Raw genomic sequence first — 64,896 nt, 5'->3', positions numbered from 1 at the left:
CTACAGGGCCTTGCCATCAATTTGTTTTAACTACACCATTAATACATTTTTTTCAGGGCACGAGTAAAAAAAATAAATCTCAGGTGAACCACTCTCAAGAAAATAATGGTGATTGAATGCTCACAATTAAAACCTTTTAAGGGCCACAAAAGGTTTGGATCAAGTTGATATTTGTGTTATACCTTCATCTGTTGGGTCTGTGTGACCTAATCAACAGATTGGATGGCAAATAAACATTACCGTAGGCCTTAAGAAGTTTTCAATGGTAGGCATTCATTCACCACTGTTTCTTATTGTGGGGTTCTCATGAGATTTGGATCTCTCAATTTATTTATTTTTGGGCTCGTGCACTAAAATGAGCTGGCAGAAGTGGTGGAAGGCATGGATTAAACACATACATTTTGGTGGAGCCCACATAACTTTTTTACATCTCTAACTTGGATGGAGGGGTCACCGTCCGGAAATCTTATCACAGTGGACCTATCTAGGCGTGAGAGCCTTCAACAGCCTTTCTTGTAGGTCAAACAGGAGTCCACTAGCCCGGCGGCTAGTGGTGCCTCACCATGATGTATGTATTTTATCCATGCCGTTCATCCATTTTTACAGATAATTTTAGAGCTTGATGCCAAAATGAGAGGGATATAAATCTTATGGGGACCACACCACAGGAAAACAATAGTGATTGGATATCCACCATTAAAATACTCCTAAGGCCCAATGTGCTATTCATTTGACATCCAATCTGTTGATCAGGTCATACAGACCTAGATGAAGGGAAAAAACAAAGATCAGCTTGATCCAAAACTTTTATGGCCCAAAAAAGTTTTTAATGGTCGACGTTCAGTCAAAATTATTTCTTGTAATGTGGTCCACTTAAGATTTGAATATACCTCATTTTTGGGCTCATTGCATAAAATTATCTAAAAAACTAAATGGATGGCATGGATGAAACACATATATCATGCTGGGGCCCAAAGAGCACCGACCACTAGCCATTTGGCTAGTGGCAGGGGAGTAGCTAATCCGTTCCCGGTGCAATCCGGGGGCGCACCTCAGCCAGACAGACTGTACACGCACAGTCGCAAACCGCTCCTAAATAGGCTCGACGAGACTGCATCACCCCTTCTACGCAGCACCCAAGCTCTGTAGGGGGCCACCGTGTTTTTATGTAAATCCACGCCGTACATCAAGTGAGAAATCTTATTTTAAGTAAAAAAAACACAAGATCCTCCTGATAAAAACCTCTGATGGGCCATTTCAATGGGAACAATGTGAAATTGCTCTCAAAAAACATAGGCTTTGATGGTGTGGCCCAGTTGATATTTTTTTATCATGATGTTTCTGTATTTCACTTCATCCGGGTGAATTACACCTTATTAATGGGTTTGATGAAAGATTCACACCAGTGCAGCCCCACAAATAAACTCATACTTGGTTTACCAACCCCAATTGTCTCCTATTGTGAGGCCCATATGAGTCACGTATCCAGATGATATTTTCTCCGACAGCCCAGAATCTATCATAGAACCTGATGGACAGAGTGGATGTGGCATTTATAATACGGTGGCCCCACAGAGCAAGGGAATCTTACACACTTATGTCAAACATGTGCTGCGAACGGGAAGTACATTGGGGTGACCCAACACCATGTGTTCTTGGGTGTTGTGTGGCCCACTGTGATGTATTCGTTTCATCCACAGCCGTCCATCCACTGCCCGATCATTTTAGGTCGTGGCCCAGAGATTAAATAGATCAAAAACTCAAGTAACCCATAGGAAACAATGATGATTGAACGCCGGCATTAAAAACTTCTTAAGGTAATTTTCCCTTCTCCAAGTCAGGTGACCTTATTAAAGGCTGGATGGTAAATAAACAGTAGATGTGGTCCACTCAAGCTTGGACTTATTTATTTATTTTTTGGGCTCATGCCCTATGAAGCTGGCAAAATGAACGGAGGGCTACAATATAAAACACACATATTGGGGTGGGTCCCACATTGCCCAATACACTAGTTGGGTGGTGCTGAAGTCACTATCTAATCCGCTTTATGCAAGGGTTTCCTGTCCACATTCTGGAGGCCACCGAAATGGTATTTTAAATGGTGGGTATACAATCACCATTATTTTTTTTATTGTGTGGTCCACCTGAGATTTACAGATGCTTCATTTATGGAATCATACCTTAAAAGAATATGCAAGACAGATGTAAGGCGCATGCACCGTTGTGCCCTGTATTAAGGGATCCACGCCCCTTGAGGGATCCTGGATCCACATGCATGGTGATAGATTACCTGCCTTTGAAAAACTTGTTGGAGCTGATTGGATTATTTATTTACCATTGAGGTTGTTAATAAGGTAACAGACACTTGGATGAAGGGACCAAACAAATATTAGCTTAATCCAAAGCTTTTGTGACTCAAAACAAGTTTTTAATGGTTAATACTCAATGTTTTTCATCATATCCTAAAATTATCTTTCAAAATGGATGGATGGTGTGGATGTAAGGACTGTATGTTATGGTGGGCCCTACAGTCAGCGATCCACAAGATCCATTGTACATGGGCCACCACGATGTATGGGTCTCATCCATGCATTCGTTTGTTTTTCTAGATTATTTTATGTTATGAGCCTAAAATTGAAGTATATCCAGGGAGCTCAAGTGGGCTAAGTGGATTAATGAGAATTGAACACCCATTGTTAAAAATTTCCCGATATAAGAAGTATAGATCATGATGGGCCCTGTAGTCAGTGTTCCACATGGTCCATTATACATGGGCCCACCATGATGTATGGGGCTCATCCATGCCATTCATCGATTTTCTAGATCATTTTAGATCGTGAGCCCAAATTGAAGTATATCCAAAGCCCGAGTGAGCCAAGTGAATCAACGAGAATTGAACACCCATTGTTAAAAATTTCCTGATGTGATGAGCATACAGCATGGTAGGCCCTACAGTAGTGATCCACAAGATCTATCATACGTGGGCCCACCATGATGTAAAGATCATACATCGTGATGGGCCCTACAGTAAGTGATTGAAACATGTTTCATTATACGTGGGCCCATAATGATGTATGGGTCTCATCTATGCCATTCATTTGTTTTTTTTTAACATCATTTTAATTATGAACTTAAAATTAAAGTATATCCAAAGCTCAGATGAGCCAAGTGAATCAACGAGAATTGAACCCCCATTGTTAGAAATTTCCTGATGTAAGGAGCATACATCAGGGTTTTCGTACAGTATCCATTATATGTGGACCCACTATAATGTATAGGTCTCATCTATGCCCTTCATCTGTTTTTCTAAATCATTTTAAGTCATGAGCCTAAAATTGAAGTATATTCAAATCTCAAATCGGCCAAGTGGATCAATGAGAATTGACGTTGAAAACTTCCCGAGGCCACGTAAGTCAATGTATCAAGTTGACATCGGTGTTTTCCAATCATCCAGTCTGCCTAACCGGTTCATTGTTAGATACTGTCAAGGTCAGCAGCCAAATGGCTACTGAAGTGACGCCACCAAGCTCTGTGGACCCATCATGATGCATGTGTTGTATCCATATCATCCATTAATTTGGAAAGATCATTTTATGGCATGAGAAAAAGAATGAGATAGATCTAAAGTTCAAGTGGACCCCACCATAGAAAATAGTGGGTACAGTGACATCTACCATTCAAAACTTCTTAGGGGCTATAGAAGTTTCCGATTAAGGTGATTTTTTTTTTTTTCACTTCATATATCTCTATGTTAACTTATGAATAGGTCGGGTCTGAAAAATACATCATGGTAGACCCTATAAATGTTTCAATGATGAGTGTGGCTGCTCCCATGGTTTTCTACGGTGGGTCTACTTAAACTTTAGATCTATCTACTTCCTTTTCTTATGCCATAAAACGATCTTTTCGAATTAACGGACGGTATGGATACACCACATGCATCATGGTGGGGTCCACAGAGCTTGGTGACGTCACTTCAGTAGCGATTTGGCTACTGACCTTTTCCGTATCTAATCCGCGTAACGTTTCAACGGTGGACGTCAATATCCTCGCTATTTCCTTTGGTGTGGTCCACTTGGGCATTGGATGTAATTCAAATTTGAAAAAATGAATAGACGGCGAGGATAAGACAAATACATCGCATCCCAGATGACTGATCGGTAGTTCAGAACCGTCGATCAAGGTCCAGTCCGTGGTGGGTCCAGCTGTTGACCAGGCTGTACGGGGAGCCGCAGCGGAATTTGCTCCTTAATAAACGCCCCACAGACAAGAGTCCCAATCTTTTCTTTTCGCAGCCTTCTCTCTCTCAACGAAAAGAAGAACAGCCAAAGAAGAAAAACGAGAGAGAGCTCGTATAGAAAGAGATCTGTTCTTCTTCCTTCCTATTTATATACCAGGTATGCTACTTCAAGCCTTCGTTTTCATCATTTAGAGCTCAAATCAGGATCTCTTCCTTTGATCGGGCATCCACCCAAAACCCCAGATCGCCTTTTTCGTCAACTGGGTTTGGATCGGAATTTCTTTCCGACTCCCAGAAACTGCTATTTCCGCGCAATTCTAACGAATTTATTTCCATTCCTAGCGTAAAAACTTCTAATTTCCTGTCCTGCGGATTCAAAGGGTACATCGGAAATGTGCTTACTCGAATTGGGTTTTGATCAAAAGCGGTAAATGGGAATTTCAGCTTATTTCTGATGGAGAGTCTTTCTCCTAGGTGCATGAATCCGCCGATCTTCTGTTACGCAGGCTTTAAACAGCTGGTTGGAATTTTGCTATTTTGAATTGGGTTTCAATCAAAATCTGTTTTTCTGTTGTGTAAACGCAATCTAGTGTAATTCTATCGAAAAATCCGACAAGCTTCTGCTTTGCATGTTTAAAGTGTTCATGAGAAATCCGCCATCTGGGTTTGGGGTTTGTGAAATCCCTTTCTTACCTGTATGAACTGTAATTTAGCATAGTTGGACTGAAGCCGTATTTCAGTTTATGCAGAAGCCTCTGCTGGTATTCTGTTTTTCAGATTTGAAAGGGGTTCTTGAAAATCCATCAGTTTGAATTGGGTTTAATTGAATTAAACTTTTCATCAAGAAGCCAGTATGGGAAAGTGGTATTTCTACAGATAGTTTGTTCTCGGCATTTCTCTAACACGTGTTTCTTTTTTTCTTTTTTCTTTTTTCTTTTTCTTTTTAAAATAGCATAAATTGATATTTTTGAAGTGGGTTTGAGTTGAGACTTGTTTGGGCTTTATCGAGATAATTTGGGTTTTGGGTTTAGCTTTTAGGGTTTAGGGTTTTTGGTTTCATTTCTTGGAAGTGACATGGTAATTAATGGCTGATTTTCTTTTTCGATTTATTTGCAGATTCAAAGGTTTAGCTTAAATCCTTAGAGCCCTTGTGACGGGAACTTGTTCAGATTTTATAGAGCAGCAATGTACTGTTATAGATACGTAAATTCGTGGGTCTTGGATTATTCAAAGTGTTTAACTTAAATCCGCATCTCTGTATTGGAGTCTGATCAGAAGCAGTTGTATCTTTCATAGAATTATCTAAGATTTGTCTGGTTGATTTCTAAGAATTAATTCCATAATCAATGGCTACTTCAACACCACCTCCTCCTCCTGGTTACACTGTTACTGTATCTTCCCCAAACGTGCCAACGCCTCGTCCCGATAGAAGACCACCTCCTCCTCCCTTTACTCCTGTTGCTGCCGGACTTTCCCCGCAAAGTCCCCAACAAGATCCACTTCTATCGACAGCTAATGGAATCAAAACTGGAAGTCCAGCTCGTCAGTTCAGCACTCCTCCTGCTCCGCCAGTCTTCTCATCACCACTTCGTCCAGCGGCCGTGCCTTTTCGGACATCTCCCGTGTCTCCTCAGCCTGTTGCTTTTTCCTCAGGTTCATCTTTGCCGACATCTTCCCCTCCACTCTATTCGAATGGGTTGGTCGAGTTGCAGTCGCACACTCCCGCAGCTTCAGACGAGTCAACGCTTGATGGGGCATCACCATACGTGCTGTTCTCTGCTCACAAGGTACTTAATCTTCATACTTCTGTGGTTACATTTTCTCTTTTCAGTAAAGGTATTTGGAATCCAAATCTTCATGCTATCTCATGCACTTGGAATTGGGGTGGCAATGTGTTGGCCTCTGTTGTGTCAGGAATCAGGATCAGTCCGAGCGCGGCCTTTTTACTAAGCAGGCCCAGAATCTAGGCCTGAACTTGACCCATGACCTGAGACGAGATGACCATGCCTGACTCCTGAGCCGGTTTTTTAGCCCACACTTCTAAAAAGTACTGGGAGTGCTCGAACCCAAGACATTTTGCCAGGTTCCACACATCTATACTGCTAAAGCAAGCATATGTGTATCAGGACACTGGACACTACTGATTCACATTATCATCATCGAAACCCTATACCAACTAAATAGGACTACTTGTTCGCATATAAATCATATATATGGGTGGATTGGGTTGATACAAGGTCAATCTGAGCTCATCCTGGTTACTTAAATGGACCATGTTATAAGATGGGTGTCCGACCTGTAAGTTGATAAGCTCAACCCAATCCTGGCTTTAAGCGGGTTGGGTTGGTTTGCTTGCGCTGACCCAACCCATTGGCAGCCTTCTCGGAATATGCACTAAACTTCATCTGTTACGAGGAATTTAACCTGCATGCATACGTTTTCCTACCCCACTCTGCCTTATTTGCAGGTATAAACAGTAAAAGCTCTGTACTCACTTATGTGAAATATATGGATTTCAATCCTTTGCAGATCCTAGTTTGGTTATTATGAGTCTTATGGATATGTCTGTGCAAGGGTATTGTTATTGTTGCCTATCATTTTTCTTCCATTTCCATGACTATTCCATTCAACAGGTCTTGAAACAGAAAAAGCTAGCGAATATCTCAAGTTTAGGATTTGGCGCTTTGGTTTCTCCTGGTAGGGAGATAGCTCCAGTTCCTCAAATAGTACAACGTAATCCACATCGCTGCCAAAATTGTGGAGCTTATGCAAATCTATATTGCAACATCATTCTTAGCTCGGGGAAGTGGCATTGTGTGATTTGCAAAAAACTAAATGAAAGTGATGGGGAATACATTGCCGCCAGCAGGGAAGACCTTCAATCCTGGCCAGAACTCTCCTCCCCAATGGTTGATTATGTTCAAACTGGGAACAAACCTCTTGGGTTTATTCCGGTATCTGATTCAAGAATGTCTGCACCCATTTTCCTTGTCATAGATGAGTGCTTAGATGAAGCCCACCTTCAGCATCTACAGAGCTCCTTACATGCTTTCGTTGATTCCCTTCCCCCAACTACAAGAATTGGAATTATATCATATGGTCGAACTGTGTCGGTCTATGATTTCTCGGAGGGATTGATGGCATCAGCAGATGTGCTTCCTGGTAACAAATCACCAACTCAGGACTCACTGAAAGCGTTGATCTACGGGACTGGCATTTATTTGGCACCCATACACGCATCACTTTCCACTGCCCACACCATATTCTCGTCTATGAGAGCCTACGGACTGAATTTGCCTGAAGTGTCAAGGGACCGATGCATCGGTACAGCAGTTGAGGTTGCTCTAGCCATAATTCAAGGGCCCTCGGCGGAAATTTCTCATGGGATGGTTAAAAGGTCAGGTGGTAATTGCAGAATATTGGTATGTGCTGGTGGTCCAAATACATATGGTCCTGGATCAGTCCCCCACTCATTTAGTCATCCGAACTATCCATACATGGAAAAAATCGCAGTGAAGTGGATGGAACATCTAGGCCATGAGGCACATCGACATGACACAGTGGTTGATATTCTATGTGCCGGAACATGTCCTGTAAGGGTTCCAGTGCTGCAGCCGCTTGCAAAAACTTCCGGTGGTGTGATGGTTCTTCATGATGATTTTGGAGAGGCTTTTGGTGTAAACCTGCAAAGAGCGTCTGCAAGGGCAGCGGGTTCTCATGGGCTCTTTGAAATACGTTGTTCTGATGATATTCTTATAACTCATGTAATAGGGCCGGGTGAAGAGTCGCCTTCAGATTCTCATGAAACTTTCAAAAATGACACTTGTACCTCTATTCAGATGCTGAGTGTTGAAGAAACTCAGAGCTTTACACTGTTCATGGAAACCAAGGCTGACATTAAGAATGATCATGTTTTCTTCCAGTTTGCTGTTCGCTATTCAAATGTCTACCAGGCTGACATTTCTAGAGTGATCACTGTCAGGTTGCTGGCAGTGGAAAGTGTATCGTCCTATCTTGAGAGCATTCAAGATGAGGTGGCTGCAGTCCTCATTGCCAAGAGGACTGTCTTGCAAGCCAAAACCTCCTCTGATGCAGTGGATATGCGGCTAACTATAGATGAAAGAGTTAAGGATATAGCTTTAAAATTTGGGTCCCAACTACCGAAGTCAAAGCTTTATCAGTTCCCCAAGGAGCTCCGATCACTGCCAGAAAACTTGTTCCATCTTAGAAGGGGACCGCTTTTGGGAAGTATTGTTGGTCATGAAGATGAAAGATCTGTCTTGAGGAACTTATTCTTAAATGCATCATTTGATCTGTCACTTCGAATGGTGGCACCTCGCTGCCTAATGCATCGTGAGGGGGGCACATTTGAGGAACTGCCAGCATATGACCTTGCCATGCAATCTGATATGGCAGTTGTACTTGACCATGGAACGGATGTCTTCATTTGGTTGGTATGTCAATCTGACTCTTACTTGGACTTAGATTAGATTCAACAAATTTTGCAGAATTCTCTAGATTTCGAACATGTTTCCTGATTTGCTTACTTTCCTGTGGTATTGATCTGTTTAACGTCAAATTGTCATTCTTTCTTGGGCATTTCTGTCATTGGTAATTGCCATCTTTATTGGATATCTATCATGAGGAGCTCTGGCTCCATTTCTTTTTTCATCTTGTCATCATTTGATGCTGTTGATTCATCAATTTGTGCTTCTTCAGCTTTTACTATTTCCTTTTCTTTATGAAATGGACAAACTTTTCACTATCAAATCCCTTCCAAGTTAGGCATTTAGGTACTTCTTTCCACTATGCTAGTTGCAGATTCAAGTTTGAAGTCATGCCTACTGCACTAAGAGTCTGAGACATCTCATCTCACTATAACCTCTTCTTTCTCACATTACACACGTCCTAGAGATGAAATGGTAGACTTTGAGAAGATATGGATAAGCTTCTAATTGCCATGTCTAGGTAGGTTTTGAATGACCTTTTTTCAATTTAGTTAAGAGTTATTAGGGTTGGTGTTTTCAGATTTTGATGATTGTGTGAGATTTTAGACCAATTAGGTTGTTGGCAGTATCCATGAAATCATTGCAATGCTGCTTTCATTGCATGTCTGTTGAATGATGCATCAACTTTCCTTTTAATGTAAGCATCCAAGGGTGAGACAAAGATTCACAATTTTGCTTTCATCATGTGTGGGTGCCTAGACTCTAGACTCTTGAAGGAAGATAACGCATAGCGGGTAAGATTGGCATAGAAATTGCTTAAGACCATGGAGTTGGGGTTTTCTTTGATTATATGGTTCACGTGATGGTTTTGGGATCATGTTTTTTCTCTTCTGTTTCTCTTTTTTGTTTTTAGCTAATGGTTCTTCTAAGGAATTTTTTGGAAGTCCAAGGACATGTTACCTTTTTCTGTAGAAGTTCAAGGGAATTGCCTCAAGTTTACCCTTTCCTTCTTCCTATTGACCATTTTCATCGACCTATTCAATGGACTAACTGGGAGGCTGGTGGAGAGGGATTTGTTTTAGGGCTAGATGGAATTAGGTATGCAAAGAACACTTCCTTAGTTTGCCAAATTTTATTCTTATTCTATGCTTTTCTTTGAAAGACCAAGTAAGATGTATGTCACTGGTCCTTGGATGTTTTGAGGAATCTTTTAGTATAAGATTAACCTGGGTGAAAGCTTAGAGCGGAAATTGGAGCGAAGCATGGATCCGGGTCACTACTTCGATGGGTCCCATTGTGAATGGACCGCAACCCAAATATCTTCACGATGTGATTATCCCAACACTTCATTGATGAACTAATATAGATGGTGAGGAAAAGAATAACAACAAAAGGTTCATGTTCAATTGAAAAAGGCTAAAGATTCATATCTAAGGATCTGCCAATCTCACATATTTCTGGGGCATTGTTTGTTTATAAGGGGGACACATTGCTGAACGATGGGCGATACTTGTACAGACTGATACCCATAGACCATAGCATAAAGCATGAGAAGATAAGTAGTGGAAATGCGCAATTAGTAGTTTAAGTGGAAGAAGAAGAACAAGAAGTAGGAGGAGGGGAATTGAAGTGGAAGAAGAAGTAGAAGCAGTTGGAGAGGAGGAGAATTTAAGTGGAAGAAGTAGAAGGAAGAGACGAAAACATTTACCGTCCCTTGTTTGGCTAGATGATGTTTGCCCTCTAGCATCTGGCGAGATAACATACTAATGATGCAGGCTGAGCCACATCAATTGGGCCCAAGACCCACGGGCCAGGCCCATGTCCGATAGGCCTAAGCCCATGCCCCACAATTGGCCCATCAACAATGAGGGCTAAGTCTCTTAATTAGGCAGCATAGTCTAATTAGCCCGCTCTCAATAAAATCCCAATTTTTATCTATTTAGCATCTTTCTTTGATTAGCCTTCAATTTTTGTAAAATTCTTTTCGTTGTAAATGGAAATAAGAAAGGCAGAAAATCTCATGCCAAAAAAAGGAAAAAAAAACTTTTAAAAGTTTCCATCATTTTGCGCTAGAGAGGTCTATTTAAGGTTCTCACCTGAGTATTCTCAAATTCATGACACTTTTGAATTAATTAAAAAAATCTGGAATTTATTCTTCGCTTTAGTTGTGGTTTTTGTGCTAAACTTAGCCTAGAGGTGCATACATTTGGGCAGATCTTTCCTATCTGCTGGCTGTGCTAGATTGGTATCAGATCGGGTTCCAATGGTTGGATTAAAGATCTGGATCAACAACAATCACAATCTTCTGCTCCCAAATTCTTGAATCATTAAAAATTTGCATATTTTCCTTTATTTTCTTCATTGCATCTATTCCTCCTACCTCCTTCACTTCCTTTTTTTTTTTTTTCCTTTTACAAAGCCCAAACGTGCAATTAATAAGAGGAGATTCTGCAGAAATTTGGTGGACATCCCTCCTATTCCAGCCTAATAAAAGACCAGAAAACCATCCCATTAACTATCCAAATCTAGCTCCTATTCTAGCCTATTAAAAGCCTAACAAACGTCTCATTAATAGTCCAAATCCAACTCTTATTCCAGCTCATTAAAAGCCTAGAGTTCCAGCCCATTAACAATCCAAACCCAGCCCATTAATAGCTTAGAAAACCAACTCATTAACAGTCCAAATCCAGCTGCTTAGAAAACCAACTCATTAACAGTCCAATCCAGCCCCTATTCCAACCCCTTTAAAGCCTAGAGAATCAGTTCATTAACAGTCCAAATTCCAGCCCCTATTCTAGGTTGTTAAAAGCAGGAATCTAACCATTAACATTTCAAATTCTAGTGCTTGTTCCAACCCATTAAAACCCAAAATCTCAGCCCATTAACAATCCTCTATTCTAGCCCAGAAACCACGCTGTATTTCGTCCATTATTTTGCTGACATTGCTTCCTTGATATGGAGAACGGATTGGCTACTCCCCCTGCCAACAGCCCCGTGGCTAGAATCAGTTCATTAACAGTCCAAATTCCAGCCCCTATTCTAGCTTGTTAAAAGCAGGAATCTAGCCATTAACATTTTAAATTCTAGTACTTGTTCCAACCCATTAAAGCCCAAAATCTCAGCCCATTGACAATCCTCTATTCTAGCCCAGTAACTGCGCTGTATTTCATCCATTATTTTGCTGACATTGCTCCCTTGATATGGAGAATAGATTGGCTACTCCCCCTGCCACCAGCCCCGTGGCTGGTGGTCGGTGCTCTATGGGCCCCACCATGATGTACGCGTTTCATCCATTCTGTTCATCCATTTTTAAAGATCATTTTAGGGCTTGATCCCAAAAATGAGTGGAATATAAATCCCAGTTGGACCACACCACAGGAAAACAATAGTGATTGGATATCCACCATTAAAATCCTCCTAAGGCCCACTGTATTGTTTATTTGACATCCAATCTGTTGATTAGGTCATACAGACCCAGATGAAGGGAAAAAACAAAGATTAGCTTGATTCAAAACTATTATGGCCCCCAAAAAGTTTTTATTGGTCGACGTTCATTCAACATTGTTTCCTGTAATGTGGTCATATACCTCATTTTTTGTCTCATACCATAAAATGATCTAGAAAAATAGATGGACGGCATAGATGAAACACGTACATCATGGTGGGGCCCACAGGGCACCGACCACCAGCCATTGGCTGGTGGCAGGGGGAGTATCCAATCCGTTTCCCTTAATATGATGTCCACTCACATCTATTGATGTAGGCTTATTGATCAATAACGAGATAATTATATCATTGCTATTCACAAGGGTAGTAAGCTTGGAAGCCGCTATTGACTAGCAACAAGGAGAACAGTACGGAGTGCAACCTAACTCCACTAGAGATCCTAATAGTAATCCAAATCCACTACCAAGTGTCCGGCTAGAACCTTCGGTGAATTAAAACGACATTGGTCCTCTGGAGTATGTTTATGACTTCATGCAACAACGTTTTGTAGAGAGAGTCCACGGCTTGATAGAAACGCCCAAGAAAGATGATATTACCAAGAAAGTATGAGTTGAAGTTTCGAACTTCAAGGGTCACCTTGATGCAAAAGCTTTTATCGATTGGATTATAACGCTTGAATATTTCGCATGGTATGACATGGATGATTTTCAGCTTTCGTCAAGTTCAAGCTAAAGGGCCCAACAAGAATCTGGTGGCAAAGCAATGACGACATCAATCTCATCATGGGTCGTCCTAGATTACATGGATACTCTTCTCTAAGAGCTCCCCGCATTCAAACAGGAAACTTTATTGGTGAATGACTATACCGAGATGTTCAATAGTTTACTGTTCGTTGTAAGCTTGCAGAGACCGACCGTGTAATGGTTAGCCACCATTAATGAGGGTTACGCTATGAGACTCAGTGCGAGATGGTCATGTATGATTTCGAGTTAGTTGATGATGATCATCGGAAGACTCGATGAATTGAGCAATATTTCTGGCAACAAACTCTTTGACTTTTTGGCTCTTCAGTTGGAGAGCCTTTTGTGAGGAAAAGTCCAGATCCACATCTTAACAGGACTCTACCACAAGGCTACCAACTACTTTCCTACCCTTTTCAGCTGCGATTACGGATGCAAACTCCACCTGTAAGGTAACCACAACTTTTGCAACGTTGTTTGCTGCATAGTTCCTACCAAAGGCACAACTAACTATAGGGGCACGACACCAGAAGGTGAGGTCCTAATCCTAATCCTCCCCCTAGGTGAGATCAGCGAGATGTTGACCGTCATTGTTGTTAAGAGAAATGACATTATTCTAATGAGTGTTCGCAAGCTTATAATCTCCATTACTACGATAATGAGGATCCCTACTACTAGGACAACACTAAGTATTACAACGAGCACATCATGATGGAACACTCCTATTTAGCACCTAGATCACAACTAGAGGATGCCCCTACAAATACGATAGTCACAGTTGAGGTTGATGGTCCCACTCTTATCATATATCGTCTCTTTATCACCATTGAGGAGGATGCCGAAGATTGGTGCCTGACCACTATTTTCCCTACGTGAGTGAAGTGCTAGGTTATGTAACATAATCTTTGATCGCGACAATGTGACGGACATCATCTAACAATAGGTAATTGATAAGGTCAAATTGCCAACTGAAAAACATCCAAAACCATGCAAGGTTGTGTGGGTCGATGACATTGCCATACCTGTGACTTGAAGGTGCTTGATGTCTTTTAAAATTGATGTCTATGAGGATGACTTTTGGTGTGACATAATTCCGATGAATGTCACCACGACATTCTCACTTAACTTTGGATCTTTGATTAAAAGGTGCAAAACGACAATGAGGCTAACATGTATACTTTCCTACGGCGAGGTCATCATATCCACCCTTGCCTGTTATAGCCTACGATTCCATCGACATTGACATCAAACACTTCTTTGAGCTCTCGTGTTCTCGCCGTGTGGAAGTTCGAGGAGGTAGGGAGAAGGGCATTATATTCTCTCTAGTCACAAAATAGGTGCATGAGCTTGTTCCTGATCAGGATGAGTCTATTCCTAGTGAAGTGGAATCCATGCTCCATGACTTCCAAGATTTAGTCCCTAATGATCTACTGGAGTTGCCTCCGTTGTCGGATATTCAACACACCATATAGTCCAGACCAAGTGCAGAGGTTGATGATTTTATCCACCATATGTAGCAGGTGCATGGTTAAGTTCGGCATAATATCGCTGCAAGTAATGAGAGTTATGAGCAACATGCAGATGCAAGATGTTGTTTGTTGAATTTGCAGAAGGCTACATGGTTATGGTCCGTATCCATCCTGAATGGTTGCGCAAGTAATGAGAGTTATAAACAACATACAGATGCAAGATGTTGTTTTGTCGAATTTGCGGAAGGCTGCATGGTTATGGTCCGTATCCATCATGTATGGTTGCCCTTCGGATCCTCGAAGAAGCTCCATCCTCATAGTGCAGGATCATTCAAAATCATAAATAAGATTAGTGCTAATGCTTATGTTTTAGATCTCCCACCAATTTTACCTATCAGTCCTACTTTCAATGTGGAGGATCTTTCCACTTATTGTGGGCACTATCACACTCTCAACCAATATGCCACCTACAGATACGATCATCAATGTTTTTGATGACTAGATCATCTCTATGCACTAAGGTCGCTACCAGTAGTTTCTTGCCCGTTGGTTAAGGATGGTTTTTCTTCAATGCTACATGGATTACATCTACAAACTTTGTGCTTGAATCTTGTCTTTTTTGTATAATATCATGCCATGTACTCATCGGACTCGAGTCCTTATCAAGCCGAGGAGAACCGATGCAGGCCAAGCTACATCAGTTGGGCTGAGATCCATGATCCCAAGTCCACGCCCTAGAATTGGCCAATTAGATTTTTTTTCTTTATTTATCTATTTAGCATCTTTCTTTGATTAGCATTATATTTTTTGTAATAAATCCTTGGTTGCCAATGACAATAAGAAAGGAGGAATATCTCACGCCAAAAAAAGAATTTAAAAAACTTGAAATTTTCCTTCCTTGCGTATCTAAGAGGTCTATTTAAGGGCATCACATGAGTATTCTTAAGGCACCTTTTGAATTCAAAAATAAAATAATAAAATAATCTGGATATTATTTTCTACTTTAGTTGTGGTTCTTGAGTTAGGCATCGGCAAATCTTTCCTATCAGCCGGCTATGCGTTGAGTCAGGCACTTGGTGAGTATAAAATTAGATTATGGATTCATCTTGTTTCTTCAATCAGGGCTAAACTATTGGACCCTAACCCAACCAATAATAATAATAATAAAAATTCTTCAAGTTAAATTATGATCCATGTAAGTTGGGTTGTGTGCTTAGGGTACTCGTGAATTTAGTTTTTATTTATTTATTTATTTATTATTATTATTATTATTTTTAAAGCCTCTTCGGAACCGAAAAATACCATTCCTCCCATCTCCTCATCCCTTCCATTGGGCCAACTCTGTTGGAGTTCGCTGTCAGAAGGAGTCTCTGAATATCGGAGAAAGGATGGAAAGAAACCCAAACATTGGCAGGGGGAAGAGGCCTGAGACTGAAGTCTTTTGAGTGAAGACCACAGTAGTACTCGAATTTAGGGGAGAGAAGGAATTTAGGTATCTGTTAACAGCCCTACATGCAAAAATCAGTTTTGGAGATTTGAATTTGACTTGCTATCGTTGGAGTGACATTGTCTTGCCTATCCATTCACTATATCTCACATCCCTCATATTCTAGGGCGGTTGCAGATGGCTAATGGGGCCTTTTCACATCGGAGGTATTGCTTGGAGGATTATCCCATTCTACCAATATTGAAAATTTAGAAGAAAATATGACAATATCAGAAAATAGGCTTTGCAGTAGATTGGAGCCGTTAATGGGTTACTTGCATTCACAAGTATTATAGGCACCAAACCCATTTAAACAAATCCGGATTCCATTTGTACCCATTTAATAGTTGAGGTATGTTGGATACATAATTGGGTACTAATTAGCTACCTGATTAGCATATTATAATAATAAATATTGTAATGATATGCCACTCATATAAGAAAACTTGGTGGTGGAATGGTGAGGTCTAAAAGGCTATTATTGAGAAATGATCACATTTCAAGGCACGATGGGCAACCAAAAACTGATTTTTTTAAAGAAGAATGTAGTAATGCTAAAAGGAACACTAAGAAAGTAGTGCGGCTAAGGCATACGATAATCTATATAATAGATTAGGGACAAAAATATGAGAAAGATATTATCGAACTTGCAAAAAATGATAGAGCCAAAAGATTATGGATCTAGATTATGTTGGATACATTAAGAGTGTTGACTAGAGGGTACTAGTTAAGGACAATGAGATCAATGAAAGGGGGAGAAGCTAAATGACGATCAATGTGAGAGCATAATGATAGAAGGAATCATAACTTTAAATGACGTTGAGACCATAGATACTTTTGTAAGGTTAGGATATATATATATATATATATATATATATATATATATATATATATATATATATATATATATATATAAGTGGAGGAAGCTTTGAGAATGTGAGGATAGGTTAGGGCTTTTAGGACTAGATGGCACACAAGTAGAGGTTGCACGGAGATACTGATTTATTTTGGTTGACAAAGTTGTTCAACAAGATTGTAGGATCAAAGAAATTGCCAGATGAACGGAGGAAAAGTGCTGAGGTACTTATTTACAAGAATAAAGGAGACATATAGAGCTGCACTAACTATTGTGGGATTAAACTTAGGGAGTGAGTGATTAAGGCACGACACGGCATGAATTTATCACAAAATTAGTTTAGATTATGCCATAAAGGTCAACAATTGAGGCTATTTCCTAGTTAGATGGCTGGCGAGAGGAGGAAGGATCTTCACATGGTCTTTATTGACTTGGAGAAGTCATATGATAGGGTCCTTAAGAGTTAATCTAGTGAGTGTTTGGAAAGAAAGGAATCTAAGGAGAATATATTGGCATGGTTGAGGATGTGAATGAGACAGTGGTAACAAATGCGAGGGCAATTAGTGGAAAGCGACTTTCCAATTACTATAGGCTTACACTAGAGTTCAAACTTTCTGCATTGCTTATGTAGGAATTAATGAGGCATTTACAATAAGAGGTCCCTTGTGTATGTTGTTTGAAGGTGACATGGTTTTGATAACATTTCTTTTTGCATTGATTATGGATGAGTTAATGAGTCGTTTACAAGGAGAGTTCTCTTGGTGTATGTTATTTGCAGATGGCATACTTTTGATTGATGAGACGAGGGACAGGGCAAACACAAAGCTAGAACTGTAAAGAGATGCTTTAAAAACTAAAGGTTTTAAATTAGTCGGAATAAAACAGAGCATATGTGATGCAATTTTAGCAACAATAGGAGTGGAAAAGAGGAATTACTTAAGATTGCTGCCCCTGTACCCCTAAAATGACTATTTTCAATATCTTAATTTCATAATTCATGAGAATGGAGAGGTTGAGAAGGAAATTGCTCATAGAATTCATGTTGGGTGGAAGAAGTGGAGATGTGCCTCTACAGTTTTATGTTATGGGCGTTTATCAGTGAAACTGAATGGGAAATTTTATAAGGTGGCTATAAGTCTAGCCATGTTTAATGTTGGGCAATGAAGGAACAACGTGATGGTAGTTAGAGGTGTAAACGAGTAGAGCTTGGCACAGCTCAATTCGGCTCGGCCACTTGCCAACCCCAGCTCGAACTCGGCTTGGCTCAGTCCTCGAGCCTGACTGGCCAGCTCGGCTCGGTTTGGTCACGGGCCAGTTCGAGCCGAGTTCGAGCCAAGTTCACCTCTGCGACATGTTCACAAACACATGGACTGCATCTCAAATTCTCATTGTTTGTAAAACAACGAAAGCGATTGTTACAGGTATTTCATCAAACACCTTGTAGGTAACATGAAAATCAAGAAAAAGGGGTATTTGTTTGACATACATACCTTCCTTGCCACTAGCTGACACTTCGTTGGGTCATTTCATCAAACAGTTGGTTTGGATTTGGGCGAACGGATGACTGAGAGGATTTGGGCACCGGCCGCTGGGGTTAGGGTTGGGCGAACGGGTTAAGGGTTTTTTTTTTTTTTTTTTTAAATTATTTAAAATTTAAAATAAAAAACAAAAAAAAAAAAACCTATATATACTCGACTCAAAAGCCGATCCGAGTCGAATCGAGCTAGGTCCAACCCGGACTCGACTCGAAATGTTTCGAGCTCATTAAAATTGGCTTGACTCGGCTCGAACATAGTTTCGATCCGAGTCGAGTCAAGCTCTTCCGAGTCGATCTAAGCGAGCTAATGAGCTAACTCGACTCGTGTACACCTCTATTGGTAGTATGAACATAGCTGAAATGAGGATGACGAGTGATGAGATAAGGACAGAAAGTTTTAGAAACGAATGCATTCGAGGGAACTTATGAGTAGCACCAATAGGTAATAAGATGTGGGAAAATAGACTTCAATGGTTTGGCCATGTGCAACGAAGGCCGGTAACTACGCTAGGGATCTGACCTATAGCTCAGTGGTAGACAGAGTGCGTTTTAACACTAAGGTCATGGGTTCAAGCGCCTTGCAGGCTTAGTGGTAGACAAAATGTGCGTGTGAAAAAATATGCTAGTTAGAAGGAATGACTTGGTTCAAGTTGAAGGCTCTAAAAGGGCAAGGAGAAGGCCCAAAATGTACATGGTTGAGATTGAGTGGAATGGCCAAACAAGATTTGTGTAGCCAACTTCAATTAGTTGGGAATTGGGATAAGGCTTAGATGATGACGATTAACACACACACACACACACACACACACACAGATACACATTAATCTTAATTATTAAATATTGAAGTCTTGAGCCATTCGTTCCTTCTCATTTCCATCTCCTCTTGCTACCTGTTTAAATCCATGGCATAAGAGAAGAAAACAAATTGAAGAAAGAAGAAATGGAAGGAAAAGAGAGCTTAACTTCTCTCTCTCAATGTCTTATTATGAGTTAATGACATAACCCCAAAGAAACTATGACAAAAAGATACAGTACAACATGGGAGTATTGAAGTCCATGCACAATATGTAATACTTTTAGTACCCTCCCTTAAGCTGGAGAAAAGATATCACAGTCGCCCAACTTTCCTAAAATATCTTTAATTCAATGTCAAATGGAAGCTTTCATGAAGATGTTGGTCAATCAATTACTAATGGAACAGTCAACAAATTTGCTATAACTTTCTCTTGGACAAAATAACTATTTACTCGAATATGCTTGGTCTTCTCACGAAAGACTGTATTATGAACAATGTGAATGGTTGATTGACCATCATGGTGAAGGGCAATAGAATTACCAACATCAAAACCCATTTCAAGGAGAAGAGACTTAGCCCTATTAGCTCACAGGCAGCATTTGCCACCAGTTCGTACCTAGCTTCTCTGGATGATTGAGTAATAATACTTTGTTTCTTGCCATCTCTCTCAAAAAAAGTGGGAATAAGGGGGATGGGGTGTTACTAGGTAGCTTTGGTACTAAAAGTAAAACAGGGACACGTGACATTTTCCTACAATGGGGACACCTGGCAAAAAGACAGAAGGAAGACATGTGACACTTCCCTTCAGGAGACTCATGGCACTTTGCCAAGGGGGACTCATGGCAAAGGACAAAAGGAAGACTCATGGCCCTTTCCTGAGGGAGAGATGGGGACGCATGGCAAAGAGGCAAAAGGAAGACTCATGGAACTTCCCTAAGGGGGAAATGGAAGGGATCGGGTCTGGTTTAATCCTATGGTCATGATCCCTTGTGAAGTAGGAATTGAGGAGCGGACCCTTCTAATCTGGTGATTGAATGGTTTTTAGGAACTGTTAATGCTAGGTGGGTCTGTCTGCAGGCTACAAGGAAGCAGAACCAAGAGCTTTCCTTCGAGAGCTTGAGGATATTTTTTCCATCCTTGCCTGGTCCTGATATTGGGTAGGTTGAAGAGGGGGGTTTCAATATGATTGGATGGGCATCATACAAGGGCCTTTTCTATGATATTTTTGTTTATCGTGGATGAATTTGTTGATTTAACGGAACCTTGACATATTTTGAGAGAGGCAGTGAGGTTGTTGATTCTCTTCCTAGGGGAAGGTTTCTCAAGGATGCTTGGATGTGTTGGCCAATCATTCTTTCCCATGATTTCATATTTTCTAAATGCTTTCAGTTGCATTTAGTAAAACTAGTTAATTATATTAAAAAAGGTTTACTTATATTGCCTCTTGTGTCCCTTGGGAGTTGCATAGTACCAGTTGAAATAAATGTACCAAGTAATTTCGATGCTATGCATGCTGGGGAATTATATATTGGGACATTGCCCAATGACTTCGCTTACAGTGAGCATATGTGCAGGCCTTCAATCATGTGCACGTGTTGTGCAAGTCGAATTTGCTATTTATTTCCTCATACATTTGCCTCTATAATTGTAGAACTTTCTGCCTGACATTTGTGTTCATCCACGTTATTTGACATACTAATTTCTTTGGATATAATTTTTAGGGTGCTGAACTAGCTGCTCAGGAAGGAAGAAGTGCAGCCACTTTAGCTGCTTGCAGAACATTGGCAGAGGAGCTCACTGAACAGCGGTTTCCTGCTCCCCGTATCCTGGCGTTCAAAGTTTGTTTTCCTCCAATTATCCTTATGTTTCCTTTTAAAAACTGCCATGTTACTTATTTCCAGTCACTGGTCATGCTTTTAGTTCCAATCAAGATCTTGAACTTGAGCTTAATGTTTCAGCACTGACTGGCATTTACTTTGCGACTTGGCCTGAGGATCAACCACCATTGGTTTTTGTCAAGTGTTTCTAGCCTCGTATACAGATTCTATTCTCAACCACACTGTTTTGCAGACGATTTACCTGACAGATTTATGCAATGCTCAAAAACCTTTGAGTTTATTCCAAAATTAGATTTCTGGTTTCTGAGCTTTAATTAGTCCATGTTGTTTGAGAACTTTCAAGGTTTTTTTTTTTTTTGGTCAACAAGTTTTGAAATCAATTCCAAGTTCCAAAGTTGTACACATACCATTCCATCCCCAGTATGGAAACTGTAGGTTTTCATGCAATTGTTTCTCTTCTTTCTTCATAAGCGCCTGATATTAAGCTTATCATCCAGCTTTTATATCATTGGCCCCATGACCTCTATATTGATCTTGGAAGGTTTTTGCCCCAATCCAGCAGTCCTGGATGTTCCTGTCTGGTTAAGGGATAAATCGGGTGGCTCTATGGTGTCTTTCCTCAATGTTATCAGGGAGTTAGGCCCTGTCATCAGATGCTCACATACAGGGTTTTTTTGGCGGTATCAAGCCCTTCTGAAGGTAGCAGCCTTCGCTTGGGTCATGGGAAGAAATGGGATATTGATAGCGGATAACCTCTGGAAGAGAGGGATGGTCCTGCCTAATGTCTGCCTTTTGTGCGTGAAGGAAGAGGAGTCACTGGTGCACATTTTCATAAATCGCCCTTATGCTAAAGGGGTGTGGGATAGTATTCTTTCCACTTTCAAGGTGCCTTGGGTTATGCCAAATTCCATAGATGAGCTCTTTCTGTCTCACTTTGTTGGTGGTGTTGTGGTGTATGGGGAGGAATGGAAGATGTTTCAGGGACAAAAGTATCCCCTGGGGTCCACAATCAGAAAGGTGTTTTTGTTTATCAGGGAGTGGGGTTTGTAACCCTTGGGGTTGCTTGTATAAGTATTTCTTTGTTCCTTTTTTATGTTTTCTTTTGAGTCCTTGGCTCTCTCAATAATATTATCAATTATCAAGAAAAGAATAAAAAAAATCTTCCCCTGATGATTTTGGATATTTCTTCTGCAGGAGGGAAGCTCTCAAGCTCGATACTTTGTTTCTCGGCTCATACCTGCACACAAAGACCCCCCTTATGAGCAGGTATGGAAAAGACCATCTTCACATTCCTCTTGGTTTGTTCTTGTTGTGGTTGATAAGATCCCTGCGTTAAACAGGAGCAAAGGCCACTATGGTGTGTTTGGTTGCAGTATCGAATCAAATTGCAGATATCAGTCTAACAATGTGAAAATAACCAACTTGTAATTTTCCTAGCCCTCCTGCCAAGGGTGTAGGCTCCAGATTGTAGTCTGTGTTGAACAACCGAAATTTGAGGAAAATATCATCAATGTTCATCACTTCCTCTCGATTAAACTGAACACTTGCAATTCAATTCACTTGTGCATCCAAACACAGCCTTAAGAACATGGTTGAACCCAACCAAACAATTTAAATCAGCTCAAAATAAAATCAAAGGAAAATGGAAGTAAATGCAAATTTGTGGTGCAGGAAGCAAGATTCCCTCAGCTGCGGTCATTGACGACAGAACAGAGGGCCCGGCTAAAGAGCAGTTTCCTCTTCTTCGATGACTTTAGCTTCTGTGAATGGATGCGTAGCTTAAAACTTGTGCCTCCCCAACCAGCTTAAGGAATGCTGGACGAGACGAGCAGATGACAGGATGTAGACCTTTTTCTTTCTTCTTTTATTTATTTTATTTTCTTCTTCTTTTGAGTTTCTAGAATGCAATTTTAATATTTACAAATCCTATATATACATTCAATAGATTGTGTTTCTTGATTTTGAAGCTCTGAATAAATCAAATGAGAAAATCTTTGTTCCAGTTCATATTGTCATGAAAACAGAATTGCTCTATTTTAGACAATGGATTGGACCGTCCAAGCATCTAAAAGCAACTAGCAGCACTGTAACTCATAATGCTCTGAGACTCAAAAATATAAGTAAAGAAGATATTGTTTTAACTTCCTCTCGTTTATTGAGCATAATCCGACGTGGGGAATTTTATATCCACCTTGATGGAGTGGAGGTGGATCTTCTACTGTCTATAGAAAAACGAGTTTAACCCTGTTTGGTAGACGCTGAAAAATGAGTTCAACCCTGTTTGGTAGATGCCGGAAAATGAGTTCATCTGTTTAATAGTAAAGAGATCTTGATTCCTGATACATAATGAGTTCTTATCATTTTTAGTATGGAAAGTCATCTGTGGGGTCCACTGAGTTTTTTTTTTTTTTTGTGGGTCTTGTCATCCATGCTGTCCATCCATTTTACCAGCCCATTTTGGTCATGAGGTCAAAATTGAAGCATGTCCAAAGCTCGAGTGGACCACAGTACAGGAAACAGTGGGGGTAATGATGTCCACCATTGAAAACTTCCCAGGGTCACAGTGATGTTTATTTTGTCATCCAACCTATTCATAAGGTCACAAAAGGCCTGAATGAAAGGAAAACCAATTTTGATCCAAAATTCGTGGCCCTCAAAAAGTTTTCAATTGTAGGCGTTCAATCCCATTGTTTCCTCCAATGTGGTCCACTTGAGCTTCGGGGATTGTGTGGGAACGCAAGTGGGACAATAAGCCTTCTAGCTAGAGCTCCTGTGGGGCCCATTGTGATGTATGTATCTGTTTATCCAGGCTGTCCATCCATTTTCTCAAATCATTTCAAGGTATGACCCCAAAAATGAAGGAGATCCAACGCTTAAGTGAACCACACCAAATAGTGAGCTTGGGTTGCATTAAATGCACCAGACATTAAATGCAAGAGTTGCCACAGAGAGAGAGAGAGAGAGAGAGAGAGAGAGAGAGGCTGATTGGGTACTACCCCGTGTGTCAGAGCTCCGAACAAGCAAGGCTACGTTAAAGGTGATATTTGTATTTTAGGTTGGATGGCAAATAAACATCACAATAAATTTTAAGAAGATTTCAATTCTAGGTGTCCTTATTATCACTGTTCCTTTGGTGTAGTCCCCTTGAGCCTTAGATCTGCCTCATTTTTATGCTTATAACCTAAAATGATATAGGTGGATAAAATCTATACATCATGGTCGCCCCTTGGAGCCCTGCCTGTTCCGAGATCGGGATGGACTGGGTTCACCACGCAATTGCCGTGTGATGATCCAGTGCAGTGGGGCCCACCATGATGTATTTGTCTTATATTTGCCGGTTTATTTTGAAGTATGAGCCCAAAATTGAAGCAGATACAAAGCTCAAATGAACCATAACAGGAAATAGTATGGATAATGACACCCAAACATTGAAATCTTCTTAGGGCCACTGTAATGTCTATTTGGCTTGTTGGAAAAACACATATATCAGCTTCATTCAAAACATTTGTAGCCCCAAGAAGCTTTTAATGGTGAGTGTTCAATCACTACTGTTTCTTATGGCGTGGTCGACTTCATCTTTTGATTTGCTTTTTTTTTTTTTCTTCTTTTGGGTTAGCATGTTGGTACGCACGCATGTCTGTTAGCCACCCCCGCTAGGGATCGATACCAAGACCTAAGTGTTGAAACGAGGTATCTCCACTCAGTCTGCCAGATGAGCTATGGATCTGGGTGTATCTTTTGATCTGCTTCATGTGTCGACGCAGGCAAAACAGATGAACGATCATGGTGGGCTCCGCAACGAGTCACCAACCAATCTAGTTCCAACACGACTTTCACGCTTCTCTGGTCGAGCATCTCGGACGGTCATCAAATCACGTCTAGTTGTTTAATCAAAATAAAGGGAGTGCGCATTGCGCATCTCGCATATTTTATTAAAGCGGTTTTGAAAGATATCTCATCTCCAAGAATATTTAAAGAGATGGTTCAGTGCTTTGTGAAAGTATAACACCGTTCTGACAAATATGAACCCTACGAGCAGTATTGTTTAGCATGGACAGTCAAGATCATTTACAAAAAAAAAAGGGTCCAGTCAAAAAATTGCCCATCTACTTGTTAGGGCCCATCATAGATTGCTCATGATTCTATAGAATTGCTTTTGTAAGGTAACTGTGACAATCCATGATTGATTCAAAACCGGATGGCTTTAAAAAATAAGACCAGATCACCGGATCAGTATAATTTTTTGTATGATAGCCTTTGAAATGTGATCTGAAGTTAATAGACGGTTCAGATCGGTTGATTGGACTGTCCAACTGATGTCATAAAACTATGACTATAGTTTTTAAGAATAATGTGGCATTTCTCATGTTAAAAAGTCAAGTCATTTGATACTTTGCTGACTATGACACTTTTCTTTTTTTTTTTCACACGCACACACACCCCCACACACTCATGCTAGTGGAATTTCACCACCTATGGGTACTCGAACACTTGACCGGGTGTTGAAACTCCTGCGAGTTTACCACCCGAGCAAGAGTAAGGACCCTGCTGACTATGACACTTCATATGCAGGCACCTATAAGCATTATCTCAAACCAAACGGGCTAATTTGTGGAATATGCAGTCTTTTAGTCACATCTTCAAAAACATATTTCTTGCACAATCCTAACATCTGATTTATGACAAATTTTTTTTTTTTCTTTTTGTAATTAAGATAGAGCTGGAGTTGTTAACGCCCCCAAGTTCTTTGGACCCATCATGATTTATGTGTTATATCCTTGCTGTTCATTCATTTTTTGAGATCAGTCTATGCGATGGGTAAACAAATGGAGAGATCCAAAGCTCAAATAGACCACACTGTAGAAAGAAATAGGGATTGAACGTCTCCCATTGAAAACTTCTCAGGGCCAGAAAAGTTTTGGATCAAGCTCATCCATGTATGTGTGACCTTATCAATGGTTTAGATGGAAAATAAAAATCATGGTGAGCCTTTGGAAGGTTTGAACAGTGGGTGTCTTGTCCCCACTGCTTTCTAAGGTGTGGTCCACTTGAGATTTTTACTTGCCTAATTTTTTAGATCATGTCCTAGAATAATCTTAAAAAAGTGATAAACGGTAAATATATAACACATGCACCATGGTTGGGCCTACATTAACACACGACCGAAGTCAGTGGTCTATGGTACACGCAATCTTGCCTACCGACGGTGACAGTCCTCTGTTGCCTCACCATCATGTATACGTTTTATCCTTGCCTTCCATCCATTTTAGATAATTATTTTAGAACACGAGCCCAAAAATGAGACAGATCCAACCCTTGTGACAACCAACCCTTGTGACAACCACACAACATGGAAACAGTGGTGATTGAAACCCACGTTTAAAGACTTCCCAGGGCCAACTGTAATGTTTATTTCTAGTCAACCTTTTGATTAGGTCACACAAATTTATATGAAGGGAAAGCACAAATGTCAGCTTCATCCATAACTTTTGTGACCCCAATAAGTTTTTAAGGGTGTGTTCACTCACCACATGGACCCCGTTAAAAACTTTAATGATACTTCACTCACCACTATTTCCATGTTGTGTGATCCTCTTGAGACTTTGATCTGCCTCAATTTTGGGATCATGCCTGAGATGATCTGAAAAAAAAACAGATGAACGGATTGGATAAAACACATAGGCTACAGAGTACCTTCTAATTGCTACCAGCAGCCTGGTTGGAATCCGCGTTGGGTGCGGACTGGATACTACCCACCAATACCCAGCCAGGGATGTTTGGTACCAACCGTGATGTATATTTGTTATCCAAGCCGTTCATCCATTTTAAAAAATCAGTTTATATTAAAAATCAAAAAAGGAGGCAGATCTAAGGCTTAGTTGGGCCACACCACTGAAAATAGTGGGGATTGAATTCCTACGGTTGAAAAATTCCTATGATCTATTGTAATGTTTATTTTTTGACTTCATGGTCGAAATGAAAACCTTTTTCTAAAACTTTTGTGGCCCTAAAGAAGTTTTTAATGGTGAGCGTTCAATTACCACTATTTGTACAGGTGTGGTTGACATGAAATTTGGATTTGTCACACTCTTTTTTATATCATGTATTAAAGTGATCTGAAAAAGTGGATGAACGGCTTGGATGGCATATAAGCTTTTACGGTGGGCCCGCCATTCCATCACCAGGATGCGGATTGCGTCCTACTCCGCTTGTCTCCGGCTGGGAACGGGCATGAGCTTTGGGTGGCCACGGTGATGTATATGTCTTATCCACACCGTCCATCCATTTTTTCGTATTATTTTAGTGCATTTAGTCCAAAACTGAGGCAGATCAAAGACAGATTTGGACTACACAGTGGGGATTAAACTCTTACCGTTGAAAATATCTTGGGACCACGGAAGTTTTGGATGGAGCTGATATTTTTGTTTTCTCTTCATCCAGGTCTAATGTAACTTTATGAACAGGTTGGATGGAAAATAAACATCATGGTGGGCCCGAGAAAAGTTTCAACGGTGAGAATCATTACCACTGCTGCTTCCTGTGGTGTGGTCCATTTGAATCTTGGATCTGTCTAGATTTTGGTATCATATCATAAAATGATACGAAAAAATGGTTGGACGGTGTGGATAAAACCTATACATCACAGTGGCTACTCAAAGATCCTGCCTGTTCCCAGTTGGAGACGGGCGGGCGCAGGACGCAATCCACGTTCCCATCCCCAATGTTTCGTGTAGTGTGGTCCACTTGAATTTTGGATCAGCGTCCTTTTTGGGCTGGCGAAACTGATAGACGGAGTGGATTTCAGACAGGCATCGCGGTGAGACCCACAGTGCATCTGCCCACAGAGACTGTATAAGCAGTGAAAACCCTACATATCAGCGATCTACTCAGTCTCCTTCTCCCATCCACCCTCCCTTCTTCTGCGGCAAGGTCAGCTCTCTCTCTCTCTCTCTCTCTCTCTCTCTCTCTCTGTCTCTCTCTCCACCAGCCATGGCCGGCTCCCCCACTCTTTTCTCCTTCTTGATTTCTTGTACACGAGTTTCCAGTTCGTGAATCAAGGGCTGGAAATTCTATCAATCTTTGGGTTTTTTTTTTTTTTTTTTTGACAAAGTTGGAAATACGGGAATCGATTGCCATTATTTCATGTCCCTATCGCAGTATGAGAATTCATCAGAACAGAAGTACCGAATTGTTTGTGTCAGTTTGCACTGTCGATGCATCCCTCTCCATATATTTCCTAGAAATTCAAAATAATGTTCGAAGGTGCAACATCGTATCATGAATTTATCCCGATAAATTCGATACTATGTGTGCAACAGTCTCAGTTCTACGCAAAGAGTTTTTTTTTTTTGGAAATATTAGTCATAATTCTCTTTCTCTGTTGGGAAATTGACAGAAAGTAACTCATTTGAAGCTCCATCTTAATATAATGTACTGTTTTTTATTTTCTTGCTTCGAACAACTCAAAGACCATTTCTCCGTTGCCATTAGTTTGGACTAGGTTTAAGTGAAGAGGTTTGATTCAATATGTCCCAATGTACTGCAAAGTGATATGTTGGGATTTTGGCCAGTGGATTTGGGCTTTCTTTCTGTGCCCAAAACGGATAGGGAATGCCCGGAAATTTATCGGATTGAATGTTTCTACCCTTTGATTGCACAAAGGTTATGGTAGCCGTCCATTTTCAAAGCAAAAGACCCAAATTTCGATTGGTTGAAATAATCGAATTTAAAGATTTTATTTGTTGTCTATCCACCATATAAGTTGAGGCCCATTGTATAAATGGATTGGATCATTGGACGACAATCCTATTCAAAGGATGAAGTCCTGATGTATCACATTATAATATGTTAGGATGTAGTTTAGCGATCCTCTTAGGTGAAATCTGTCTGGATGTATCTTTCCAAAAAAAAAAAAGTGATATGTCTGGATGCAGTAATAAATTGAATTGCAAACATTCAGCTTAATCAAGAAGAAATACTAAATGGGTTTTCTGCTTTATTGTACTAATAACTGTAATTCAATTTGATAGTGCATCCAAACGTGCTCTAAACAAATTTTGTCGATTCAGCTCGTGGGTGTGTTCAGTGCAGGTACATTAAACATGAATTTGTGGTTGTGATTTTTTTATCTTTTGCTTAATTATTCAAATTTCTGTTGATTCTTATTTTAGGGAGACTTAGATACTTCAAAGGCATGGAAAAAGGTGTGGCTGAATCTGCACCATCCTCGAAGAAATCTAATGCCAACTCCAAAAATGGTGATTGTTGTCCCTGCAAAATCCCAATTAGATAGTATGCATTGCCTTCATTTAGTTGTTTCAGAGCTGAAATCCCAATTTTTTCATCAGCTAAGAAGAAGGAAGTGAAGAAAGAGACAGGTTTAGGTCTTTCTAATAAGAAAGATGAGAATTTCGGGGAGTGGTATTCCGAGGTATCTATTACATTTTCAAGCATAACTAATGTATAACTTTTGGTTGGACGGGTAAAAAGAAATGTCTTATATGCGGGACATTTCACTATGATTTAGTGCTTTTTGTTTGATAAGTTCTTATAGAGGTGCATGTGCGGTGGATCTTTTTGCCAAATTTGCAGGTGGTTGTCAGCGGTGAAATGATTGAATACTATGATATCTCTGGTTGTTACATCTTAAGGCCATGGACAATGTCAATCTGGGAAACAATGCAAGTAAGTAATTGATTTGTTTTGATTCATAAACACCCGTTATATATTCAAATATCTTTCACCTTACATATTGTTGTGGCCGTGTTCCTGTATCGTATGAAAATTTTGGCCAAAATGGAATGGAATCGACAAATGCCATTCTAGAGGAAGGTTCATGCCTAGAAAATGGTGCAGTGATGAAAAATTTCTTTCTAGAGAAAGTTGAATGATTGATTTCAGATCACTAGAGTAAAGATTCTCCTTTATTGATGTCGTGATCTTGTCAATATGCAGGCCTTCTTTGATGCAGAGATAAAGAAGATGAAAATCAAGAATTGTTATTTTCCTCTATTTGTGTCTCCTGGTGTTCTACAACGAGAGAAGGATCACATAGAGGGTTTTGCTCCAGAGGTGGGATTTTGAATACTTTTGGCATGATCTTGGTATCCTGAAAATATATTTTGCTCTTGGAAGGAGGTTGTGTGCGTGCGCATGGGCACGTCCTAAAGGGTGTAAACTAAACATCTTTGGACAACCCTAGCATTCGTGGAATCAATTTTTATTTTTATTTTTTTTCCTTTTTTGCACTGATATTTGAAACCTTGTTCTCATATCTGAACCCTGATTTCCTAAAAACACTATGACCTTCTCATCTTGATCCAGCCAAACCTTATATATATATATTTTTTTCCATATTGGGGCTTAGGTTTTTGCTTTGGGAAAGTGCTCATTTTGTCATATTTATCCCCTTTGATATCTGTCCTCGTATTGTGGATATAATTTGATTCAATCATGTACAGTTGCCATGGCCAACAAATTCTCATTTCCACATTTGTTTTCTTTAGGTTGCTTGGGTTACGAAATCTGGAGATACTGATTTGGATGTCCATATCGCCATCCGTCCCACAAGTGAAACGGTGATGTATCCCTATTATTCCAAGTGGATAAGGGGGCACCGTGACTTGCCTTTGAAACTTAACCAGTGGTGCAATGTTGTTCGGTGGGAATTCAGCCATCCTACTCCTTTTATACGGTATCATCTTCTGCATATTTGAACTTTACCATTTCTTTTCCATGCCCATCTCTGTAGATTTTTTTTCCCCAAACAATCATTACACCACCCCTAAATAACTGGTGCAAGGTGATGATGATGATGCCATTGGCTTACAGCCTATATCGTATCAGCCAGCAAGCTGGCTGATATGCTGACTGGTGCCATTTTACATAATACCTTGTAGGGGAAGGGGTCCATTTAAGGAAAAAAGGGAGGGTGCTGTGAGGCATTCTTCTGCGTACCATCTGTTGGGAGATCTGGAAGGAGAAGAACAACCTTCTGAGTCTCCAATTGCACTCAGGTGATGCTGCAGGCAATGCCAGAGTTTCTGATCAACAAGGTTAAAACGCTCTGTGCTCGATTGAGCAGCTACTCCTAAGGTCTTCTAGGACCAAAAGCTGGAGGAAAATCCATGAAGAGTGGATAGCAATAATGGATGAAGCTCTTGATCGTAGGCCTTCCGCAGGCTAGATTGCCCCTCCTGCTGCTGGTTTGTAGAAATTCAGTGTTTGCGGTGGGTCCTATTGATCTCAAGCGGTGGCAGGCATTGGGTGGATTATGAGGAATTCAAATGGTCAGATTCTGATGTCCTTTTTGGGCTTGATCTCCCCCATGCCCTCAAGCTGAAGCCAAAGCATCAAGAGAAGCCCTCTGTGTAATCAGCTTCTATCAAGCTGCCCCAATAATTGTTGAAGGGGAATCAGCATTAAACCATCAGTGGGCCACGTCGGGGGCTGAGCCTTGGGGCTGTGTTTCATCTTCAACGATGTTAGGCACTTGTTTCTAGATTAAATATTTTGTTGACTCTTGTAAAGAAAGAGCAAATGTTGATGGTTTGAGGGCACACCCTGTTCGTCCTTTTGTATTGGGAATTTCTTCCCCATAATTAACATATTATTTGGTTACTTGCTCAAAAAAATAAAACTAAAAAATAAAAATCATGCTAGGTTGCAGTTGGGATATCATACGAGTTTGTTCAACATCAATGATGAAATAACATGTCCTCGTATTGTGGATCAAAATTCCCCACAGGATTTGGTTTTAACCATGTAAAATATTATTCTCTGAGCATATTATTTAATTGCAGGAGTCGTGAGTTCCTTTGGCAAGAAGGGCACACAGCTTTTGCGACAAAGGAGGAAGCAGATGAGGAGGTATGGATTTATTGAAAACTATGCCCTACCTTCCTCTGTTGCTAGTGCTTGGCATTCTTTGGTCCAGGTTAAATGCTTGTAAATTTCAATTCATTGTTTCATTTGAGCCTAAAGACGTAAGTTCGGTGAGTCAAAGCAATGAATGATCCCTTATGTTTTTTATTTAGTGAAGTCAACCTAAAAGAAAGGAAAAAAAAAAAGAAAAGTAAAGAAAAGAAACAAGAAAGTAACTTAGATCAATAATAATAATAATTAAAAAAATGAAGTAAATAAGGTTTTATGTTTCTTTCAGCAGTTGCCACCATAGTTTCTAAAAAAATCCATTTACATAATGATACAAGATTTTTTTTTTTTAATAATTATTATTTTTTTTATCGCCTAAAAAAATGATACAAAATTTACCCACTTTCTTTTCATTATTCTAGTTAACTAAAAAACGTAGAACTATTGTTTAAAAAAATAGTTGTTCCACAAATCCATTTTCTTACATCATTTTCATGTCCGTTTCTTGGTCTGGTGACTGTGGCTACTCTATGATTCTTAATTTGCATGTTTGATGGGTCAAACCATCTTGGTCATAATCATGTGTGGCTAGATTTTGAGGTTTAGTTTGGTGTGCTTTATCTTTTGATATGCATGTTCTGGTGGATGAACTGTATGGATCTACCATTATTTGAGGGATATCAAGCTAGCTTCATACTTTATTAGTTAGACACTTAAACTGGGAATATTGGAATGATGCTTCTATGATCTCCATGTTTGATGTTAGTGTTGAGCCCACGGGGACTCGGGCAAGGTGATCCTCTCTTCCCATCTCATTTCGTCGTGGTGATTGAGGCTCTTAGGAAAATGCTAGAAAAAGCCAAGGAGGGTGGGCTCGTTTAAGGTTTTTGGGTGGAAAATGCAGATTTCCAAATTGTGCATCTACAATATGTGGATGACACCTTTTTTTCTGGGTAGATTGGAGGCAAGTCGACAATCTCCACAAGATTTTATGTTGTTTTGAGGCAGTATCAGGTCAGAAAATAAACATCCAAAAAAGCTAGCTTCTAGGTGTGGCTTTGGGAAAATGAAACAAGATACCATGCACAGCTTTGTGGATGCAAGAGAGGGAGGCTTCTATCGTCATACCTGAGCTTACTGTCCATGTATTAGGAAAGTGACAAAGCATTGTAGGATGCTGTCCATGTATTAGGAAAGCAACAAAGCATTTAAGGATGCTGTACTGGACAGAATACAATGAAAATTATTGGGGTGGAAAAGCAAGCAACTCTCGTTTGGGGTCTGCGACACGTTAATCAAAGTGCTTCTATGTAGTATGCTGTTATGCTTCATGTCGCTATTGTGCTACCCGGCTAACATTGTCAAGAGTTTGGAGGTTTGAGGAGGAAAAGGATAGTTCATGGAACATGGTGCGTGCTTGCAGGGATGACGAGGAAAATGGGCAATGGTATACGACTTCAACCTCCTCCTATAGAGCTTTAGGTATTTGGATGGTTGTCATCCTCCTGTAGCAAAACAAGGATCCCATCCGACAGATATGGAGGTATCGAGGACCTTCCAGGTGGAAATTTGTCCCCCAATAGGGACAAATGGGTTTGGAACTCTAGCAGGTCTGGGGATTTCACAGTGACATGATTTTACTCAGTGCTTCTTGACCCGCATTTGCAGCAGAACAAGGACCAAGGTAAGGAGGAAGCCCCTATGTGGGGGCTTTTGGTTGGCTGGTATGGAAAATCACGATCCTAACTTTAGATAATTGAAGGAAAAGGCATTTGGTACTTTCTAATGATGCATCTTATGCTTATGTGACGGGGAAAATGTGATTCATATCTTTTTGCATTGCACTTTCTCTATGTAAGTGTGGGAAAGTTTCTTCATGCTGTTGGAAGTTGATTGGGTCATACCTTGTAAGCTTGGGGATTTGTTTTCCATGTGGCACTTTGCTAGGAAAGTGGGAAGAAAACGAAAATAGGCGTATGATTCCTCAGTATCCTTTTTTGTATCCCTGTTTTGCTTTTTCTCCAAGGGCCTATTTGGATTCATGGAAAGGAAAGGAAACATTGTTCCCTAGGAAACTCACTTTCAATGTTTGTCAAGCCTTTCTTTGTGGGAATTTGTGGGTAACACCATTTACCGCTTCCTGTTTTTGTTGGAAAATAAATTTTATTTTCCTACCTCCACCCCTACGAAATTTTCCCCATGATGCAAAGAAAATGGGTTTCTTAAGGGTTAAGCCTTAATGTTTCACCATCCATCTTCAATTGCCTTACATGTGCCACATATGCCAAATGAGCCTGTTTATCTTTTGTTGTTGCCCCAGACGTGCCACTATGCCACATGTGTCACCATCCATCTTCTCTTGCACCCAACATCTGTAAAGTTTCCCACATGTGCTAATGTGCCACATGTGACACCATCCATCTTCTCTTGCTCCCTACGTGCTAATGTGCCACATGTATTTTCATTCATATTCTCTCGTGCCCCACATGTGCTACATGCATGACCATCATTGTTGTCAAATGGCATAAGCGGTTACATGCAACCCAAGGTGCCTGTGCACACGTGCCATCGCACAACCCTTAAAAAATTGACATTTTTTCATTGCATAAGTGATGGCATAATCACATATTCAATTGCATGATCACATGAACGCATATGCCATATTGCCATCACATAATGCCTAATGGTCATAAAACCACATATGCCACTATGGCATATGTGATCTATGCTCCCAAAATGGCATATGCGATGACATAAGCGATTATGCGATCGCATATGACAACACTTACGACCATTCATCTTCTCTTGTGCCCCACATGTGCAAGGCATTCCATATACGCAAATTTGCCACATCTGCCATCTTCCATCTTCAATCTCTCCAAATATGCCATGTGCCGATGGTGCAATTGTGCGCAAGTGCTGCCATTTAGCTTCAAGTGCCCACGTGTTAAATGTGCTAATGTGTCTTGTGCCACAATTCAACTTCTAGTGCCTAGATATGCTGCATGTGCCACTATCCATATTTAAGCATCCCACATGTGCTAATTTGGCATGTGCTAGCGACTACGTAGAATTTTTTTTCTCCCAAGAATTCTTTTGTTTTGCTAAGCAACAAATTTGAAAATAGATCCTAAAGGAAATCTTGTTTAAAGCAAATAAGGAAAACAATGTTTTCTTTCTAGTAGTTTCCTAGAAATAAGGTGTCCCAAGATAAGATATACTATTTCCTTTCTTATGCTTTCCATAAATCCAAACAGGCCCTAATAGAATTATTGCAAGGGCATTTTCACACTGGGCTCAAGTGGGGTCGCCTGTTGGATGTAGGGGCATACTCGGGGTGGATGACCTATGCGATTTGGGGCCCATGGGGGAGGTCTTGTATTCAAGACTCCTTACCAGGGATGATTAATGAGCATTTTACACCAGGCTCGCGTGGGGTAGCCCATGGGATGTGGGGACACACTTGGGTGGGCGGCCCATGTGATTTGGGGCCTATGAAGGGGGTTCGGTTGAGGTCCTAACTCATGAGATGTGAGGCTTGGTCTATGAGATAAAGGGATTAATTTGCCATACTCTAACAGTTCGAGCTTTTAGAGTAAGTGGTTAATTGTCCTGCATCAAATTGGTATCAGAGCATGAGGTCTTGTGTTCGAGACTCCTCACCGGGGGTGATTAATGCATGAGCATTTTCACACTGGGCTCGAGTGGGGTCGCCTGTTGGATGCAGGGGTACACTCGGGGTGGGTGGCTCATACAATTTGGGGCTCACGGGGGAGGTCTTGTGTTTGAGACTCCTTACCAGGGGTGATTAATACGCATTTCACACTGGGCTCACGTCGGGTAGCCCGTGGGATGTGGGGACACACTCGAGGTGGGCAGCCCATGTGATTTGGGGCTCACGAAGGGGGTTCGGCCAAGGTCTTAACCCATGAGATGTGCGGCCTGAGCTATGAGATAAAGGGATTAATTTGCCATACTCTAACAGTTCGAGCTTTTAGAGCAAGTGGTTAATTGTCCTACATCAAGAATTTCCAATTACCCTTCCGAAAAAAAAGGAAAAAAAGAAAAAAAAAGATGGTCATGTTGAGCCCATTTTTCTCCCCTGGGGATACAACTCGTGGAGTTACATCAACTGATAGTTTATATAACTGTGCCATGCAAAGTTCTTATCTGCCTAGTATGTCAGTGGATCCATTTTGTGATGTTAACCACTCTGTAATTATTTTTGCTGTCTTATCGAAGTCAACCTCGATTAGTTGTTGGGATAAAGGCTTAGATGATGATGATGATGATTGTTGTTTTATTGACCATACAGATACATTGTTTGAACATTTGTATCCATTGATCAGAGTGCTTATTTTTAGGCACAGCCAGCGGCTTTAATGCAATTTTCTGATGTTCCAAGTTACAATATCTAAATTTTGTAGTTTTCTTTCTTTCTATATTCCTGTTATAAAGACTAATGGACTTCATTTGGAAGTCAGCTAATATGGTCTTCCTTTTTCTTTTTTTTTTGGTTCTTTATTGCATTGATGCCACCAGGTTCTTCAAATATTGGAACTGTATCGAAGGATATATGAAGAATTTCTTGCAATTCCAGTTGTAAAGGGGAAGAAAAGCGAACTAGAGAAGTTTGCTGGTGGGCTTTACACGACAAGTGTTGAGGTATTAAATATGTTCAGAGTAATTACTGTCATGTCTATATATATATCATTTGGAAGAATTTGCTTCCATCTTTTCGTTCTTCAAATTTTTATTTGTTACTTCTTGTTTCCAGGCTTTTATTCCAAATACCGGTCGTGGGATACAAGGTGCTACCTCACATTGTCTCGGTCAAAATTTTGCAAAGATGTTTGAGATAAACTTTGAGAATGAGAAGGGAGAAAAGGGTATGGTTTGGCAGAATTCTTGGGCATACAGTACTCGCACGGTAATTCTTTTCTGTGCTTAGTTGATGTTTATTGGTAAACCAAATATCTTCAGTCTCATAGATGTACAATGTGTTTCTGATTTTGTTGGTTTGTTGTGGCTGCATTTATGCTTCCAAAACTTTGTTTCACTTTCATATGAGGGTTGTTTGTGGAAACTTATAAAGTGTGAGATGTCCTCTGGATACTGCACTGGGGCTTGCTTTTTTTTTTTTTTTGTTTTATTATTATTATTATTATTCTTTTTGAGAAGCTTGTTTTAGCTGCTTAATCTGTGATTTCAACAAATTATCTTGATATGGGGTGGGTCAATTTCCTTATTTGAAAACAAAACATGGATAAACTTGTCGATATCTCGAATCTTGGATGTTTGTTGACTCCTCCAATAGCCCATTGGCTGTATATCAGGAAATGTTTTCAAACCTGGACTGGACCCTTACTGTTTCTGTTAGAGATTGGGTCCAATACTCAGTCTGACCATGGTGTCTAGTTAAAGTAAATATATAGAATGGTTAGTATTGTGCGACAAAAGCACCCTCAGCAGAGTGGTTAGGATGTTTTTTTTGTAATCAGATCATGCTTTCAACTTCTAATCAAGCTCATCTTTTGTTTTATCTATTTAAATTTAATAAAAAGTTGACTACTTGACCTGCCCGTCCAACTTTGCCAAAATTTCTGACATGGACAGTTGGACCCATTGATTCAGGTGGCTTGAGTGGTTTCTTGCCCTAAACAGGTCTGCAAGTGAACTGACCCATTATTCTGTCCTGTTCTGATTGAAACTGGTCCAAGTTCCATGTTTCAAAGCACTGATTTTAGACTCCCATGCCTGCCCTCTCTTCTTGAATCTTAGGGTTTTAAATCTTCCATCTCCTGTCAAATTTGCAGGCTATTTTACCGGTCTATTTTTTGTTTTACTATATCCTGCTTTGGGATGAGGTTGACTTAATGCATATGAGGATAGATCTTCAAGGATGTAGTGTTCTATTAGTCTGTAATAATATTTTTACTCTTCTATAGATTGGGGTGATGGTGATGGTTCATGGAGATGACAAAGGCTTGGTGATGCCACCAAAAGTATCATCCATCCAGGTGATTGTGATTCCTGTGCCTTTCAAGGATGCTGACACGAAGGGCATCTTTGATGCATGTTCTGAAACCGTGAAGACATTGAGCGAAGCTGGTTTCCGAGTTGAGGACGACTTAAGAGAAAACTATTCACCCGGTTGGAAGTATTCGCATTGGGAAATGAAAGGTGTTCCTCTGAGGATTGAAATCGGACCAAAAGACTTAGCTAATAAGCAGGTATGCAACAAGTTAAACTTTTAATGGCCTGCTTGTCTTTTACGAAATTCTTTTCCTTTTTGATGAATGCATGCATCATTGGAGATAGCATGCAGTGGTTTATAGTTTCTTCTTACAAAGTTATTTAGGTTTCTTCATATGATATCACACTGCACTTATGAATAACACAATGATACTGCATGGTAGCAGTTAATCTTCTAGTCAGTTAACTTGTGCTTACTTTTAGCAAACACTAATAATCTTATTTATATGATAATATACTATGAACTATGCAGTTCTAGGATATCCACTATTTTTTCAGAGTTTTTTTTTTTTTTTCTCTCTCTTCTTCTTCAGTATATTGCAGAATGCAGTTTGATCATGATTATCATTCTTTCAAATATCCCCCACGATTAATGTTTTCAGCCCTTTTAACAGAGAGGCTTGGATACCTGGATTGTTTTATCTTTATGAATCTTCTAGTTTCCAAATGAAATATTTCCCTTCACGGGAAAAAGAAAATTTTAATTTGTGATATAGCACTCTGTCATGTTTCCATCTATATTTTCTCTCGGATCTGCTTTTAGTGGAACCTTAAGTGGTCTGTGCGTTTCTTCACACGTCTCATATTAGTTTCCTCTGGTTATCGGAGTTTCTGATGAGATTATCATGGCCAGGAAGTTCCAAATTATAATTTATAACATTGAGTACGTGCATGATGATATTCGATAATCGGTTCCAGAAAGAGTCCTTAAATGCACGAATATTAGGTCCACAGAGCTCATACTCTAATTACACAGTTTCATGCTTTGATATCATTATGGATTTTATGATTTTTTTATTTTTTTATTTTATTTTTTTAAAAAGACAACATGAAGACATAAATCAAATAGTGCTGTGATTTTCTTGTATTTATGTCATCTTAATTCACTGCTACTCTGCTCTCCACTTATATTTCCTAATCAATGCAAAAGAGGAATGAGAAAAATTAATAACATTTCCAGGTACGTGTTGTTCGACGTGACAATTCCGCTAAAGTGGATATACCTGTGAGCAATTTGGTCGAGCAGGTAAAAGAAATATTGTCCAAAATCCAAGATAGCTTGTTTGAAGCAGCGAAGGAGAAAAGAGATAAATGCATTGAGAAAGTAAAGACATGGGATGAATTTATGACAGCTCTCAGTGATAAAAAGATGATCCTGGCTCCTTGGTGTGATGAGGAGGTATTGTTTTCATTCTTATCATTTGTATGTTTTAGTGTTCGACTTTTATATTGTTGTAGACAATTATGCTGGGGTATGAGGCTTTTCATCATTTAAATTGGCATGGATATTTATTGATCCACCTGCCACAATTTAATATAATAGTTTTACCTCCCCTAGTTTGTTAAGAATGTAGACCACTATCTGTGAATTGTGATCAATAATCTAATTTGTTGAAGGAAATTGTACTTCAGTGGCTCTATTACTAATGTCATCTCAGTTAGATTCACATGCATTGGAAGTGGAGGGGTGAAGCTTTTCGGGTGGGATTTTTTTTATTTTTATTTTTCAGAGAGCATATGTACTCTACGGGTCATGAACTTCTGCTTGTACAGTAACCTTTTGATGTTAAAAAAAGAAAAGGAAGAAAAGACTTGGCAAAGCCTCAAAATGAGACTCTTTTGAAAGCGAAAAAAGTTAATCCCTTGCAATAATGCGCCCCAAATCCATGGATTTGTAGTTCGATTCCCAAACAGTAGATCCAATGCAAATCCATGAACTTGACAAGTTCATGATTTACCAAATTCACATTCTCAAATCCTCGATTCCGAACAGAGCCTGAATATGTAAGTTCCTAATAGATAGCCTAGGGTCATGTTGGGTACAACCTTGACCATTTCAAGTTTCAAGGTTTAATCCAGGCTGTTAAGGTCTGGGGGCCTTGTTAGGGACAACCTTGACCGTTTCTAGTTTCTCTCCTTACATCCTTCTAGGGTGGGTACCTCTAATCAGCCTGAGTTGGAAGTGATCAAAATTGACTTGCAGTTTTCTCTGGAAGCACTTGGATCCTTAGATACAATCATTGTTGAAGGAGACTGTAAAAGTTCTCTCCAAGGTTAATGAGATTAAAAGGTTGCCATTGTGGTCTAAATTTAGTCTAAGTCTCTTAAGAGGCTTAGTTCTGTAGACAATTTTCTTGCCAAAACCCAAATTTGTATTTACATTATCATTGTATGTGGGCAATTCGTATAGGGCTCCTTGCGTTTCCCTTTTCACTAAATCTTGTTGCTTAAGGAAAAAAAAAAAAAACCTGGGATCGTGTCTAGCTGTGTCAACATGCCCATCAGTGTCAATATGTATTGGCATGGATACATAACCTAAAATTGGCGATTCTTTGATATTATCTTGAATTATGTAACTTGGAGTCTTGCTTAGATGGATATGGAGTGTCAAACGTGGATACATCAAGATGCCTAATATTCTGAATTATTCGTATAAGCACATAAAAATATCAATAGTATATAATCTACTAATATCCATTAAAATATATATGTACCATTATGTGAAACCTAGAGGCATTCCATTCTCCCATCAGATGTTTGTGGGAAAATATTCTGAAATATTTGTACAAGTACATAAATATCAACAACACAAAGACACACACACACACACACACACACACACACACACACACACATGTATAAAATCTAGTAGTATCCATAAAAATATATAATATACTAATACAAGAAACCTAGAGGCATTCCATTCTCCCATCAGACATTTGTGGGAAAAATCCATGCATATTTGGGCAAGTCCCTCTACTGCAGTTGGAAAGCATAACTGTCAAAGAATGCACCAAACCACATGCTTGTTCTGAAATGGCTCATTAATATCGTTGCTCCTTGTGATGCCGTGGAACCTAGAGCCATTTTAATCGTGTGAATATGTGTGTTGATATCAGTTTGTATTGGCATGGCTAGAAACATGAAATTGTCGTTCATTTGCGAAAGTCTATAGATAATCTTCATCATGGTTAACTAGTTCTTTTGTCCCAAGTCCCAACTACTTTGATATGGAAATAGTGAGTTCACAAGTTTATTTTCCACCTCGGACCACTCATAACTTTTTGTTTTCTTCATTGTGGTTGAGAAACAAAAATACAAGTCAGGAAAATAATATTAAAAAGATGCAGTAAATATGGGAAATTCATTATAGTTAACTTTATCACGTAAAAAGGTTGCTTCTTTGCCAATCATTATGGACCCTAACATGAGCATGATTCACTGGTCTTATGTTCTGGTGATTTCTTTTCTTCTGTCTTACACAGTTGAAGTTTTTCTCTTCTTTTACATGTGAAGGCCATTATAAAAATCAGCATTTCAAAGTCATTGTTGTGTTTGAGTAACTATTCTGGACATTCTTTGCACATTTGTATATAATGCTTAATTGAATATGATAGTAATGTAGGGGCATTTTCATACCGGGCTTGAGTGGGGTTGCCTGTGGGATGCAGGGGCACACTCGGGGTGGGCGGCCCATGTGAAGGGGGCTGTGGGCCCCACCCGTGTGAGGTGGTACCCATGTGATTTGGGGCCCACGAGGGGGGTTTGGCCAAGGTCCCTAACTCATGAGATGTGGGACTTGGGCTCTAAGATAAAATGATTAATTGGCCATGCTCTATTAGTTCAAGCTTTCAGAGCAAGTGGTTAATTGTCCTGTGTCGAAGCAGTATCAGAGTGGGAGGTCTTGTGTTCGAGACTCTTCAATGGGGGTGATTAATGCAGGGACATTTTCACACTGGGCTTGAGTGGGGTTGCCTGTGGGATGTAGGGGCATACTCAGGGTGGGCGCCCGTGTGAGGCGGGTGGCTCGTATGAGGTAGTACCCATGTGATTTAGGGCCCATGAGGGGGTTTCGGTCGAGGTCCTAACCCATGAGATGTGGGGCCTGAGCTATGAGATAAAGGAATTAATTCGCCATGCTCTATTAGTTCGAGCTTTTAGAGTAAGTGGTTAATTATCCTGCATCAGATAGTATATGGTTTAGTTGTATACGAGTGTTTAACTGGTTTGAGATCTTTGGTCATGAATAGCAAAAGTTGTCACTCATTTCATATCTGTATCTCCATTTTTAGGAAGTTGAAAAAGATGTAAAAGCACGGACCAAGGGTGAAGCTGGAGCAGCAAAGACACTCTGTACTCCGTTTGATCAGCCAGAACTCCCAGAAGGTATCATTTACCATCTTTATGCAATAAAGTGAATAGATATCAGTTGGCAATTGGTATATATTTTCGGTCATGTTATATACTCTGTTTGGACGGCATTTCTTTTTTAAGTTTTCAATCATGTATTTGACTTTCTAGTTGGACACCACTCCTTGAAAAAAAAAAAATTAGCCTCTGTGAATTTTGTTGTTCGGATTATTGTTAGAACATCTGCAATATTAATTCCGCTGGAAAAGAAGAAGAAAACATTCTTTCTTCTATTCTGTTGTTCACACAAGGAAAGTGACTACACAGAATGGGTGAACGAAATTTGATTTAGTGTGCTTGCATGAATAGGCCCATCCATCATATGACTGATGGTCCTGATGAGTGTGGTGGTGCCCAAAATTTAACACTTGTGACAGATGCATGACAAATGGAGTAATGGAATCAGTTTAAATAACGTAACTCATAAAAATTAACCTGATGCTCAAGGTGGCCCTTTCAGTCCACAGTCACATTTCTTACAAAATGTATTACCACTAACATTAGCTGGCCCAAAAATCAAGCAAGCCCTGCTCATTAGGTGGGTGCAGATTTTACAAGTGTTGTGCTGGCATGTGTGCTGCTAACAACACTGAAGAAATAAATAAATACAAACTCAGAACCTTAATCGGTGTTCTTTATCAGTTGCTGTTGATTCTTGCCAGTTACAAGTCCATGCACATAGGTTAAACATGGAGGAAGGTGGCTGTTGAACTTGCACTTTCCTTGTGCATGCTAGCTTGACTCTGTGTGCAAAATGATTGGTGCAGCTGTTTATGAATCATTTTTAGTTTTCCAGCTTTGGCATTCTTAGCTTAAAACAGAATCCATTCCGAAATTGTCATTTATTGTTTGATCTTGCAATTCATATTGCACCCATTCCTTTCACGTTCCCTTCAAATCTCAACTCATGTGATTAATGTGTATGGCAGGAACTCTGTGCTTTGCCTCCGGAAAGCCTGCAAAGAAATGGACGTATTGGGGTCGAAGCTACTGACCTCCTTTTTGTTGTAGGTTTATTTGATGTTGAGGTATTTATACGGGCACATGGGCCCCTTTTATTTGTTTGGAGTAGCCTATTTAGGGAAGGGAAGGGTTTTAATTGTGACATTGGATTATTAGAAACGCCAAACACTTTTTTAAGTTATCATGTTCGGTTTTGAAGAAGGTGACGCCATTGATGTTTAAGGCCACGTTTGGTTGCAACAAATATCATGAATTGTTGCAACCAAACGCAGCCTAATATATAGATATTATACTATTCATGAATCTGAGTGAAATAATTTTGATTTTGTTGGCTTGAATTTGATGCTATTTCCTGATTGACGTTTGTACAAGTGATACCTTCTAGAAGCCACCATGTGCCAGCGTGGCAGATTGGTTGCAATGTCCAAAAATTCCGCCTGGTGGGTCCATTGAATCGGGTTCGCAGACTCATCAGGTGGGCCATGATGTTGGAAACAGGTGGACTGCAGCTTAGAAAACTTGAGCCAGGTTTCCTACCATTTGTTTCTTGGACTATGGCCCACCTGATGAGTGTCATCCTGATTCTCGGGGGAAGGACATCGACAATAGGACCACTGATGGATGGATTTGATCTCTTAGCCAACAGGATTTTGGTGACCGTTCACTAAATGGATTAGCTATAAATGGGCCACTTAAATAGACGGTTGGAAAGAATGATTGAAGGCCCAAACTCAATGGTCCATGTCTGATGGGCAAGATGGCTAAATCAGTGTGATTTCTGGCTATGATCATCCACGATGTGGCTCCTGAGTTGGCAGGATTTGGATTAATGTGACAGGAGTTAGTTAATTATTATTATTATTATTATTATTTTTTTTGTGGCCCCATAAACATGTGGGCCATCCAGATTTCTTATCTTACTGTTCACTCTGTTTGGGCGATTTTGATAAACTTTCTCAGATTAAGGGCCTTTGATCATTAGCCCACAAGCAGGCCGTTGAGGAAGTAATACATCCAATGCCTGTGAAAAAGGTCAGACATTTGATGGCTAGAATGAAAAGGCCAAACATTTGATGCAACCTGTTGGTATTTTTCTGAGGCAGTAGTTTACTGAGTTAACTGTGGGGCCCACTATGATGTATGTGTCTTATCCAAACCGTTCATCCATTTTACCAGCTCATTTTAGGGTATGACCTAAAAATTGAAGCATATAAAAAGCTCAATGGACCACACAAGAAACAGGGGAATGATGATGTCTACCGTTGAAACCTTCCTAGGGCCCACAGTGATGTCGATTTGTAATTCAACGTGTTCATAAGGTCACACAGACATAGATGAATGAAAAACATACGTATCAGCTTGATGCAAAACATGTGGCCCCTGAGATCTCAACGGTAGGTGTTCAATTCCCACTGTTTCCGATGGTGTGGTCCACTTGAGCTTTGGATATTCTTCAATTCAGGGCTCACGCCCTAAAATGAGCTGGAAAAACAGATGGACGGCGTGGATAAGACACACACTCACAGTGGTCATCCCGGTGGGCCCAGTTCCTTCCTAAAATTCCTTGGCCCTGTTTGGTTTTCTAATCTTACAAGAAATGCAAAGTAAACGAGTCATCTTTAACATTTCCAATCTCCTATGAAATGCAGTATGGGTCCTCGGTGGTTTCGTGTAACTCGATCATGACCGTTATCCATGTGACACGTGCAGGCCCAACCGTACATCCAAACTTTGGGGCCCACTGGAGTAGCCCGACCGTATGGAGACAAACTGTGCCAAAAGTAGGCATCTCTCCGGCTATGTGTTTCGTCCGGTTTTTTTTTTTTTGGTGAAATGATAATGTGATCCCCCACCTTGCCCTACGCGTAGTTGAATTCGGACTTATTTTTATCCAAATCATCTATCTGGACCGTTGATTAGGACAAGTCCACTCTTAGAAGGCTTCATCCAAAAATCATACTGAATGAGTGATCCGAACAGTCTATTCAGTGGCAATAAAAAATGGGTGGATATCATTGTTCTTAGAAGAATTTAGTGGCTGTAATTTTTGTATGGAAGCAGCAGGAGAGTAGATTGGACCTAATGGAAGGTCCAGATTGGTGATTTGAATGCTAAAAAGTCCAAATACAACTATGTGTATGGGAATGTTTCCATGCACTGGATCTCCGGTCAAAAGAAACGCTGAATTGAAGGAAAAGAAAGAGAAAATGACCACTGTAGACAAAACCTTTTACCCAGCGGTTTTTATGAAGGGATACAAACATAAGTTACCAACTTAGACTAGCACGTGCGGACAGCGACTTTGAGGACGAAACTGCCCCTCCGTTTCACTGCGAAGACGAGCGCTGACGCTCCTCCAACTGAGAGTTGTACGAACGGCTTAAAAGAGATCAAAGTTACATGGCCCCACAGCTATGTATTTGTTATATCCACAACGTTCATCCATATTTCGAGATCATTTCGGAGCATTATCAAAGAAAAGAAAATCATATCCAAAGATCAACTGGGCCACACCACACAGAGCAGCGGAAAATTGATTTTCATCGTTGAAACTTTTGTAGGGCCCACCATAACATTTATTTTCCATCCAATCTATTCATAAGGTCACAAAGACCTGGATGAAGAGGAAAAACAAATTTCATAATGATCCAAAACTTGTGTGGCCCTTAAAAGGGTTTCAACGGTAGTGGTTCAAGCAGAATGGTAATGGCGTATGCATGGGTATATGGATATAGCTACGGATATAATCCATAGCCATAACAGAAACTCGGAGTTCAATTGCGGATCCCACGATTCCACTAAAAGTCACTGTCCCTATTGGCGATTAATCGTGGATTCCGCGATTCAAGCCCCAATCTATGGCTACGGACTATAACCATATCCCTATGAACTTTTTTTTTTTTACATAGAGAATTTTATTCTACCAACATTTTTTTCTAACACATTTATATAAATATGTAAATATAAGCATATAAAATTTTTTTTCTCTCTTTTTAATTTCTTTCTTTATTCATGTAACAAGAATATTTTCTAAACCAAAATTAGTTACCTGACGTACCATATATAATTTTAGGGCTGAAAGTTGGGCGAGCTCAACCTGACTAACCTATGACCGACCCGACATTGGGTTGGGCTTGGTCAAAATGTATCGGGTTTGGTCTTGGGGTTAGGGCATACAAACAACAACTCGATAAAACTTAGGTTGAGGTCTCGGGAATTGCCAGGAAATGCATGGAAATGACCGTGAAATGAAGGGAAATGACTATGAAATGCATGGAAATGACCATGAAATGTATGAAAATGACTGTGAAATGAAGGGAAATAACCGTGAAATGCATGGAAATGACGGTGAAATGAAATGGAATCGCCGGGATTGACCATGAAATGCATGAAAATGACCGTGAAGTGAAGGGAAATGACCATGAAATGCATGGAAATGACCGTGAAATGAAACGGAATCGCCGGGATTGAACGTGAAATGCATGGAAATGACCGTGAAATGAAATGGAATCGCGGGGATTGAACGTGAAATGCATGGAAATGACCATGAAGTGAAGCGAATTGACCGTGAAATGCATGGAAATGACCATGAAGTGAAGCGAATTGACCGTGAAATGCATGGAAATGACCGTGAAGTGAAAGGAATTGACCGTGAAATGCATGGAAATGACCATGAAGTGAAGCGAATTGACCGTGAGCGAGGGACGCTAGAAATTCAGTGAGGCAACCTAAAAATTGAGCAAGGCAACCTATGAATTGAGTAAGGAATGCTAGAAATTGAGTGAGGCAACCTACGAATTGAGCGAGAGAACATAGGATTTGAGCGAGGGAAGCTAGAAATTCAGCGAGGCAACCTAAAACTTGAGTGAGGCAACCTAGGAAATGAGCGAGGGAACATAAGATTTGAGCGAGGGAAGCTAGAAATTCAGCGAGGCAACCTAAAAATTGAGCGAGGCAACCTACGAATTAAAGCTGAGAATTGAGTGAGGGAACATAGGATTTAAGCGAGGGAAGCTAGAAATTCAGCACGACAACCTAAAAATTAAGCGAGGCAACCTAGGAATTGAGCGAGGGAAGCTAGAAATTGAGTGAGGCAACCTACGAATTGAGCGAGGGAAGCTAGAAATTCAGCGAGGGAACCTAGGAAATGAGCGAGGGAACATAGAATTTGAGCGAGGGAAGCTAGAAATTCAGCGAGGGAACCTACGGATTGAGCGAGGCAACCTACGAATTGAGCGAGGGAGGTTAGGAATTGAGCGAGGGATGCTAGAAATTGAGCGAGGGAAGCCCTGTTATGAGGGCAAAGTCCATCTCCGTGAATTGCAACCGTGTCCCCCGTATCTCAAATATAAGATCACATTTATATCTTACAAGAAGAATGTGAAATAGAGCCCCTATAAATCGAAAGGATGAGAGGTGCAACAAGAAGGAAAATGGGGATTGCTTGAATAGACGTAGCCGAGTATCATGCTTCTCTAATCCACACACATAAGTAGAGAAACCTTCACTACTTCAAGAATCATATCGAAAAAAAATTAAACATAGTTGAAATTAAGCGAAGCAGACTAAAAATTAAGCGAGACAAATTAGAAAATGAGTGAGGGAAACATGAAATTCAGCAAGGCAAACATTAAATTCAACGAGGCAAGATGAAACTGAGCGAGACATCCTAAAAAAATTGAGTGAGGTAAGGTGAAATTGAGCGGAAAACCTATAAATTAAGCGAGGCAACCAAGAAATTTAGTGAGGGAACCGAGACAATGTGCAAGGGAACCAAAAAATTCAGCGAGGCAACCTAAGAATTAAGCAAGGAAAGCTAGAAATTGAGCAAGGCAACGTAGGAATTCAGCGAGGTAACCTAGGAATTGAGCGAGGGAAGGTAGAAATTGAGCAAGGCAACCTAGGAATTGAGCGAGGAAAGCTAGAAATTAAGCGAGGGAAGCTAGGAATTAATCGAGGCAACCTAGGATTTGAGCGAGGAAGCTAGAAATTGAGCGAGGGAACCTAGAAATTGAGCGAGGGAACCCAGGATTTGAGCAAGGCGACATAGAAATTGAGTGAGCTAATGTAGAAATTGAGCAAGGGAGGCTAGGAATTGAGTGAGACAGCCTACGAATTGAGCGAGGGAAGCTAGAAATTCAGCTAGGGAACCTATAAATTGAGCAACGGAAGGTAAAAATTGAGCTCGCTTAATTTTCAGTTTGGCCCGCTCAATTTCCAGTTTGGCCCGCTTAATTTCATGTTTGCCCCGCTCAAATGGATTTTCCACCATCGACCCGATGGAATCTTGAAAAATAACTAGGTTGGTTGGTCTAATGTCGATAGTTCCAATCGACCAAATAATTCAGGATACTTTATAGGATCCATTAAAATATCTAGTAGAATCTCAATCATTAATGAATTACCATATAATACATTGTATATTGAAGAATATCATGATTATCCCAAGTTAGAGAATGTTGGAATCATTGGCCATTTACAAAATGATAATCTAATTGTATCCGGATGTGGCATGCCAAATTTATGCCTATGTAGTGTTCGTGTCCAAATTAAATACATTCCAACCCATCGCGTTCTCTAGTGTTCAAATATTATTTTTTTAATAATATTTATTGCATGAGAAATATCATCATTGCTAACTCAGTATTTCAATTCCCTCCAAGAGGAACTACAAACAAAAACAAGAAGGACAAGCCCAAAAGTAATGGCTGGTCAAAGTAAAACTATAAGAAGAAAAAAATAAGTTTGCAGAGTCTAACAATGTAAAACCTTACTTCTATTCTAAGGATTTTGTTGACTTTGTACGTGTGGTGCAAACCACATACTATTTCCCTAATCACTGTATTAAGCCCGGGGCACAGGCCCCCACATATTACAATGCATGCAGGCCTCCCTGGAAATTTCCAGTTTGGCCCGCTCAAATATCAGTTTGTCCCGCTCAATTTCCAGTTTGGCCCGCTCAATTTCCAATTTGTCCCGCTCAATTTTCAGTTTGGCTCGCTCATTTTTCAGTTTGGCCCGCTCAAATTTCAGTTTGGCCCACTCAATTCCCAGTTTAGCCTGCTCAATTTTCAAATTGTCCTGCTCAATTTCCGGTTTGGCCCGCTCAATTTCCAGTTTGTCCTGCTCAATTTCCGGTTTGGCCCGCTTAATTTCCGGTTTGTCCCGCTCAATTTCCAGTTTGGCCTGCTCAATTTCATGTTTGCCCCGCTGAAATTCATATTTGCCTTGCTCAAATGGATTTTCCACCATCGACTCGATGGAATCTTAGAAAATAACTAGGTTGGTTGGTCTAGTGTCGATAGTTCCAATCGACCAAATAATTTATGATACTTTATAAGATCCATTAAAATATCTAGCAGAATCTCGATCATTAATGAATTACCATATAATACATTGCATATTGAAGAATATCATGATTATCCCAAGTTAGAGAATATTGGAATCATTGGCTATTTTCAAGCATTTCACGGTCAATTCCCTTCACTTCATGGTCATTTTCACGCATTTTATGGTCAATTCGCTTCACTTCACGGTCATTCCCAACTATTCGGTGTTGATTCACGGTCATTTCCAAGCATTTCACGGTCAATTCGCTTCACTTCACGGTCATTTCCATATATTTCACGGTCAATTCGCTTTACTTCACGGTTATTACCATGCATTTCATGGTCAATTCCGGCGATTCCGTTTCATTTCACGATCATTTTCCTTCACTTCACGGTCATTTCCATGCATTTCATGGTCAATTCCGGCTATTCTGTTTTCATTTCACGGTCAATTCCCTTCACTTCACGATCATTTCCATGCATTTTTTTCTAAACAAACAAGCTAAAATATAGGACAACTACTCCATTACAAGTCGTATTTTGTATTAAGCAATTTATTTAGGAGAGGAAAATCCGACATATCTTGTGTAACGCCCTGGAAATTGGGGGTCGTGCATACGCTTGACTCCCGAGTTCTCGGGGTCACTTATAACTGATTTTCATTAATATGCATTTAATCCGTTTTAATTGCGCAGCTTGAAATTTCCTGGAACATGAAACATAATCACACAAGTCTACTGAAATGAAAGAGATTTATGATATATACAGGTCTAAAAATATAAATGGGTTACACAGGGCGTTGCCCAACAGAAACAACAAAAGAATACTATATCCCAAAAATGATAAGGCTGAGCCCACTACTCAGCAATCCCGATCCTGCCCATCAAGCCGATGGAGAGTCGTCCATCAACTGGAAATAAGATGACTCATCCTTCTTGTCAAAGCTCGCCTCGCCAGGCTCCTCCAATCCTGAGTCACCTGCATCTATAAATGGGTCTGGTTGGTGTTTTAAAACACCGTCCCAGAGTGGGAGTGAGTGATCAACTCAGTGGGTGCTATAAGCCATGAGTTGTAATAAGCATCAATTATAATAAGAATTTAATGAAAAGTAATCAATCATAAACATCTATCTAGTCTTGTTAATGCGCATGCATGCAGGATGATATGATGTATGCCCTCGCCACAACACTCCCTCGAGCGACTCCATCTAACGATCGCGTATGACAACACTCCTTCTGCGACCTCGACTGCCGAGTCACCAACCTAGCTAATGTCATGCAATGATGATGTTAACCAGGTTCTTAGTTAAGTCCATTCATCCAGCAGATTTGAGAATCTGATACACTCCATGTATCAAATGCCCTGAACTAGTTGCGAGGCCAAGACCCCTCAATGTGTGAGGCCGAGACCCCACGATCCTTAACCCCGTCAGGTTTTCCCCATCCCCGACTTCAAGCACATGGGGGGTGCTGAATGTGGGGTCGCTCGAGGTCACTACGGGGAGGCGCGACACCATAGCGTAGGCCGACAGCTCGGACATAGTGTCCCATTCCACCATGCCCGGCTCACGAGACTGTGGATCAATATTTCATCCGGTATCGATGGGCTACAACGGTGGTGGGGTGTTCCAGTTTCCATACATATGTGAGCAAACAAGGTTAACAAACTAGGTGGGTCAGCCAGTGGACTAAACCGCACGAGCCTAGACAAGTATGTGGCGGAACGACATTGGGTACAAGCGACCCATGTAGCCTAGCTACTGCCGCCCACATGTACTCGTCCAAACCCATGGGTTTAGCCTCAAGGTGGTCCTACCAACGGAACCACCTTCGCTCTCCTCATGTTCCTCACCAACCCAAGGGTAGGAATAATGACTCATAACATGCCAACTACCAATGTAACATTAAACATATTCAACACCATGTTCTTATGTTGCTCAACATATAATTTAAATTTCTCTAGTAAGCAAACTATTAATATCATGAATAAGGTGTATGTGTGTGGTGTGGGTTGGTGGGGAAGTTAAGCACTTCCTACACCTCAAGGGATCAAATACATAAAAGCAAATGAATCATACACAATATGAGGCAACACATATGAGAAAAAAATTAACCAAATATGAGCATGTGATCGTCCATACACTAGATCATGAGAGATGCAAGATTAACATCAAGGAGAAATAAACATATGATTCATACAATTCCAACAACATGTCATCTCTAGGTTTTCTCTAGATTTTTCAATACATCATACCTAACAAATAAAATCATTAAACTCCTATTATAATCGGTGCTAGGCCATCTAAGGATAATAGTCCGCACCTATGGATCGTTGGGATCTTGAAAAACGACCTAGAAACGTCAAACTCGATGTTGATCGGCCGGAATCCTAAGGCAATGCACTTGCATGTTAGGATTTTATACAAATCCTAGCTCAACACAAAAGATTACAAAAAGGATGGGTGCTTACCTCCCCAATCGGATGAAAATCACTTGTATTTGTGGATGTAGGATTTCTTGAGCAAAGGGAAGAGGGGTTTCTAGATCTCACCTCCCTTGAGCCCACCTTTCTCTCCCTTCTTCCTTCTCTCCTTCTCTCTTTCTCCTCTTTCTCTCTTTCTTTTCTCTAGGGCAAATTCGTATGAGGAGAGGGGTGCCCCAAATGAGGCCCTTTTATAATGCCAGATTTGGTGACAATGGCCCCAAGTGTTGGGTTTTTACTATTCTAGACCTATGAGAGGGTCTTTCTAGCCTCTAGGGCCCACTATGGGGTGTACAAGTCAATATACACCGTAAGATAGTTAGCCCTAATGATGATCTACGTATGGATATGATCAACCAGCCATTTGGATGCGCCGATCGACAGATATGATAAGAAGTCTGTTCAACGGTCACCGATAGTCAATCAGGGCCGCGGCTATACTGATATGAGCAGGAAAATATCCTTACTCCATGGGTAAAGTTTGGTCGCAAACCGACGGTCCGAAATCCTCAACTTTGATAAGAGTGGACGACTCAATTCACTTAAGTTCCAACTCCTTCCTTTAGGGTATTTGCACTTCTCATGCACTCGTTCTTCAGCTCAAGTTGACCGGTTCTGGATCATACCCAGGTCCGATTCTCGCGATGGACGTCAAGCCCAATCAGACGGACATTATTCTATAGTTTTGGAACTAGTGGCCCGCCAACGAGCGGCCTAGAGCTTGTTCAGAAAATCAAGGCATTTCTGGAATGAATTGGGTATTGAGATTTCTCGAGGGCAATGATTAGGGTTTGGATTAACTATGTTCATAGTGTGGTCTATTTATAATTAGTGAAAGTGAAGATTTGGTCATGATTACTCTAAGCCGTTGGTTTTAAGCTAAAAGAGTAACGGGGTTGCTCTGATGGGTCCCTGGTCACGAAATTTATAGAATAGGTGCTTCATGGCCTGATGAAAGGCAATGCAAAATTTGAAGGCAAACGGATCCGGGGTTTTACCGCAACGGTCCGATTTACGATCAATGGTCACCGTTTCACGATCGGGTCCCAGATTTTTGTGGGCGGGTGTAGAAAAATACATTAGACCCTCATCGTAAATTATGAAGAAATCTGACGGCTGAAATGTCTTACATTTCAGTTTTATTTACACATGCCAGATTCTAATTTTGGCATTGGTGGGGCGCATCTGACAAGTGCCAGATTCCACTTCTGGGTATCCATTGGGTCCGTGGTCCGCGATGGTCCCCAAGCCCAGTGATATCTATGCTCCCTTGAATTTTTTATAATTTTCTGACCTTCCCGTGTCGCTGTATAGCCCGTACGGGCTGTCGCCAGGTGTAAATGGCCATTTGGCTTGACGGTTTGCACTTGGCCCAATCATAACCCGACCGGTCTACTCTAATGGGCCAATCCTAACTTAATTTAGTTGTGGCACTAAATCATGAGTAGTTTAAACGAACAATCCAGCGGCAAATCCTACGTGGACGCCCCAGGACACTGTTCTGGTTGGGCGGGACGTTACACTACACCTGATGTTCAAGTGATCGGGCGGATTCATTGGCTTCCTACGGTTGATTAATTGGACTGGTGCGACTCTTTACTGGTACCACCCCTATATACACTGACATTGAGTGCTAATGGTTATTAAGTAATATTTAGGTTAATTAAATAAAATTAAAAAATAAAAATAAAAATTGATGGATTTTTGGAAATCCAAAACAGTGAAAATCCAGGATGTTACATCTTGTTAGCTTGAGGGGAGGCATTGGAATTTCCTTTGCCTTCAATACAAATGATCTGCACTCAATTATAATTATTTTATAAGAAACTTATATCTTAATCGGGTTTGTGTTGGGTCAGGCAACTCGAGACCTCAACCCGAGCCCAACTCAAGTTTTATCGGGTTTGTGTTTGTATGGCCCAACCCCAAGACCAAACTCGATACATCCTTCCCAAGCCCAACCCAAAGTCAGGTCGGTCACAGGTTGGTCGGGTTGAGCCCGCCTAACTTTCAGCCGTAAAATCATATATGGTACGTCAAGTAACTAATTTTGGTTTAGAAGATATTCTTGTTATATGAATAAAGAAATAAATGAAAAAAAGAGATGAATTTTTTTTATATGCTTATATATACATATTTATATAAATATGTGTTAGAGAAAAATATAGGTAAAATAAAATTCTTCATGCAAAAAAAAAATAAAAAATAAAAAAATAAAAACTAAAAAAGGAAAAGGATATGGTTATAGCTACGGTTATAATTCGTAGTCATAGATCGGAGGGTGGAATCGTGAAATTCGTGATTGATCGCCGACCAGGATAGCGACTTGCGGTGGAATCGCGGGAGCCGCCATTGATCGCAGAGATACAATTATTAAAAAAGCAGGGCTACGAATATAGCTACGGTTATAATCGGTAGCTATAGAAAACCGTAGCCACAGGTTCTGGTTTTTTTATTTTTTTTTGCTATTGTAATCCCCACCACCTTTTGTGGGTCCCATCATGAGGTCTGTGTTATATCCAAACCGTCCATCTATTTGGCAAGCTCATATTAAGCTTGAGACATAAAATAAGACGGATATAATTGTCAAGTGGACCACACTGTGAAAGGCAGTGAGGAATTGAACGTCTACCATTGAAACCCTTTTAGGGGTTACAGAAGTTTTGGATCATTATGATTTTTTTTTTTATTTCCTCTTCATCCAGGCCTTTGTGACCTTATGAATAGATTGGATGGAAAATAAATGTTATGGTGGGCCCTACAAAATTTTTAACGGTGAAAATCAGTTTTCCCGCTGCTCTTTGTGGTGTGGTCCAGTTGATCTTAGGATATGATTCTTTTTTTTGGATAATGCTTCGAAATGATCTCGAAATATGGATGAACGCTGGGGATATAATAAATACATAGCTATCGGGCCATGTAACTTTGATCTCTTTTGAGCCGTCCGTACAACTCTCGGTTGGAGCAGCGTCAGCGCTCGTCTTCGAAAGGAAGGGAGCGGTAATTGCGTCCTCAAAGTCGCTGTCCGCACGTGCTAGTCTAAGTTGGTAACTTAAGTTTGTATTCCTTCATAAAAACCGCTGGATAAAAGGTATCGTCTACAGTGGTCATTTTCTCGAAAAGAAATGATAAGATACAGCGGCTGTATCATAAGTTGTGATACAGCCATTTTTTTTCCACCAGCGTATAACATATGTACAATATCCGGTCCATGATAAATGTGGGCCACACCATAAGTAACAGTTGGAACAAAAATGAGGTTGATCTACTTATTGGGTGGGCCTCACCAGTCACTAGGTCAAACCACACTACGTCCATTGATATTGCCATGATGTCGCCTCTGCATCTGTTGCTTAGCTTCATCATCATCGGATGGACAGGATAGATTTCACTTGTGACGCGTTTGTGGGAAAAGGTGGCTGTATCTGATCAGTTCTCACGCGGAAATACTGTTGAAGCCTCGAAAAATATCAATGGTCATATTTCAACGAATAAGTATCTACGAATCAAAGGTTGGTATTTCTTAAAAAGTCCAAATTTAAGATTATGATTTGGCGACAATGGTTTACACAATATAGTCGATTTAATTTTCGAGTTCATATTTGTCAATTTTACTTAATGAGTGCCTGTGTATTAAGCTCGATACTCTTCCAGAGTAACAAAAAACTATCCTAGCATTTAGGCCCGAAAATATTGTAAGGGAAGAGCTGTCATGTGTACGATGTGCATGGTGGACTGTAAACGTGGCACATGTGTACGATGATCTGAACCATGCATCCCAGAGGCTCTGCCATTGATTAGCTACTGAGTAAAGACTGCCTCGATCAGACCATCCTAACCATTTAACAGATGAACATTTTCGTCACTTGAATGTGGTGGGCCTCTTTCGATATCTTCTAGCGTCGATTTTTATGCCATTGATTTAAGTGTTAGGATAATCCAAACAAATTAATATTTTTTACAATAGTTATGCAATACTAGACCTAACAGATGGATGGTTCGGATCTCATTCAAGTATGCCACGTGTAAGGCAATGAATTGAAGGCCCAGTACCTCCCATACTCCAAACGCACTAAATAGTTTTCGGGCAGCCCATGTGCCATTGTGCCTCTATGGTGAGAGTACTTTGGCAGGATGAATATCCGTACCGTTGGGCCCACCCATTGTCCACACAGCATATATGTACCTCAAGAACCGTTCAAATAGTGGGCCCCAACTAGATGGATTGTGACCCAAAATACGCTTTAAAAAGATGATCTTAAATAGCCAACTGATGGACAATTTCTGGAGGACTCAAACTAATGTCGGATACGTCTGTCCAATCAATCTGGTTTGTGAATGTGGCCCATCGATAGTGAAATCAACGGTTTGGATGATTGGATTGAGTTGCATATGTGCCACATATACAAATGAACTTAGTGCATGAGTATGACTAACACGCTCTGCCAGTGTATAAATAAATAACTACTCAGTCATTCAAGCATCTTTGGATGGACCATTGAAGAGGTCAGCTCCTGGAAATCAAATCTCGTGGAAGTGGGTTTCAGTAATGCAAGGTTGAATCCTTATTTGAATACTAGGAAAAGGTGGAAATGAATTAAGGAATCCAATTTTCTAAATTTAAATTTTTTATTACTTAAAAAAAATAAAATGGGTTGTAAAATTTCAATCATGTTTTGAAAGCGACTGAATTTTTAATAATTATTTTTCAATATTTAAATCATGATTTGACATATCTTACAAAATAAGTATATATTGCCCAACTCATACTAGTGTTGGCCATGAGCGATAGTGTTTTAATGGCTCAAAGCAGCTTGATACACATGTGATGTGAGTGGAAGACCTTTATTAGGTGGGCCTTACATGATCATCGGTGTAGATTATGTTATTGGATTAATGCGGTGAGTATATTGGTGGGCTCCATTATGTTTGTGATTTCTACACTTAAGTCTGAATAGTTACATATTCACCATTCACAACACTTGAATAGACATAAAACTCATAACTATGTGAGACTAGCATTTAGATAAACTATTGAGAGAAGACATTGTGATAGGTGTATGTTTGGATTAGCGATTTTTACAGTAATACAATATATTAATGGCAAATAAATAATAATTATCATTACTATTATAGTTCAAAGAAAAATAAAAAGTGTTGGTATATAATATCAGTCTCACGCATCTATTTTATACATGTGTTATATCCATGCCGTCAATCCATTTTGTAAAATCATTTTAGGATGTGTCTCAAAAAATAAACTTGATCTAACACCTTTATGGCCTTGAAAAGTTTTCAATGATAAGCGTTCAATACCCATGTACCTATGGTGTGTTCCATTCCTTCTCCTAAAAATCGTTGGTTAGTCACTTGAACATGATCTTATGCATGTGGCTCATCTGAGACTTGGAATTTCATCATGTTTCATTGGTTAGTCACTCGGACATGATCTTATGCTTGTGGCTCATCCGAGACTTGGAATTTCATCATTTTTAGGCAAAGCATATGTTTTAGCAGGCTTATTATAATTATTGTATTAAACATTACATAAGCCACTAATTAGATATATTAAAGTTGATTTAATAATTAAATTCAAACTCCCAAAAATATACTATACATGCACAACTACTTTTGGATTAAAGTGAAAGAACTCTGTTTAGTGAGCCTTATTGATCAACGATCTGGATTGTCATTCAGTTGGACTGGATGATTGAGTAGAACAGTGGGCCCCACTTCAGGTGATGCGTTGCGCAGTCTATCTGCGCAGCTTTGCGTAGTAGGGCTGGAATGTTATAACTGTCTTACGCAGACAGTAATTTGAGTTGTACTAGGATGCTACAATGTGGAGCATGGGAGAGAGAGTTGTGATGGGTTTCAAACTCCCTCTCCACAGACTCTATAAAAGAGAGCTGGGTCCCCGATCCTACACCACGGCAGAAATTCGAGTCCCATCTTATGAATTCCAGAAAGGGTGTGAAGGAGAGGGAGATCCTAAGCTCTATAGGAATTCTGGTATTCTGGTATTTTTATCCGGCTTCCACGGTGGCGTCCCATCTAGGTAAGCCATCTGAACCCCTGATTGCCATGTCCCTTGCACAGACAGATCCGTGGGCCTATTCCGCATATAGATTAATTCCCACAGTTAGTATCAGAGCCACTATGCAAAGGCATGGATGATCAGATTATCTATTTCACAATCAGATTCATCCTCTAGGGATTCTAATTCCAGATCAGATTTCAAATTCCCAAATCAGCTAAATTGGGATATGGATTTTCAAATCCGATTAGGGATTTTCATCCTCAATACCATAATTAGGGGCTTCGAATTCAAATCCCAAATCTAGATATTAATTAGGGATTATTCGAAACCCAAATCTAGTTAATTTGGGGATTTCAGTCCTAAACCCCAAATCCAGCCATCCATATTATGGATTTCAAATTCGAATCTCAAATCCAAATCAGGGATTTCAATTCCCAAAATAGCTACGGGGAATTTCAGATCCCCAACCCATATTCCAGATTCTAATTAGGGATTTTCTGAACCCAGATCCCTAAATCCACTCGATTAGGGATTTCAGATTCTAATCCCCAAAATCCAGGTGGTGATTAGGGATTTTGAAATCCCTGAATCAAGTAATCTGATTACGGATTCAGCATCCAGAACCAACAATTAAAAATTCTAAAATCCCTGAGTTGAGGTCGTTCGATACCCTTACCAGCGGTTTGTGGAAGACAGCCATGGATACTTGGATTATCTCACGGATGCTGTCTATAACCCTCGATTCAACTGGATCCAAACCCACCACCTCCATTCATGGCCGATGAATCCTGATGATTGCCACATCGTCTGACCGTGACCATCATCATCGTGTTGACGAACTCCTCATACGGATTCGAAGAAGATTTCATGATCGTCGGCGTCGAGGATGATAGAGGCGTAGAGATTTTTATCTGGCTGGAGATTCATCTCAGGAAGGGGAGATTTTTCACTCGCACTCTCCTTCGCTGCTGCCCTCAGTCGGTCGAAGACGACTGCTGCTCGGTGGTATACAGCGGCTATTAGGTCGAAATCGACCTTAATAAGTTTCGAGTCTTTGGACCCGACTACATGTACTCGGGTCCGACCTCAGTAACCGCGAACGGGACGTATTCCTACTCTCTTGTGGGCTTGTCGCTGGTAGTGGGCCCGGTATGTTGTTTTGATGGTGGGCCATGATTTCGATCTAGTACATTTAATGCCAAGTTTTGGACCGTTCAAATTACGTTCCATGCTTATTAGATCTGAACTGTCTCATGAGCATATTAACTAACTCATGCACTGGGCATTTGTGAAAACTTTATATGCTAAGTATTAAGCATTAAGACTAATCTGTTCGTATTATGAACACTTGTGCAAGTACCTACGCATCTAATTATATAACTCCATTCTATTCAGGGACTGATTCCGTCATGCTCATTAGACACGTTCTGATCATACAGAATTCAGATTCAGCCCTATCGTTGGCTCATCACCCATCCTTAGGAGTTGATATGGACCATTGGAATATATGGTGTGAAACCTTTCAGTTTGTTTCACATTAAGGTTACTATTTTTCCAATGATCAATACCAACCGTCTTGTGGGCCGTATCAGATTGATTAAGATATAATCCATTGAAAGGCAAGATTATAATTGTTATCCTAAGTCTGTATTAGTAATATTGGATTCGATTGTTTTAGCCACCATAGTGACCTCAATCAATGAAAATTCTACAAGTACAGACTTGTAACATTGGGATAAGGAGGATAACATACAATTGCGTTCACATTTTCATGCTTACGGTAACGAAAACGTAGACGATTATCGTTTGCAAACACGTGAACGGGTGAAGTAAATGGTGCTAGTGATGTAAAACTGAAAGACTCATCTCACCCACAGGTATTCAGTGTCTCAGATTTACATGACTCATATCACTTAGCTTCATGTTCAGGAGAATCACTAGCACATTATTATTACCACCCACAGGAGGAATGATGATGATGTAACAGATTCTCACCAGGATGAGATGGTTGGGCCCATCGTCATCCTGGATGATTCAGTTGATGCCTCCCTTAGCAACTGAATTGATTAACTTTGCCTGATATTTGTTTACATTCACTAAATTGCTTTGTGAAATTATGAACTAATATGAGTATAAATGCATCTCTTTTATTTCAGTCTCAATTCTAACTAACCAGAATCAAGTCCCTGCCCTTAATGGATCTAATTACGCTCAATGGAAGAACGCCATTGAAGTTGTACTGGGCTGTCTTCAATTAGATCTTGCCCTGATAACACCAGAACCGCCAAAGCCATCTAATAATGCCACTGAAGCTGAATATAATCGATGGATTGCATGGTTTAGATCAAATGATACATGCCTGAAAGTCATTAAGTATTCAATTTCTGAATCGATGAAGGGTGTTATGCCTGAAACAGATAAGGCCAAAGTTTTCCTAACTGAAATGGGAAAACGATTCAAGAAATCTGATAAATCTGAAGTGGGCATTCTTTTGAATAAATTGACTCGCTCGTCCTACGATGGAAAAGGCAACATCCGTGAATACATTGTAAAGTAGATCGAAGTTGTTTCTAAGATTCGTGCTCTAGGGCTTGTACTCACTAATGATCAACTGGTTCATTTGATCATGAACAACCTACCTCCCTAATTTGGCACGTTCCTGGTAAACTATAACACTCTGAAGGACATGTGGACATTGGATGAACTCATCACTCAGTGCGTCCAAGAAGAAGACAGGATCAGACAGATGATAAAAGTTCAAAATGTTAATATGGTGACCTCAGGACAAGGGCATGGGCAAGGGAATAAAAGTAGAAGGAAGAGGAAACAAGGTTCTAATAATGGATTCTCTGGTCCTCCATCTGGAAACCATGAGAATCAATCTGGAAATGGATCTAAACGCAAACGAGTTAAATGCAAACCATGCTTCTTTTATAAAAAGACAGGTCATCTAAAGAAAGACTGCGAAAGTTTTAAGGATTGACTCATAAAGAAAGGTAATCATTTTGTTCTTGTCTGTTTTGAATCTAATCTGACCGATGTGTCAGTGGATTCCTGGTGGATAGATTCAGGAACTACTATTCACATATGCACTTCTATATAGGAATTACTACAGGCCAGGCCACCAACTGATGCGGAGCGCTCAGTATACGTAGGCAATGATGTCAAAGTTGACGTGGAGGCAATAGGAGTCTATATGCTTAAGTTGAAGACTGGTCATTTTTTGAATTTAGTAAATACATTTTGTGTGCCGTCTATAAGGCGCAATTTGGTTTCAATTTCCTGTTTGGATAAGTTGGGATATTCGTTCCACTTTGGAGATAAAAGTTTTAGTATTTACTTTAATTCGATTAAAGTTGGAACCGGCTCTTTAGTAAACAACTTATACCAGTTGGACTTGATTGCCTCTCACGTCTATAATATTAATACCTTGCATGGAAATGTAGTGGGATCCAAGCGAAGACTAGACTATGAGAATTCCTCCATGTTGTGGCACAGACGGCTATGCCATATATCTCGTGAGAGATTAGACAGGCTTGTGCGAGAAGGAATTTTGCATTCTCTAGACTTCTCTGACTATAAAGTATGCATTGATTGCATAAAAGGGAAACAGACTAGAACGAGAAAGAAAGGTGCAACCAGGAGTGTAGATCTATTAGAGGTTATACATACAGATATCTGTGGACCATTCCCTACAGCCTCATGGAGTGGCCACAAATATTTCATTACCTTTACAAATGACTACTCTCACTTTGAGTACCTATACCTTATCAGTGAGAAATCAGATGCCCTGTATGCTTTTAAAATCTATAAGGCCGAGGTTGAAAATCAACTCGATAAGAGAATTAAAGTTGTCAGATCTGACCGTGGTGGTGAATACTATGATAGATATGACGAATCAGGACGCAATCCAGGGCCATTCGCTAAATACCTGCAGGATTGTGGTATTGTTGCTCAGTATACTATGCCTAGTACTCCAGAGTAGAATGGAGTTGCTGAGAGACGTAATCTCACCCTTATGGATATGGTGCGAAGTATAGTCAGCAATTCAACATTACCAGAATCTCTGTGGGGTGATGCAATCAAAATCGCAGTTCATATATTAAACAGGGTTCCCAGCAAAGCAGTAAGCAAAACTCCTTTTGAGTTGTGGAATGAGAGAAAACCAAGTCTCTGATATCTACATGTTTGGAGTTGTTCTGCTGAGGCCAAAATTTATAACCTGTATGAAAAGAAGCTTCATCATAGAACCATAAGTTGTTTCTTCATTGGATACCCAGAAAGATCAAAAGGCTATCGATTCTACTGTCCTTCCCACTCCATCAAGATTGTTGAGACTGGGAATGCCAGATTCATTGAGGACACCGAAAACAATGGGAGCACGAACATAAGAAATTTTGTATTTGAGGAACAAAGGACTGTGACTCCTGTCATAGTCAATCCATATCACGTGGACATTAATGATGCAGTCGATTCTGCAGTCACTGCAGAGCACCACGTAACCTCATATACAAACCACTGATGAGAAAAATCAAGATCAAACCCAACAAGCTGAACCATTAAGAAGATCTGAAAGAGAGAGAAGGCCTGTAAATCGAGATGATTACATCGTATACTTATAGGAACACGACTTTGGTATAGGGGTGAAAAAGGATCCTGAATCCTTTACACAAGTCAAACAAAGTGATGATCCTTCTCGCTGGTTTAATGCCATGAAAGATGAGTTGAAATCCATGCAGGACAATAAAGTATAGGATCTTGTAGAGTTGCCCATTGGAATAAGGCTGATTGGTTGTAAATGGATATTTAAAACCAAACATGACTCCAAAGGTAATGTCGAACGATATAAAGCCAAACTTGTTGCCAATGATTTTAACCAACGTGAGGGCATTGACTTTAAGGAGACTTTCTCACTAGTATCCAAGAAAGACTCATTCAGGATCATAATGGCTCTTGTAGCTCATATGGATTTAGAATTACATCAGATGGATGTAAAGACTGCATTTCTCAATGGGGATCTGAATGACAATGTGTACATGTTGCAGCCCGAAGGTTTTGTAGCTACTGGTTCAGAACATTTGGTTTGCAAACTTAAGAAGTCCATCTATGGGTTGAAACAGGCATCGCGGCAGTGGTACCTTAAGTTTCATGAAGTAATTTCTTCATATGGCTTTGTGGAAAATACTGTAGATGAATGTATCTACATTAAAACCAGTGGGAGTAAGTTCATTATGATAATTTTGTATGTTGATGACATTTTGTTAGTTAGCAGTGATACCAGGATGTTGAGCGACACCAAGAAATTTTTATTTCAAAGGTTTGAAATGAAAGACCTTAGTGAAGCTTCTTATGTCATCGGCATTTAGATTCACCGTGACAGAACACTTGGACTGCTCAGCTTGTCACAGAGGGCCTATATTACTAGGGTACTCGAAAGGTATGGTATACAAAATTGTGCTTCAGGAAAGTCGTCCATTGTGAAGGGCGACAAATTTGATTTATTTTAGTGTCCAAAGAATGATTTAGAAAAGAATCGAATGAAAGAATTTTCGTACGCATCAGTAGTAGGGAGCATCATGTATGCTCAAGTCTGTACGCGACCGGACATTGCCTTTGTCACTGGAATGTTGGGAAGATATCTATCTAATCCAGGAATGCAACATTGGATAGCTGTAAAGAAAGTATTACGGTATCTTCAGAGAACGAAAGACTTCGGACTCACATACAGAAGGTCTGATCAGTTTGAGTTGATCGGATATTCAGATGCAGACTTCGCAGGCTGCGTTGATACTAAGAAGTTTACTTCAGGATACATCTTCATGATGGTGGGAGGAGCTGTGTCATGGAAAAACGTAAAACAATCTACCACAGCCTCATCTACTATAGAAGCTGAATTTATTGCCTGTCATGAGGCATCTAATCAGGCACTATGGTTACAGAGTTTCTTCTCAGGTCTGCGGGTACTGGAGCATATCCCGAAACCATTGAGAATATTTTGCGATAATTCGGCTGCTATTTCCTTCTCTAGTAACAACAAGCATTCGTCAAGGTCGAGACATATCGACATCAAGTATCTTGTTGTAAAGGAAAGAGTTCAGAATCATCAAGTGTCCGTGGAATTCATCGGCACTAAGCAGATGATTGCAGATCCGCTCACTAAAGGGCTCCCTATCACGCCATTTCAGGAGCATGTAATATCCATGTGAGTCATTGATCCTACAGATGTTTTCAGTTAGTGAGAGTTGAGCGTACTTTGATTTTCACAGACACTTAGAGATCTCGTTTTATACAGTTTGTTTGGATGATTTTGATATAAAGATTTATTTCTGCTTATTTATATATATGCGCAAATTTTGAGTAAGTGGAACTACAGTTGTGTCTCGTTGGAGACATGAAAAAGCTTCAGGACCTCTTAAGGATAGGCACATATTATCACACTAAAGTATGTAATTTTTATACCACATTCCCTAGTTCGTGATCTATGTCATTAAGATTGAAAGTATTTATGATCGCGGTTAGACTCACTTCGCCTAAATTAAATGTTGTGATGACTACCGCGTTTCGATACTGACTGTCTTAATAGACCAGATTGAATAGCATTACTCATACTGTCCAACTGTTTCATTGGTTAATTATTTAGATATTTTCTTAAAGGATCAAAACTTGTTTTCAAAATTATTCTATATGACCATCATTGACGTTGCTCAATGAGGCCCAAGTGGGAGAATGTAAGAACTCTGTTTAGCGGGCCTTATTGATCAACGATCTGGATTGTTATTTAGTTGGACTGGATGATTGAGTAGAACAGTGGCCCCACTTCAGGTGATGCGCTGCGCAGTCTATCTGCGCAGCTTTGCGTACTAGGGCTGGAATGCTATAACTGTCTTACGCAGACGGTAATTTGAGTT

General features: G+C 40.1%; 2 protein-coding genes across 3 annotated transcripts; both read left to right on the top strand.

Annotated features, from left to right (window-relative positions):
• Positions 1-4,238: 4,238 nt before the first annotated feature.
• Positions 4,239-22,859, top strand: LOC131226106 (protein transport protein SEC23 A-like). The gene is made up of 6 exons (XM_058221799.1): positions 4,239-4,397; positions 5,357-6,027; positions 6,874-8,694; positions 20,741-20,857; positions 22,052-22,123; positions 22,529-22,859. Exons 2-6 carry the CDS (start codon positions 5,587-5,589, stop codon positions 22,664-22,666), a joined length of 2,589 nt encoding a protein of 862 aa, XP_058077782.1. The 5' UTR covers positions 4,239-4,397; positions 5,357-5,586; the 3' UTR covers positions 22,667-22,859.
• A 4,787-nt stretch (positions 22,860-27,646) lies between these two features.
• LOC131225099 (proline--tRNA ligase, cytoplasmic) lies at positions 27,647-43,476 on the top strand. 2 transcript variants are annotated; one of them, XM_058220524.1, is made up of 14 exons: positions 27,647-27,787; positions 28,888-28,948; positions 29,029-29,115; positions 29,206-29,288; positions 29,450-29,542; positions 29,813-29,929; positions 30,364-30,551; positions 31,660-31,726; positions 36,272-36,394; positions 36,507-36,659; positions 37,678-37,962; positions 38,946-39,164; positions 42,058-42,151; positions 43,105-43,476. In XM_058220524.1, exons 3-14 carry the CDS (start codon positions 29,052-29,054, stop codon positions 43,167-43,169), a joined length of 1,551 nt encoding a protein of 516 aa, XP_058076507.1. In that variant the 5' UTR covers positions 27,647-27,787; positions 28,888-28,948; positions 29,029-29,051; the 3' UTR covers positions 43,170-43,476. The 2 variants fall into 2 exon arrangements, with proteins under 2 accessions (XP_058076507.1, XP_058076506.1); XM_058220523.1 differs by lacking the exon at positions 28,888-28,948 and having other exon boundaries at positions 27,649-27,787.
• The last annotated feature ends 21,420 nt before the right edge of the window (positions 43,477-64,896 follow it).

The sequence above is a fragment of the Magnolia sinica genome, chromosome 14 (genome assembly GCF_029962835.1).
Source record: "Magnolia sinica isolate HGM2019 chromosome 14, MsV1, whole genome shotgun sequence".
In the NCBI taxonomy this organism is placed as follows: domain Eukaryota; kingdom Viridiplantae; phylum Streptophyta; class Magnoliopsida; order Magnoliales; family Magnoliaceae; genus Magnolia; species Magnolia sinica.
The sequence above is the reverse complement of the archived record's forward strand: the minus strand, read 5'-3'. Positions and strand labels throughout refer to the sequence as shown.

Bases quoted from the DNA above. Each gene is read 5' to 3' on its own strand.
- LOC131226106 (XM_058221799.1), top strand. From the start codon at position 5,587: ATGGCTACTTCAACACCACCTCCTCCTCCTGGTTACACTGTTACTGTA. The intron at 8,695-20,740 runs GTATGTCAATCT...TATAATTTTTAG, and splicing joins CGGATGTCTTCATTTGGTTG to GGTGCTGAACTAGCTGCTCA. The intron at 20,858-22,051 runs GTTTGTTTTCCT...TTTCTTCTGCAG, and splicing joins CCCGTATCCTGGCGTTCAAA to GAGGGAAGCTCTCAAGCTCG.
- LOC131225099 (XM_058220524.1), top strand. From the start codon at position 29,052: ATGGAAAAAGGTGTGGCTGAATCTGCACCATCCTCGAAGAAATCTAAT. The intron at 36,395-36,506 runs GTATTAAATATG...TCTTGTTTCCAG, and splicing joins TTTACACGACAAGTGTTGAG to GCTTTTATTCCAAATACCGG. The intron at 39,165-42,057 runs GTATTGTTTTCA...CTCCATTTTTAG, and splicing joins CTCCTTGGTGTGATGAGGAG to GAAGTTGAAAAAGATGTAAA.